Here is a 72,089-nt window from a genome sequence, read left to right as displayed (position 1 = left end):
CCTTTTCCTTCCGGCATGCGTTTTCACTATTTTATTTTATTTTCGGATATTTTCATGGTTTTCTCGATTTTCAACAAGCATGAACAAACTTCATGATTCCAAACAATGGAATTCATAGAATCAACTCATGCAAAATCAATCAGGGCTTTGGTGGGGGCTCGACATCCATGATGTTTTCTTCAATACTTTTTGTTTGATATTGTGCTTTCTCTTTGTGGTATATATGAGATTATTTTGAATCTATTATTTAGCTAACCTTGTTTTCCATAAAGGCGTTTAGCTTGCTACCCAGGTACGTTCTCTCCCTCACTCACTTTCAAAAATTCTATAGAGATGTATGCTATTGAAGATCATATCCATGTTCAATATAATCCTTGGGTGCTTTAATATATAAGCTTCATTGTGCGATTGTCTATGATAAAATACATGTTAGGTGATATATTATCTAAACTAACCATTGATGTTTCATGATAGCGCTTAAGAAGTGGTTCAGGTACGCACCCTAACTCTCCTTTATTGTGGTTTGATCTTGTTTGGCATGTTATTTTTTGTGATCACCTTAGTCGACCTTGGTACCCTTAGTTAATCAATTAATTGCCACATTTCCCTCAACTTAGTCAGTAGAGACCTTCGTAGGGCTTAAAGGGGTGCTACCTCTTAGAGGTATTTTCTTCCCAATAAGTAACCTGATCCCCGGACCTAGACTCAGGTTTCTCAAAGATATGTTTTTTCCAAAACTATGGAGTCATTTTTTAGGGTTTTTCTTTCTTGTTTTATTTTCCCTTTAAAATAAAAATAAAATAGGTGGGGACTCCAACTTTTCTAAAATTAATTTTTCACAAATAAAAAGTGAGTCTCACCGATTGAGTGAGGACGCGCGTGAAAAATGCAAGTCCACAAATTGGCGACTCCGCTGGGGATTTTGAGGATCAAGCTTGAACACTAGTTGAGGAAAATGTGGCGTTTAATTGGTCGATTAGTGGGTACCTCTTTTTTAGGCAAGGTGATTCGATTTGCTTGCTTGTTTGGTTTTCTATCTTAACATGTTTGATTGCCTTGGATGATCACTTGATTGTTTTGCTCACTTTAGCATGATTCACTCTCACATATGTTAGATAGGACTCTGTTTGTTTGATATTTATTTGCTTCGCATGACTGTTTGACATGATCACTTAATTGTTTGCTCACTTTAGCATGATTCACTCTCACATATGCTAGATAGGACTTTGATTGTTTGATATTTATCTGCTTCTCATGACTGCTTGTTGCATGACAACCCTTTCTTTTACATGTTCGTATGATTGCTTGTCTTCGTTCACTATCTCACTTTAGATTTTAGATTTTTTTCGGATGCACCCACATCCCTCATTGTGCACTTTAGATTATCCCTGAGTGTTGAGAGATGAGAGAGCCTTCACCTTTAAGAAACCCCCTGGGAACGCGAGGAAGTGCATGTGTGGAGGTGATGACCACCTTGCATGAAAGCACCCCATCTCCTTCGAGGTCTTGCAGAAGGTTGCGTACCGCCGAATGGTACGATCGCTTTTGCTAGGGATCCTTTAACCCACCCATTTTATCCTATAGAGCCACCTCAACCTTGTAAGTTAACCTAGACCTAATTAAGACTTCATTCCTACACGTGGGTGCATCTGTGGACCTTTAGAGCTGCATTGGTCACAATTGGGATTGGTTATCCCTTCCGTAGTCTCCTTTTGGTGTGATCAGAGATGGGTATCAGATTGAGTATATTTGGGTTTTACTTCTACGCACTTGATTCCTATAGAGTCACATTTGTACCGCACCTTATCCAGTGTTTTCATATTTGTAGGAGGATTTACCTTGACCGATCTGGATTCACCTTTGTGGATTAGAGTTGGAGATAGATTGACAAGAGTATCAGACCAGTCAAATAAGAGATTAGATCAGAGGGATATAGACTCACAGATAGATACCGTTGACCAGTTTGCCGCAGCCATGGCTTCTATCCAGGAGGCTATAGCTAACCTTAGTTAGAGGATAGATGGACAGTAGACCCAGTAGGTCCCAGTCACTTCATTTATCTCCCGCTGGAGGGAGAAGATTTCATAGATTATTGATCATTCTTCAGAGAAGGATCATATTAGCATGATCATGAGGAGCTTGCAGCCTAGATTTGCTAGACACTTGATGGGATTTCCCCATACAGATTTTACATCTTTGGTACAGGCTTTATATGGTATAGAGGAGGGCATTGCTAGAGGATTGTGGCCCGAGTCTTCCCCTACTGATTCTAAGGGGAAGAAACCTTCAGGAGGATATAGATTAGGAGATGTTGGTGTTATCAGTTCAACAGGGATGAGACCTCCTAAACACTATCGAACAATTGGCAGACTTCTGGATTCTACTATCCACCATCACCCCATGTGCAGTATAGGCCGCCTGTTCCCTCCAGACCCATGACTCCTACTTACCTACATCCAGTCTCACAGCTTGTTTTTGCCACACATGTCACAGAGAGACCTTCTGCCCCATACACCCGACCCCAAGCTCCGCAGGCCACCACTTATGTGCAGAGGCCATCACGTCAGTTTGCTCAGTTGGGTATGCCTTTGAGTCGAGCTTTTCAGAAGCTCATGAAGGGTGGATTATTGATTCCATTGGCACCCAAGCCAGTACCTTAGCCAGTACCACCTCGCTTTAGATTAGACCTACACTGTTCTTATCATCAGGGACCAGGACATGACACGGATCTTGCAACGCTTTGAGACGTGCTATTCAGGATTTGATAGACCAGGGTTTGGTTAACTTGGGGCAGCCAAGTGTGACCACTAACCCTCTTCCTGCTCATTCTACACATGCAGTGCCTCCATCTTCAGGAGATATTCATCACATAGACCTTATAGAGGATGACAGTATACATATGTTAAGTTGGGATGATGGATTACCCGAGCCGATTGTTTTGCATGATAGTTATGAGATTGATGGGGTTTCATTGGGTTCTCAGGCCCCTACACCGTTCAGTTTGATCCCAGACGAGGCACCATTCCAGTTGACTCATCCACACCCTTGATTATTGGATGTTAGGATACTTTCGTCCCGTTCAATTTATGGCCAGAGGATGATGATTCAGAGGGGAGAGAGATACAGATTGTGACTCGTAGTGGGAGGATAGCTCAGCCACCACCACCAGTAGTCAGACCATTTGAGGGTGCAGCCTCTCATAAGGAGGTTAGGAGAGAGGATGATGAAGTTTTGAGACAGCTACAGAGCACCCAGGCTCGCATTTCTATTTGGAGTTTATTGGCATCATCCAGTACTCATAGAGATGCTTTGATTCGAGCCTTGAGTTAGATCAGGGTAGATACTACCACCACTCCAGAGAGATTAATTCATATGATGACGGCCGGCAGGGCCACTTGCATCGTGTTTTTAGATGATGACTTGCCACCTGAGGGTCCAGACCACGTACGCCCTTTATATATCACAGTTGGTTGTTCAGGTCGTAGAGTCCCATCTGTCCTACTGGACAATGGCTCAGCCTTGAACGTTTGCCCTTTAGCCACTGCTATAGCCCTTGGTTTTGCACCTTCAGATTTTGGTCCTTCTACTCAAACAGTTATAGCATATGATAGCACTAAAAGGGAGGTTATGGGTACTTTGGTGATTGATTTGCAGATTGGTCCAGCCATATTCTCTACTTTGTTCTAGGTTTTGAGGATTCATGCATCCTTTAACCTGTTACTTGGCTGACCTTGGATACATAGAGTCGGAGCTATCCCTTCTTTCCTTCATCAGAAGGTGAAGTTCATTCATGATGGACAGGTTATCACAGTACAGTCTACCAGAGATATGTTAGCCTCTTCCGAGCCAGTACTTCAGATTAGTCATAGTAATGATGACCTATTTTTGACTGGATTTACTTTTGATGAGATACAGACTCTCGAGATTGAGGATTTTCATAGAGACTTTGTGGCTATGTCATTTGATCCGCACAGTAGCACAGTGGTTCTTGATATGATGAGAGGTATGACTTTTCTACCTGGCATGGGGTTAGGACTACATCAGCAGGGACCCAGTGAGTTTATAGTTGCCATTAACCATGATATGACATTTGGACTTGGGTTCATTCCTACCGAGGTCGATTACCATTACATGGCGCGATTGTGTAAGGAGAGAGTGAGGGCCCGCTTATCCCACACACCATTTGATTATCCTATTCGACCCTATAGGATGAGTTTGGCCGACTACTTTGTTAGAGGATCGGAGATTCGACCTTGTGTAGAGGAGGTTCACAGTGTGGTTCATACAAATCGAAATATTGAGCTTCAGCATCTGTTTCACCAGTTACAGTTGAGTGATGGGGTTCATGGCGCTTCTGTTTCTATGGCTACTCCTACGTCTCCAGATCGAGCTAGCATGTTGTCTTTATGCTTTCCGAAGGAGATCACTGATGATGGAGTGATTGTTGATCCTACTGAGATGATTGATGGCGTTGTGCCTCATGATGAGTACCGAGATGAGATGGACAAGATGACCATGAGCCAGATTACCGGCATTGTTCAACTTCAGCCTGCTTCACCATTTGATATGTTCGGGGTGTCTACCATTGAGGTTCTTGAGGGGACCCAGATTATTCCTTCTCCAGAGCTTCTAGAGGATGATAGTAGTTTGTTTGAGGGCACTGTTAACCCAGTTGAGGAAGCGTCCGACCTTGTGGACCCACCTCTTTCTTTTGATGTTTTATCGGGATTTGTCTCCCGCTCTGACGATGTTTCTGTTGCTTCATTTATGGATTTGAGTATTTTTTAGTATTCGCCTCCCTCTTGTGATAGTACCTCTATATCTGCACCCTACTCACCCACTTTACAGATATTTGATATAGATGATGAAGTTGCATGGCCCGATCCAGATAGGGACTCTTCTGATCATGACTTTGATCCCGTGGATGAGAGAGTTTCACCTGCTACATGGGATGTTGAGACTGTTGATTTTGGCACAGAAGATCAGCTTAGAGAGCTGAAGATTGGTTCACCCCTATCTACAGATGAGAGAGATAGACTTATTCGTTTACTCAGGTCATACTTGGATGTTTTTGCATGGTCTTATGAGGACATGCCTGGTCTTGATCCCTCTATAGTTCAGCACCACTTGCCTATCCTACCACATGCCAGACCAGTTAAGCAGAAATTGAGACGATTACATCCACGTTGGAGTCTGCAGGTGAAAGAGGAGATTCAGAAACAACTCAGTGTTGGATTCATATTAGTAGTTGAGTATCCAGAGTGGTTGGCTAATGTCATCGCAGTACCCAAAAATGATGGCAAAGTTAGAGTTTGTGTGGACTTCAGAGATCTTAATAAAGTCAGCCCTAAAGACGACTTCCCTATCCCACATATTGATTTGTTAGTTGATAGCACTGCAGGCCATTTGATGTTGTCTTTCATGGATGGGTTTTCAGGGTATAATCATATTTTGATGGCTCCAGAAGACATGGAGAAGACAACCTTTATTACTAAGTGGGGTACCTATTGTTATAAGGTTATGCCATTTGGGTTGAAGAACGTAGGAGCCACTTATCAGAGGGCCGCTACTACTTTGTTTCATGACATGATGCATAGGGACGTTGAAGTTTATGTGGATGATATGATTGTGAAATCCCAAGGCAGAGCAGATCACCTAGAGGCTCTAGAGAGATTCTTTGAGAGGATCCGGAAGTTTAGATTGAGGTTGAATCCCAAGAAGTGGACCTTTGGAGTGACTTCTGGGAAGTTATTGGGGCATTTGGTCTGTGAGTGGGGCATAGAGGTCGACCCAGATAAAATCAAAGTCATACTTGACATGCCTGCACCAAAGACTAAGAAAGAGATTAGAGGTTTTCTGGGCAGATTACAGTACATTAGTCGTTTCATAGCTAGATTGACAGACATATGTGAGCCCATCTTTCGTCTTTTAAGGAAGAACCAACCAACAGTTTGGAATGATGATTATCAGCTTGCATTTGAGAAGATCAAGGGGTATTTGCTTTCTCCTCTTGTTTTAGTGCCTCCTACGCCAGGACGTCCACTTCTTCTATATTTGTCAGTTTCAGACATGGCCTTAGGATGTATGTTAGCTCAGATTGATGACTCAGGGAAGGAACGAGCTATCTACTATTTGAGTAAGAGGATATTGGAGTATGAAGTGAAATATGTTATGATTGAGCGCCTATGCTTGACATTAGTTTAGGCTACCAGAAGATTGAGGCATTACATAACAGAGTACTCAGTGCATTTGATATCCCGCCTAGACCCATTGAGATACTTATTTGATAGACCTGCATTGACTGTTAGACTGATGAGATGGCTCGTACTTTTGATAGAGTTTGATATCCAGTATGTTTCTCAGAAGTCTATTAAGGGAAGTATTGTTGCCGATCACCTAGCCTCACTACCGACATCTGAGGATAGACCAGTTGATGATGATTTTCCAAATGAGGAGTTTGTTGCTATGACCAGCTTATCAGGATGGTGCATGTACTTTGATAGTGCAGCCAATCAGTCAGGGTATAGGATAGGTGTTCTGTTGGTATCCCCTTAGGGTGATCATATTCCGAGGTCCGTTCGTTTGGCATTTTCTGATCGACATCCTACCACGAATAACATAGTTGAGTATGAGGCTTGTATCCTTGGTTTAGAGACTGCATTGGAGCTTGACATTAGGCAGATGGAGGTATTTGGTGACTTTAATCTGGTACTTAGACAGATTCAGGGGGATTGGAAGACTAAGGATGTGAAGCTTAAGCCGTATCACGCCTATTTGTAGTTGCTGGTTGTGAGATTTGATGACTTGAGATATGTTCATCTACCTAGAGCATAGAACCGGTTTGCCGATGCCTTAGCTACCTTAGCTTCTTCTGTGGACATTCCGATTGATGTAGTTATACGTCCGTTGCTAATTGAGCTGAGGTCTGTACCCGCCTACTGTTGTTTGATTGGAGAAACAGAGGTCTAGGATGATCTACCTTGGTATCATGATATTTATCAGTTTCTTAGATCTGGCACATACCCTGAGGTAGCCACTGCTAAGGATAAGAGAGCACTGAGGAATTTGGCCACTAGATTTGTGATTTGTGGAGATACCTTATACAGGCGATCAACCGATGGTATGCTTCTATTATGTTTAGATCGAGCCTCTGCAGATCGAGTGATGAGAGAGGTTCATGCAGGAGTTTGTGGTCCGCATATGGGAGGACACATGCTGGCCCATAAGATTATGAGGACGGGTTATTTCTGGTTAACTATGGAGACAGATTGTTGTCAGTTTGTTCAGAAATGCCCAGAGTGTCAGATTCATGGTGATCTCATTCATGCACCGCCATCAGAGTTACACGCTTTGACCTCGTCATGGCCATTTTTAGTATGGGGTATTGATATTATTGGGAAGGTTTCACCAAAATCTTCCAGTGGTCATGAGTTCATCCTAGTTGCCATAGATTATTTCACCAAGTGGGTGGAAGCCGCATCATATGCGAGGTTGACATCTGCTAGGGTTGCCAGTTTCATCAGGTCACACATCATTTGTTGTTATGGGGTTCCCCATGAGTTGATTTCAGATAGAGGGGTGCACTTCCGAGCTGAGGTAGATACTTTGTTGCAGAAGTATGGCATCCGACATCATAGATATTCAGTATATAGGCCACAGACCAACAGGGCAGTAGAGGCTGCGAATAAGAATATTAAGAGGATTTTGAGGAAGATGGTTGAAACTTCTCGAGATTGGTTAGAGAAACTTCCTTTTGCATTGTGGGCATACCGTACCTCTTTTCGCACCTCTACAGGAGTGAGATAGAGATGGGTTCTTTGAGAGTAGCCCTTGAGCAGTAGATTTCTGAGACAGAGTGGGCTCAGGCTCGGTTGGACCAGCTTAACCTTTTAGATGAGAAGAGATTGAGAGCAACTGATTATATTCAGGTCAATCAGAGGAAGATGACTCGTGCCTTCAGGAAACGGGTTAAGCCTAGACCATTACAAAAAGGGGATTTAGTTTTGAGGATTCTCAGAGGTTTGATTGGAGACCCTAGAGGAAAGTTCAGACCTAGTTGGAGTGGGCCTTATGTTATTCGAGAGTTGACTCCAGAAGGGGCTACATGGTTGATTGACTTAAATGGAAACCAATTTTTAGAGCCTACCAATGTGGATCAGCTGAAGAAGTATAATGTTTGAGATTATGGTCGTAGGATGGGTGGCCATCATTTCGGTCAGCCTTACACCTTATCACCTTTATTAATATATTAAACCATTGCTAGCCCATTGATCCTCACGTGGTATGTTATAGCCTTATTTCTTTCTCATAGCCTTGATTACCATTTCTACACCTGGGTTGGGGCCCTTTGATGTATATGCATGCTTTGCTAGGAAAGTTTCATGAGCTTTAGACTTATAGGCCTATCTTCTCATTCTTGTTACCATCCCCTTATCGCCCCGTTTGTTTTATTTTACTATCATCACATTTTCATTGTCTCTCTTGCGTTTATCATTATTTGCTTCATCTTATCTCTTCTATTTCTTGGGTTGATGATTCTTCACACCTTGGTGCAAAAGAGGGCAGTCATATCACTCCATCTATCCCCTCATTTGGCATTGATTTGGAGATTTTAGTTTGAGATATGGGTTGGGGTTCATGTATTCATCAGTGGTCTGAGAGAGTTTGTTCATTCCTTGTATCTTTCCCATTGGAGTTCGATTTATTGATGATCAAAGCATGCACATAAAAAAAAAAAAAAAAAAAATCAATCAAAAAAAAAAAAAGGAGAAAAAACGTAATGACATGTCTGTGTATGGCATCTTGCTCCATTGGGCACTTATATCACCTTTTGAGGTTTATTTACTGGGTATATTTGTCGTTTTGGGTTCTTGTGAGATTTTTATACGAGTTTTCACTCCTTGAGCCACTCTTGTTATGCATTTGGAGTGTTGAAGGTTCATGTGAGAGTTCTATGGTATCCTATGCTTATCGGATCATGGTTGATATGTATTAGGTATGAGAGATGAGTAATCTTTTTACTAGGGTCTCCAGATCATTGTCTAACTCATCATTCCATCATTGGTGATATGATTTTCCTTTATTGTACTAACATGGGTTGATCATCATCTATTCTACTTTCTCATTGCCTTCTTTTGTATCCCATTACCTCTTTCCAGATATTCATTCCGCTTTTTATCCATCCCCTACATATTGATACACGTTTTTTTTTTGTTTTTTTTTTTATTTTTTATTCGATACCTTCTTCACATTATTCACATGTTTCATTGATGGTTTGACCACTCGCCATTGACATTTCCTTTGGTTACCTTTAGGTCCATGGCTCATGAGATTTTTCTATGCATTACATCTGGTACACGAGGGTATGGGTTTGATCTTTGGGAATTTGAGCCTAGTTTTCCTTCACTTCTTTCACCCTTTCACCTTAGCCTACGTTACGTCCCGTGTCTTAAGACCACCCTGAGGCCATGAGATCAGGCGTTATCTTTCACAGTCTTCACTTGGACAGACTTTTGTAGACTGGTTGAAGTATAGTCGTTATCATGTTCTCTTTTATGGAAGATACTTTTGGAAGCTTTTGGTCTCTCCCTTACTTGACATATTGATGTTTGATGGATTTTTGAGTTTGGAGACAGTTCATCGATGATATTGGATTCATCCTTTTTTCGACATCAGATATCCATACTGGGGCACATTCCCCTTTCATTCGGTTCAGACGAGCCCCTAGTAGAGCACTTCTTTTTAGTCTGGGCATTTTCATCAATCAGAGATCCCTAGTGGAGTATGTTGAGGTGATATCAGTTCTAGTAGAGCATTGTTGAGCTCATTGGCAGTTTTCACGACTCTAGGTGATGCGACTCATGGTAGCTTAGCTTTAAAGGCGTATCAACAAAATTTATACCTTAAATACTATTACTAAAGTAGCCAAGCTACTATAGCATAGTGGTTCTAGGATCGTTCACTGGGAAGGGTTTTCGCAAACACAAGTGATATTCAAATTAGGAAAATAGGTGATTTTCTTATGGATGTTAGCTTTAAAAGAAGATGAAAATGTTTTAGAAAGATTTAAACTAATTTAAGCTAACATTAAAGACTAAAATGAAAGGGTTAAAAACAAGTTTCTCAAAGATAGGATAGCTATGCTCTAACTCTTATGCAAATTGGAAATCTCAGGATAGGCTCCTCGCGTTGGGGTTGCAACTATGGTGATGCTTGCTTCCCGAACCGGTATGGATTTAGCAAATCAAGTTTTAATCCTTTAAAATGGCAAAACAGATGGTAGTGGATTTTATCAATGGTTATTCACCTTAGACTTCCTTTGAATGGCTCGTAAGAGATAACTAATGGTCTAAAGCCAAAAGCTTACCAAATATTGGCAACTCAAAGTCATTCCAGGTGATAAACTCACCTTTCAATGGCCATTGAAATTGGTTCTAACGGATTAATGCAAAACTTGGAATTGAAAACCTCACCTTCCAATAGCTCGTAGGAGATAACTAATGGATAGAAATCCAAAAGCTTATCAAGTATTGGCCGTTGGAAGTTGTCCAAAGGAAATAAAAACCAAAATTTACATTAATGAACCATTAATGAAAAATGACTACCTTACCTTCCGGGTGCGAGAAATTTCCATGGGATTGCAACCAAGCCATCACATAACATCCATACTTTGAGAAACTTAAAGGTTTTAGCCAATCATCCTCTGAGGAAAAGCCCTCAGAGGCTGTTTGGCTACTAAGAAAATGAGAAAGAAAAGAGAAAAGAAGAAAAACAGAGCTTTATATTTCTAAGCTAATGTACAGAGGATCGATCACCCCATCCGTCCATATTCCAATCCCATTTTCGTTTGGAGGTGTTGTGCACCTCTATATATAGCAAAATTACAAGATAAAGCCTTATGATGGCTGAATACAAGGTTACAAAAGGAATTTACATGAGAAAATATCAAGCTAAAAATATCTGGGAAGTCGGTGGTGCGTGCGTGGAGAAACAGAGGAGATTTGGCATTTTCGCAATGTGAATTTCTCCTTGCGAAAATTTCGCAATGTTGCGAAATGGCAAATTTCGCATCGTGAGGAAAATCCCTTGCGAAATTTCGCAAGGAGAAATTCACCTTGCGAAATTCCCGCAAGGTTTGATGCAGTTGTCTTCCGAAGGCCATATCTTCCTCATTTTAGCTCCAAATTGTACATGGTTTGAAGCATTGGATTCTTGACTTCCTGAGCTTTGAAATGGTATATAGAATGTAGAAAATTGACTTCGGGAAGTGCCCCAAAAGTGCTAAAGAAGACTGCAGCTATTGTCCTCTGTTTTCTTCACTTTGCTTGTTTTTCCTCTTTGCATTCTCTTTGCTTGTGCTCTGGTTTCCACTTGAAATTCAAGCCTGTAAACTTCCAAAATCCTTGCTTTAAATTTTCCAAGTAGCTCCTCCATCATTTGGCATGCTTGAATTGATTCATAAGCTGATAAAAACATGTAAACTTGCCACAAAATGGTTAAAACCAATTACTAAGGACCTTAATGAATTAATTGGGTTAAATGAATATGATTACTATACAAAGGTGCTTAAAACCATTATAATTAGGTCTACAAAATAGCACTTTTTGGTTGTAATCACACCCCCAACCGACTCATTGCTAGTCCCTTAGCAATGGAGGAGATAAAAACTAAGTAAACTATAATAATATACATAAAAGGGATCATGCAAATCACTCCAAAAAATGATATGAGTGGCATGATGGACATCCATGGATCAATAAAGATGTGAAACTCAACCTATAATAAGAGTTTCAAAGCATTCACTTGATCATAGAGTACAAAGAATGGATATTATGCAAGTTTAAGCATCAAAAGAATTTCCACTCTCAAAAGATCCAAATCAAATTCTTCCACTAAAAGCTAAGTGTTAATGTGATTAGCTTCCGAGTATAGTATGGATAACTATCATCTCCCCCCAACCTAAGTCTTTCTTTAAGCTTAGCAAAATTAACCATCTCTTGATAGGCTAGGAATGCACCTCTTATTCACAATTCTTTTCACTTACTAAACTTAACCAATTCACCCATGTAACAAGCAGAGGATCGGTGACTCCCAACCAATAAAGGCTTAGGGCACCAGGCTTTAAAGGCTTTCGCCACCCCTTCGGACCATGCTCAGGTTTCAAGGCAAGCAAAGAAGTTTATTCTATATATTTTTTTCTTTTTCTTTTTTTTTTTCTTTTTTTCTATTTTTTCAAAGACTCATTGGTCTTTATGAGGTGTCCCAACACTATTAAAGAGAGGTTAAAGGTGTCAAATTATGATTTCTCAAGCTTAAAGGGTGAGATAGTTTCACATCTTATAACCGGAATCTAATGTATGTGTGTGCGAATAGCTTAAGGTGGAAGAGATAAGTTTGCATGCAATGGGAGTTTCAACAATTCATCAACTTTTAGAAGAGCATAATACAAACTCTAAGACTATGTAATCAAGTTGAAACTCGACTTCTCTCATTTAATTTTGAGAGTTAATCCTTAATATCCATGGATTTAAAGCAAAAATTTTAAAAATTTTAAAAAGTAGCTAATTTAACTAAGTATGATAAAAATTTAAACTAATACTTACTTCCTATCTCTCCCCCCAACCGAGATGAACATTGTCCTCAATGTTTGAATCGAAAATAAGGAGGAAGGAAGTGGTACCTCATGTGATGTGGACTTGGGTTGAGAAGGTTGAACCACCTATTTCAAAATTCAAAAATTGAATGAGAGAGGAATTTATACTAAATATTTACAAAAATGATGAGTGGGCCCCACTTTGAGCAGCTGAGGACAAGGCTCAAAGGGTCCATGCCATGATGGTATACTCATATAAGTTGCAATGGCATTTGAATGTAGCTTGCAGGGGTGTTAAAATTGGAGATAAAAAAAACATGAAGAAAAAATTTCGCAAGGTGAAAATTCACCTTGCCAAATTTTCGCACTGGTTACTTCCCTTGCGAAAGTGCAATCCCGAGAGGTTGCATTTTGCATCTTGCCAAAATGTGCATTTCGCAATGTGAAATTCACCTTGCGAAATTTTCGCAATGTGAAATTCACCTTGCGAAAATTTTCAACTCACTTGTTGAGTTGCGAAATGGGTTTTAAGTTGGACTTAGATATATTTCTCCCCTATTTCACCTTTTTCTCCACATTTGTGAGCTTGTGAGCTTTCGTACCTGCATGAACACTTCAAAACTCATTTAAAAACATATTAAAACTAAATTAAAGCTAAGAATTAAACTAAAACATGCATAAATTTAAAAAAAAACATAGAATTTAAGTGAAGCTGATAGCATATACCCCAAAAAGAAGATGAACTATTTAGCTCATCCTCACTCACACACCCACTTCATGCTGAATTCCCCCTGGATCCCAAACAAAATTGGCATCCTTCCCATTTGGTCCAAGGGAATTCGTTTCTCTTCTCTTCCCTGGAGAAGTGGATGCTTTAAAGGGTTCAGGTAACCCTTTGTCATCTTGAACCTTATGATTTTCAATGGAAGGTTGGTCCATAGAGTTGTCATAGCAATCCCCCACCAAAGTGTCGATCATCAACACTTTCCTTGATCTTTTTGCATTGGTTCCTTGAAGGTTATGGTGGGGTTGAGGAGGAAGCTTCCTTTTCCCCCTTGCTATGTCGAGATTGGTGAGCTTCTCAATGGAGTCTTAATTTTTTCTATCCTTAGTGATAGATCATTATAAACCTCCTCCATTCTTACATTTATTGAACTCTCCAAATTATCAATCTTTTCATTAAGATGAGAGTTGATCTTTTGTTGCTCACCTACAAAGTCCTCCATGACTTTGCTTATCTTCAAAATGGCTTGCTCCAATGAAGATGTACTCATTGATGGTTGAGGTTGAGGTTGGGTTGTAAGGTTGGGATGGTTATTCCAACTTGAGGTGTAGGATCTTTGGTAACCGCGCATTTCTCTCATAGTTGGAATGGTAGGGCACTCCCCTACCGTATGCTCATATGAATCATCTCCATTCAAAGCATACTTACTACCCCATTGGCTTTGTTGAACTTGCCTTTTCCCCAATTCAATCCGATCCCTCATGGATAGGTATGCGAATTTGTCATTCAGTTGATGTTGAGGTTGGCTTGTAAGGTTGGGATGGTTTACATACTCAAATGAAGTTGGCATGGCTTGTGGTTGTGCTTCAGTATGCACATTTCTCAATTCAAACTCTTCTATCGTTCTAGCCATAGATGCTAGCTTTGCCTTCATGCTCATGTCTTCATTCAAAGCATTCTTACTACCCCATTGGCTTTGTTGAACCTGCCTTTTCCCTAATTCAATCCGATCCCTCATGGATAAATATGCAACTTTGTCCTTCTCATGATCATAATGAGAGCTTTGATCTTCATGTGGAATTTCCATTTCTAAAAAATGATATTCAACTAAGGCTCTTTCCTTCAACTTGTACCAGGGTTCCTCTTGGTCTCGAATCCAACAAGGAATGCACAAATTGAAATTAAAACAAAAATAAAAGAAAAGAGAATAAAAAATTTAACTAAATAAAAACTAAACTAAAAAAAAAAAATTAGAAGAAAACTCACCAAACTTGTGATGAAGATCACAAGTTACCCTTAATGGTTGCTTCACTGTGCTTGTGGCACCTTCCCCGGCAACGGCGCCATTTGATGCGACTCATGATAGCTTAGCTTTAAAGGCGTATCAACAAAATTTATACCTTAAATACTATTACTAAAGTAGCCAAGCTACTATAGCATAGTGGTTCTAGGATCGTTCACTGGGAAGGGTTTTCGCAAACACAAGTGATATTCAAATTAGGAAAATAGGTGATTTTCTTATGGATGTTAGCTTTAAAAGAAGATGAAAATGTTTTAGAAAGATTTAAACTAATTTAAGCTAACATTAAAGACTAAAATGAAAGGGTGTAAAAACAAGTTTCTCAAAGATAGGATAGCTATGCTCTGACTCTTATGCAAATTGGAAATCTCAGGATAGGCTCCTCGCGTTGGGGTTGCAACTATGGTGATGCTTGCTTCCCGAACCGGTATGGATTTAGCAAATCAAGTTTTAATCCTTTAAAATGGCAAAACAGATGGTAGTGGATTTTATCAATGGTTATTCACCTTAGACTTCCTTTGAATGGCTCGTAAGAGATAACTAATGGTCTAAAGCCAAAAGCTTACCAAATATTGGCAACTCAAAGTCATTCCAGGTGATAAACTCACCTTTCAATGGCCATTGAAATTGGTTCTAACGGATTAATGCAAAACTTGGAATTGAAAACCTCACCTTCCAATAGCTCGTAGGAGATAACTAATGGATAGAAATCCAAAAGCTTATCAAGTATTGGCCGTTGGAAGTTGTCCAAAGGAAATAAAAACCAAAATTTACATTAATGAACCATTAATGAAAAACGACTACCTTACCTTTCGGGTGCGAGAAATTTCCATGGGATTGCATCCAAGCCATCACATAACATCCATACTTTGAGAAACTTAAAGGTTTTAGCCAATCATCCTCTGAGGAAAACCCTCAGAGGCTGTTTGGCTACTAAGAAAATGAGAAAGAAAAGAGAAAAGAAGAAAAACAGAGCTTTATATTTCTAAGCTAATGTACAGAGGATTGATCACCCCATCCGTCCATATTCCAATCCCATTTTCATTTGGAGGTGTTGTGCACCTCTATATATAGCAAAATTACAAGATAAAGCCTTATGATGGCTGAATACAAGGTTACAAAAGGAATTTACATGAGAAAATATCAAGCTAAAAATATCTGGGAAGTCGGTGGTGCGTGCGTGGAGAAACAGAGGAGATTTGGCATTTTCGCAATGTGAATTTCTCCTTGCGAAAATTTCGCAATGTTGCGAAATGGCAAAATTTCGCATCGTGAGGAAAATCCCCTTGCGAAATTTCGCAAGGAGAAATTCACCTTGCGAAATTCCCGCAAGGTTTGATGCAGTTGTCTTCCGAAGGCCATATCTTCCTCATTTCAGCTCCAAATTGTACACGGTTTGAAGCATTGGATTTTTGACTTCCTGAGATTTGAAATGGTATATAGAATGTAGAAAATGACTTGGGAAGTGCCCCAAAAGTGCGAAAGAAGACTGCAGCTATTGTCCTCTGTTTTCTTCACTTTGCTTGTTTTTCCTCTTTGCATTCTCTTTGCTTGTGCTCTGGTTTCCACTTGAAATTCAAGCCTGTAAACTTCCAAAATCCTTGCTTTAACTTGTCCAAGTAGCTCCTCCATCATTTGGCATGCTTGAATTGATTCATAAGCTGATAAAAACATGTAAACTTGCCACAAAATGGTTAAAACCAATTACTAAGGACCTTAATGAATTAATTGGGTTAAATGAATATGATTACTACACAAAGGTGCTTAAAACCATTATAATTAGGTCTACAAAATAGCACTTTTTGGTAGTAATCACTAGGTTCCATCTACGGAGTATTTTTGAGATAGAATAGTGGATCATTTTTTAGTTGGAGGTAGTTTTCAGTACAGTGTATAGATCTTGTACACTAGGGTATATTCCCCTATTTGGAGGTCACCAGATTCCCATCAGATTTAATTAGGGATTCGTCAGAGACGTGCTTCTACTCTCGAGATTATCATATTCCTCATCATTTTGATTATTCATTTGAGATCAGATTTAGAAAGTCTTCCTTAAAGTATCGGCTGATACTTCATTCTGATTTCTTAGTGGATTATTGTTGAGTTGGAGACAGTTGATTGATGATGTTGGATTCATCCTTTTGATTGTGTGTCAGGTATCCACACTGGGGCATATTTCCCCTTTTCTCTGAGGTTTTCTAGTTGTGGTTGGATGATATGACTATTCATATCCATGGTCATAGAGATGTTTGGTTGATTTTGACTGATTCTCTATTGTACATCAGTTATCCATATTGGGGCATATTCCCCTCTCCATGATGAGATTATGTTCGGGCAGCGGTACATAGATGGATGATCATTGTTGGCTGTTTATCTCACGACTTCGGCATCAGATGTCATACTGGGGCATATTCCCCTCTCCTTTGCGAGATTTGTTTAGGCAGTGGTATGAGGATGGATGATTAGTGTTGGTTGTTTACATCATGATTTTGATATCAGATCTTATACTGGGGCATATTTCCCCATTTTCTTTGAGTATCCTTGAGATTGAGACGGTGGCTAGCTTAGTTTTAGATTGAGATTAGTTTGGAGCTTTCAGCGATTGATTATATCATGACCTCCCTACATGGATTTGTCGAGATAGAGATGGATCATATCAGCTTTCACCAGAGGAGCATGGTTTGATCCTTTAGCCAGATGTTCATGGGATAGATTTGTTTTCATCATTGTCACCTTGCAGATTGGATTACCCAGATGAGGAGTATTTTGTGCACTTTGAGATTTACCTTTTGAGATCCGTCGACAAGGCAGCTTTTCAGACACAGAGAGTTCTTTTAGCTTAGACTTTTCAGAGGTTTGTCATGATGTATCAGTTTCTGACCCACTGATTTTAGCGGATGATTGATTTACTGGTTGTTTTAGCAGTATAAGCACCCTGGATACTAGGGCATATTTCCCTTTTTGAGCTCAATAGTCCGACCCTTGTCACTTTGAGCATACGACTTTGAGCCCATTTACTTCCTATCCACTTTCGAGTTGGTCTTCTTTATCTGTTCCTTCTAAGCCCTGAGCCTCATAGCCCTAAGTTATCCATTCCTTTTAGACCCTGAGTCTTATAGCCTTGATTTATCCATTTCTTCTAGGCCTCAAGCCTCATAGCCCTGAGTTATCCATTCCTTCTAGACCCTGAGTCTTCTAGCCCTGAGCTCTCTTTCTTCCCTTAGGTCCTGAGCCTGGTAGCCCTGAGCTATCATTTCCTCTAAACCCAGAGTCTTTCCAGCCCTAAGCTGAGCCTTCATCATTTGGTCACCCATGAGTGGTTTGACCAGGAGTTTGCGTATCGCATTCTTTTTCTAGCCGATCAGTCATGAAGCCCGGAGCTCATAGCCTTGAGCTATTCATTGTAACCCCGAGTTACTCATTGCATCATGACCTAGAGTCATTTATGTCATCCATAGCCCTGAGCTATTCATCGTAACTCTGAGTTGCTTATTGCATCATGACCCAGAGTCATTCATTCCACCCATGGCCTTGAGTTGTTCATCATAACCCTGAGTTACTCATCGCATCATGACCCAGAGTCATTCATAGCATCCCGAGCCTTGAGCTTACGACCCATAGTCATTTGTGTCCTTCACATCCCTGAGACGTTTCATTTTTATCATTCTAGCCACTTGCAAGTGGCCTCGACCCGGCACCATGAGCTGGAAAGCATCCTAATCGGCTATCCATTTAGAACCTTGAGTTCTCGACCCAGAGTCGATTTTCATTTATGACCCAGAGTCATTTCTTTTCCATTTAGAGCCCAAAGCTCATGACCTAGAGTCATTTTTTTTCATTTATGACTAAGAGTCATTCTTTCCATTTAGAGCCCTGAGCTCATGACCCGGAGACATTCACTTCATCTATGACCTAGAGTCATTCTTAGCATTTATAGCCCTGAGCTCATGACCCAGAGTCGTTTATCCTATTTACGACCTAGAGTCGTTTATCCTATTTACGACCCAGAGTTGTTTATCCTATTTCCGACCTAGAGTTATTCACCTCATCCATGACTTTGAATCATCCTTTTCATCTCATTCCATCTTTGTGCTACTCGTCACATACCTTTCTCTCTTTACTACCATTCCCCCACGTAGAGTTGTCCCTTCCTTGTCATTGCAGCCCCATGTTCCGACCTTACTCTCGCCATGTGCTAAGACAAAATCTCTGGTCCTTCTTTAGTTCTTCAGTATAGTTCACTTCGTTCCACTCATTATTTGTATTTTTACTCATATTCCTTATGCTCGTGATCTATACCGAAGATGGGCATATTTGTAGACCCTCAATTTTGTCCTCCTAGCACATGTCCTATTAGATACTTGTTCGATACTTTACAGTAGTTCCTTGGTGGCCCATAGCTACTCACGTTACTCACCTTTTTTTGAGCTACCTCGGAGACTTTGGTTGAGAGATTGCCTAGCCCCTTATTGTGACCCTTGGCAGTTTTGATTTAGGCTTAAAGTTTTTTTTTTTTTTAGGATAGTTCTTAGGCATGTTTAGGTCACTTAGGCAATATCCCAATCACTTTAAGACACCTAGTTCATTAGGCACCCACTTAAGCACACTTGGTCCACTTCGTTCGCCTTAGCGCACTAGGACACACCCTAAGTCACCTTTAGATGTTCCTGCATGGTTTGCACGGTTGCATGACTCGTATTTTTGGTGGTTATATGGCTCGTATGGCTTGCATGTGGTTGATATTTATTTATTTTTTGTTTTAATTATTTTTTATTTTTTAGGTGCGTGATTTAAATTTCTTTTGTTTTTCAATTTCATGATATTTATTGATTTTAATTTAATCTTTATTTTATTTTTACTTTATTTTTCTTTCTATTTTTATCTTTATTTTATTTCTTGCATGAGGAAACGGTTGCCATCTATTTGGAGGAAAGATCACCAAAATTTTAGGAAAAGGAAGAGGTTGCTACCCATAGAAGAATATATGGAAACTTTCATACAAATAGGATTTTTTTTTTTTAGAGAGATGCAATCTCCATGGACGGACAGATACATGGAAAGAAAGGCGAGATTTTATGATTTTCTAATTGGAGGCACGAATAGCAAGGGGATTCAATACTGAGATCTGGCACTAAAAGGAAGGCATGCATTGCATAAAAAGGAAAGAGAAAAAGGGGATTTTCCCCTAGCAGATTTAGGGGGGAGGGGGGTTTGGGAAGGCTGATATATATACGTGAGAGAGGAAGAAAAATTGGGAAGATTCTTTGATTGTCAAGGGCAGAAAAGCGCACGAAGGTGGAAGATGAGCAATTGCAGCCGACTTTGTCCAAGTATCCTTCTGGTTACTCTAAGTGTTCTAACCCATATTTGATTTCTCCATTTTGGTCATTTAGAAATATTCAATGTCTTGTTGTTTGGTGTGGACGGAAAGGACCACAAGTTGTTCTGCTGGGATTGGTCATTTACTACTCCACCTTGTTTCGATTTTGATTATTTTATATGTCATTGATGTCTTTGGAAATATAGAACTCCATGCTTGAATGTTATCACGCTCGGTTTTTCGTTTAAATCCTATTCTGCATAGTTCCCTCCGCTCTTAACCCATGGATTAATACTTGAAGTAGGGTTATTTATGCTTACTGATCAACATCTTCTGCTCTTTCCTTCTCTGAATTACTTCATTTTTTTTTTTCATTTTATTTCTTCTCTATCCCTTTTCCTACATGCTGTCCGAATCTTTATCATTGCATTTAAGGTATTTTGAGGAATGATGGAAGTATTAACAAGAGAGAGAAGTTGGAAAGAAGTGATTGCAGGCAAAGAATTTTGTCTAACCGACGTTCAACCTTCTCCGAATATCTCACATCGGGAATTCTGTCCTGCCAACGTTCCACCTTCTCCAGATGTCTCGCATCTGGAATTCTGTTCGGCCGACGTACAACCTTCTCCGGATATCTCACATCCGGAATTCTGTCCGGCCAACGTTCCACCTTCTCCGGATATCTCACATATGGAATTCTGTCCGGCCAACGTTCCACCTTCTTCGGATACCTCACATCCAGAATTCTGTCCAGCCGACGTTCCACCTTCTTCGGATGTCTCGCATCCGGAATTCTGTCCAACCGACGTCCAACCTTCTCCGGATATCTCACATCCGGAATTCTGTCCGGCCGACGTTCCACCTTCTACGGATATCTCACATCCGGCACTGACGCCGGATGGGAGAGGAGGGCGATTCAACTTCCCCAGTCAGACATGTCCGGATCCTCTGATAGCGCTTACCCGGAGAGCATCTGCAGCAGACAATTCAGATTCCCCGGACAGCTTGGCCGCCTTGCCACTCATCATACTCCTTCTAGTGTTTCTTTTTCTTCTTTTTGTGATCTTAAACGTCTTAAATCTAGATTTCAAAACCATTTTTCGTCAAAATAACTCTAGTTTTCTTTAAGCTTCTTTAGGAGTTTCTAGGCTTAAAATCCAGATTTCAACAAAACTTTTGTTGTCCTTTTCCTTCTGGCATGCGTTTTCACTATTTTATTTGATTTTCGGATATTTTCATGGTTTTCTCGATTTTCAACAAGCATGAACAAACTTCATGATTCCAAACAATGGAATTCATAGAATCAACTCATGCAAAATCAATCAGGGCTTTGGTGGGGGCCCAACATCCATGATGTTTTCTTTAATACTTTTTGTTTGATATTGTGCTTTCTCTTTGTGGTATATATGAGATTATTTTGAATTTATTATTTAGCTAACCTTGTTTTCCATAAAGGCGTTTAGCTTGCTACCCAGGTACGCTCTATCCCTCACTCACTTTCAAAAATTCTATAGAGATGTATGCTATTAAAGATCATATCCATGTTCAATATAATCCTTGGGTGCTTTAATATATAAGCTTCATTGTGCGATTATCTATGATAAAATACATGTTAGGTGATATATTATCTAAACTAACCATTGATGTTTCATGATAGCGCTTAAGAAGTGGTTCAGGTATGCACCCTAACTCTCCTTTATTGTGGTTTGATCTTGTTTGGCATGTTATTTTTTGCGATCACCTTAGTCGACCTTGGTACCCTTAGTTAATCAATTAACTGCCACATTTCCCTCAACTTAGTTAGTAGAGACCTTCGTAGGGCTTAAAGGGGTGCTACCTCTTAGAGGTATCTTCCTAATAAGTAACCTGATCCTCGGACCTAGACTCAGGTTTCTCAAAGACATGCTTTTTCCAAAACTATGGAGTCATTTTTTAGGGTTTTTCTTTCTTGTTTTATTTTCCCTTTAAAATAAAAATAAAATAGGTGGCGACTCCAACTTTTCTAAAATTAATTTTTCACAAATAAAAAGCGAGTCGATCAAGTAGGGACGCACGTGAAAAATGCGGGTCCACAACATGATTAATTCAACTAATTCCAAAATCGAAGGCATGGGAAAGGTGATACTGAAGATGACTTCAGGAAAGGAACTCACTCTTAATGATGTGTTACATGTGCTCGATATTTGTGAAAATTTAGTGTTTGGCTCATTATTGAGTAAGAATGGATTCAAAATGGTTTTTGAATCCAATAAGTTTGTACTCACCAAGAATGGGGTGTATGTGGGTAGAAGGTATGTAGAAAATAAGCTTTTTAAGATGAATGTAATGACTATCCTACAAGATTTCAATAATAATAAAGCTAATTTTTTTTTTCTTATTTGTTTAAGTTTTTTAATTTGTGTTATCACAAATTAGGACATGTTAATTTTAATTCTTTGTGCAGATTAAGAAATTTCAATTTATTACCTAACTTTCACATTAATCCTAATCATAAATGCGAGACATGTGTAGAAGCTGAGCTAAATAAAGCACCCTTTCATTCTATTGAAAAGGAACATGAAGCCTTTAGAATTAATTAATTCACAGTAATATCTGTGATTTAAAGTTTGTGCAAAATAGAGGAGGGAAAAAATATTTCATCACTTTTATTGATGATTGCATAAGAAACAATTATGCATATTTGCCAAGAAGCAAAGATGGGGTTGTGGGAGTGTTTAAACACTTTAAGAATGAGGTTGAAAATCAACTTAGCAAGAAGATAAAGATAACAAGAAGTGAGATGGAGAATATGAAGCATCTTTTCATGAGTTATGTTTAGAATATGGTATTATTCATCAAACCATTGCTCCTTATTCATCTCAATCAAATGGTATTGCTAAACGTGAGAACTAAAGAGTAAAGGAGATGATGATTGATATGTTGATAAGTTTTGGTTTACCCTATAATTTATGGGGAGAAGTAATTCTTTCCACAAACTACATTCTAAAAAAAAAAAAAAAATACCATACAAGAAAAAGATGTAAATCCATATGAATTATGGAAAATATGAAAACCATCCTATAAATATTTGAAAGTGTGGACGTGTTTAGCTAAAGTAGTAGTTCCTAACCCTAAAATGGTTAAGATAGGGCCTAAAATAGTTTCTATTAGTTATGCCAATAATAGTAGTGTATAAGTTCCTTGTATATAAATAAGACATTGCTGATGTTCATGAAAATACAATCATTGAGTCAAGAAATGCCTCTTTTTTTAAGAACACGTTTCCTTGTAAAAGTACACTAGAGAAAAGTTATTAGAAAATAACATATGAGGCTGCCAATAGTAGTCATCAAGATCTTGAAGAGCCAAAATGCTATAAAAAAGGCAAAGTATCTAAATTATTTGGTCTTGATTATCTAACTTATATGTTAGAAAATGAACGTCAGACATTCAAGGAAGTAATGTTTACTCTAGAAGCTTTGTTCTAGAAAGAAACTATAAATGATGAAATTGAATCCATCATGAAAAATCACACATGGGTCTTCCACCAAGTAATAAGCTTTTAGCTTGTAAATGGAATTTTAAAAGGAAATTGAAGGCCAATGGATCAATTGATAAATATAAAGCTAGATTGGTAGGTAAAGGTTTTAAACAAAAAGAAGACCTTGACTTTTTTAATACATATTCACTAGTCACAAGAATAACTTCCATTAGAGTGTTGATTGCAATTGTTGCATTGCATAATCCTAAAATTCATCACATGGATGTTAAGATGACATTTCTAAATGGTGAATTGAAAAAAGAGATCTATATGGAACAACCTAAAGGGTTTATTGCTCTTAGCTAGACAAGAGAGAAAGGTATGCAAGCTTGTTAAATCCTTGTATGGATTAAAGCAAGCACCAAAACAATGGCATGAAAAATTTAATAATATTTTATTGTCAAATGACTTTAAGATTAATCAATGTAATAGATGTGTTTATGCTAAGAGCACACCAATTGGTTATGTAATAGTATGTCTATATGTGGATGATATGCTAATTTTCTGAAGTAATAATGATATCATTAAAGCTACCAAGAAAATGTTAACCAAACATCTTGATATGAAAGATATGGGTATAGAAAACGTCATATTTGGAATTAAAATATCTAAGACATCTAATGGAATAGTTTTACCTAAATCACACTACATTGAGACAAGACTTAGAAAGTTTAATAAATGTGAAGATAGTTTAGTAAAGACTCTAGTAGATGTAAATCTACCCTTAGCTAAAAATATTGGCCAAACCATATCTCAATTAGAGTATTCTCATATAATTGGTAGTTCAATGTGTGTCATGAACTATACAAGACCAAACGTAACATATGTAGTTAACATATTGAGTAGATTTACAAACAATTCAGAAAAAAAATCATTGGAAGGCGATAATTAGGATTCTTAGACACCTAAGATACACTCTAAATTATGGATTGCATTACACAAGATATCCAACTGTACTTGAAGGGTTTAGTGATGCAAACTGGATATTTAATACAAAGGACACAAAATCCACTAATGGATATGAAAAATCAATGTCTAGTAGTGTAACACCCAAAGACAGGTGAATGGGTGTATTTAAAAATTATTAATTAAGGAGTTGAAAATTTTAACCCAAAATTAACTCGTGAGATATCAAGGATAAATAAATATCCAAAATCAAACAAATATGCAGGGGATATAAGAATTTTTACATGGAAAACTCTCACACTAACTGTAGAGCTATAGAGTCTATGACTTCAAATCTAAATCCATTATATGAGATTAAGTCACATATATTTACTTGGCTGTTTACATGGAAAACTCTCACACTAACTATAGAGCTATAGAGTCTATGACTTCAAATCTAAATCCATTATATGAGATTAAGTCACATATATTTACTTAGTTGTTTACATGGAAAACTCTCACACTAACTATAGAGCTATAGAGTCTATGACTTCAAATCTAAATCCATTATATGAGATTAAGTCACATATATTTACTTGGCTGCTTTACCCTAAACACTTACTATCCGAAACCTACAACTTGATCAACGTCTATGACGCAACAATCTCCAATTACTCCAATGAAAAAAAAAAACACTAGGTAAGGTATATTTAAGAAAAAAAAACTAGTGGAATTAGAATCAATTTAGAAATCATATTTTACTAAAAACAATTTAGAAACCTAAGAGTTTTTAAAAAGATTTGGAAAGATTTTAGATTTTAGATTAAAAAATATTTGGAAAAATTTTCTATTTAAATTCTTAATTTTAATCCTTAATTTAAAATCCTTTCCAAATTATTTTTATTATTTGGAAATATTTTTCTTTTTAAATTCCTAACTTAAAATTCTTTCCAAATAATTAAAAAAATATTTCATATTTTAAATTTAAAAGAGTTGGAAAAATTTTCTATTTAGAATTCTTATATTTTAAATCCTTAATTTAAAATTCTTTTCCAAATTATTTTTATTGTTTGGAAAGATTTTTCTTTTTAACTTATCAATTTAATTTTTTTCCAAATAATTAAAACATTTGAACTCAATTCAACCCTACCCTATCAGAAAAACTAACTTGCCTTTACTCAACCCTTTTTAGATTTACATGTGACTTTTCGGCTAAGCAAACAACAACCTTGAATCTTCAATGGACAATAAGTCATTATCTAAAAAGTTTCCTTAACCAGAAAATAATTGGAACAAAATTTCCAACATACAATGTAGACTCATTATCCTAACATGATAATATTCACAATAGTAGGAGGAGTTGTATCATGGAAGTCCTCAAAACAAACATTAATTGTTAGATCCACAATGGAATCTAAATTTATGTCTCTAAATAAAGTAGGAGAAAAAGTAGAATGGATTTGTAATTTTATAGAGGACATGCCATGTTGTCAAAAACCCATGTCTACAATAAGCATACATTATGATAATTAATCAGCTATTAAAAGAGCATAGAATAACATGTATAATGGGAAGTCTCGACATATATGTCGAAGACACAATACTATAAGACAATTACTTTCAAATGGAGTGATTTTCATTGAGTACATCAAATTAAAGGACAATCTTATGAATTTGCTTACTAAAGGTTTGCCAAGAGATCAAGTTAACTACTCATTGAGGGGAATGAGATTAAAGTCTATGACCAAAAAGCCTTCATAATGGTAACCTAACTTAGTTGATTGGAGATCCCAAGATCTAGGTTCAAAAGGATAACTAAGTTATGAATGACTAAAGGAAACACTAAAGAGATAATCTCTCTTACCTATTCCTATGATGAAATAGTGTTTTCTACAATTTAATGAGTCTTATAGCTTGGAAAACAAGTGGGGTATGACTAGATACTCTTAATAGGAATCTACTATGTGAGTGTGAAACGGGGTCATTTCTATGAGAATTTTTAAGGTTGAAATTCTCTATAGCACTCATGAAACCGATATTTGTTTAGGGCTAAAATGAGCACAATCATGACAATTAATGGTGATTCAGAAGGGAATTATGTGGATACTTTTATCTTGATTTACGTCAACAGCTGAATAGTTAAAAGATGGAATCTTTTAACTATCTAATCTACAAGATCCTTAATGAAATGATGACGAATTTCAATGTGATTAGTATAGGAATGAAGAATAGGATTCTTTGAGATATTTATAGTACTAGAGTTGTCACAATGTATATTCATGATTCCTTGCTCAATTCCATAGTCTTTAAGCATTTGCTTCATCCAGAGGAGATACGTACAACAACTCCCAACAACAATATACTTAGCTTTGGCAGTAAATAAGGATATAGAATTTTGTTTCTTACAAAGCCAAGCCATAAGACAATCACCAATAAAAAATAAAAATAAAAAAAAAAACAATCACCAAATGTGGTTTTTCTATCCTCAACATTTTCGACTCAATCAACATCAGAATATCCAACAATCACAAGAAAAGAATCATAGGGATATCATAAACCATAATCAAGAGTCTTATGCATATAACAAATAATTCTTTTAACCAACATTAAGTATGACTCTTTGGGGTTTGCTTGATATCTATAAAGCTTTTGTTCAACATCTTTTCCAGATGCTTCCTTGCTAAGCTTAGTGGTAGAGCTCATAGGTGTCCTAGAGTGTTAAGAGGATTCCAAATAGAATTTATTAACTAATTTCCTTGCATATTTGGATTGAGAGAGAAAGATTCCATCTTTTAATTGTCTAATTTACAATCCTAGGAAGAAGGTCTCTAATTGTTTAATCTATAATAAAAGAGAACTATCTCCCACTAACCTACACAACTAACCCTGTAACTAAAACAAAGGTAAGTACAATCTCATCATGTAAACTTCTTACTTATTGAAAAATTTTTAGAGAACTACAAATAGTGGGCTTGGAATCTATTCACTACATGTGGTGAAATCCACCACTACATATTCAATAATGAGAACATGATGTGTACTTTCTTTTTTCTTTAGGTATACTGGGTATTCCTTTTCTAGTTTCCTAAAAGGTCCTAAAGGAATCTACCCATAAGCTTGCTCTCCTATTTCATTTTCTTGAACTTTCCTTATTTGGTGTTGTTGTTCTTCTTCTTCTTGGTAGAAGAGCCTGAAGAACCCTTAACTCCCATATGAATACCCTTCCAAGCTTTAAGAATTATTTTACCCATCCCAAAGGAATCTAGTAAGATCTCTAATATCACATGAATCTGAGTGTTCATAATAGTCCTAAGGGTTGTCTAGTTGACTTGCCCCTATCACCACATAACCCTTGCAATTTTAAAGATAATGTCATAGACCATGGCAACATGCATGTATTGCTATTGCAACACATTATCCAAAGACTCAAGTATGAGACACTTGGTCTTCTAATATGTCTTATGTCACCTTTGATACGCTTCTTTTTCTTTATGCTAGGTTTGTTCAAAGGAAATAACAATCTTTGCCTAAATTAGCTTCTATGAAATTAATACTATATCCAGATTATTTTTTTAGTCAATAACTAAGTCCAATTTATACATGAGATAAGAGGTGACAGTTTAAAGACATGATATTTGTAACAAATATAATAATTCCAAGCATTAAAAGGGTAAAATGAGCATTCAAGGTAAGTTGGTAATTAATTTAGCAAAAATATAGTGCTCTCAAACTACTTGTCTTTTTGCAAGGTATCTTAGAATCATAAGAATCAAGCCTACTTTAGGCACATCATGATTCTTATTACTAAGGTAGAGACCCTCTCTAATTAATCCTCAGCCTTAAACCTTGAAAGGTTATCCTAAGGTAATGATTAACATACCTTTTAGTTTAGCCATTAACCCATGCAAGTGGGACCACTTCAGGTGATTCTACCATTTCATGTCTAAGTTAAGTGTATAACCAAGATCTTTGACATCAATGTTACCAAGTGAAGAGTTCCATTTTCAAGATTGGCTACTCCCATTGAAAACATAAATAGTCTCGTCCATAAAGGATAGTCCATACCCCTTGATTCTTTGGGTCACCCTATTTTCAGGATGGTAATGCACCTAAAATCAAGATGAGCTTTATCTTGGAGGCTATGGGCTTGCCTATGGTCCTCTCCCACTAAATCTTTTAAATTAATTAAGATCAATTTTTAAACTTTAGCAATTATCTTAATGAATAAATTATCATCTTTAAGAATTTCCAAAAATATTTATTTCCTAATTGGAAACCTAGTGTAATAAGAGAATGAATTCTCCTTCTCTTACACAAATCCAATTAATAAAATAGGAAATATTTTCAAAGAAATTTATTTCCATCAAATTACTGAGCCTTTTAGTAATAATCTTTTAATGATAAATTATCTCTAATGAAAATTTCCAAAAGAAATTCATTTTCCAAATTGGAAACTTTAGTGTAATAAGAAAACTTGCAAAAAATGAAAATTTGAAACTTTGAGAACACCTTATCCCTTTACAAGAATTTTAGTTTTCATATTAAAAATTCCTCATAATTTTTTTTCCTTATTCCTACATCTTTCCAATTTAATAAATATTCTTAGACATGTAATCCAATTTTCATGATAATCAACTCCATCAAATAGTAACAAAAGGATAACCTTAGTAATCTCTTAATGGATTAAATATTATCTATGAAAAACTCCCAAAAATGTTTATTTCCTTAAAAGGAATTAAACAATCTATTTTGGAAAGTATTTTAAAATATTTTACATCTCCACTAAACTACTAAAACTTCCAAAAATATTTTGGCAACCCTTTTTATCATAAATTCTCTATCACGAGATTTCCTAAATCCATTATTTATCTACGAAACTAGGACTCTTGTGTTAAAAGAATTGTTATCTTATTTCTTATCCTTGAACTATCCATATCCAAACTGGGTTGTTTCCTTCTTCTCTCATGGGAGGAGAACCTAGAGGACCACCATAGGTGTAATTCTCCTTCTCTCATGGCTGGAAAGCCTAGAGAACCACCTATCCATAACCAAAAGAAATAGTTCAATAAGGAATAACAATTTATTTGGCAACAACCAATTTAAATAATTAACTTGGAAAATATCCTCTCATGAAAATTTACTAAGAATACCAAAGTAGTTTGTTTTATAAATCTTATTTGGTAACCTTCTTAATTATAAATTATTTATCATGAATTTCCAAAATTAACTTATTCTTTATAATTGGAATCTTGTGTAAAAAGGAAAAATATTATTTTATAAAGATCTAGGAAACTAAAAGCTCTTCTTAAAAAAGAAAAAAAAATTATTCTTAGAGATCTCAAAGAGTTAAGAAGATTTTATAAAAAAAATAAAATCTCTAAGAATTAATTTTTAAAATGAATGAGAGCTCTTAATCATTTTTCAACATATCTTTGACCTAAAATAAAATTTCCTAACCATGCACATCACAATTTAAATAAGTTTTCCAATTTTGAAAAATTCATGAAAATTTATTTCCAATTAAAGATACCAAAATATCTTATTTTAGGCCACATATGAAATTTTTTTAAAAATATATGATAAACATAAGAAAATAAATAAATACATAATTTCCCCATGGCCTTTAGGGATCTTATTGCATATTTAGTAACCCAAAGTTGGATTTCCAATATCCAATGTTACTAAATCGAACTTGCAACAAAAATTAGGGTTAGTAGAATTACAAACACGCTAAAATGCCCCTAAAAGCCTAAAAAAATCCATTAGATCCACGTGGAGCATTGAATGGAGCCCTAGGACACTTAATGTAGCTTATGGCATTGGATGGGTGCTTGAACACTCGCAGTGGGTGCTTGAGCGCTCGTGTAGCTTTGGAAGAACATCAAACAACATCTTCTATTTCAAATAGTCATATCTTCCTTGTTTCAAGTCCAATTTGTGAACTGTTTAAAGCATTGGATTCATGATTTCATAAGCTTCAAAATCATATATGGCTTGCCAAGAAAATCTCATGGGAGATCACCTTGAAATTGAGTCAAGATAAGGCTTAATGTATAAGCACTCTATAAAAAAACACTATTTTTTTCTAATTAGGGAATCTTAACCATAAGTTTGCTATGATGTATTATGTTGGGACATTAAGTCTTGTTTGTTTATTGATAATTTTGTTTCTTTTAATTTATGACCATAGAATTCCTTTTAGGTAATGACTTACTCTCCATTAAAGATTAAAGGTTGTTGTTCGTTCAACCGGGAAGTCATAGGTATATCTAAAAAGGTTTGGTTTGTAGCAAGTTAGGCTCTTATAAGGTCTAAAGAAAATTAGTTTTGTTTTTTGAACTTAAAATTCTTTAAATTATTGTTTCAAAAAATGGTAGGACCGCTTAAGCAGCCTAAAGCACTCAAGGGCTAAAGACTGCTCAAGCACTCTACACTGCTCAAGCATTTGAGGCGGTCAAGTAGTTCTTTAGTTGGCTCGAGAGGTCGTGTTGATTATGTCAAGATTTTTCACATAAATTTGATTTAGAAATATTCCAAAACCAAAACTCTTCGGGTTTTTTGCATATAAATACCTCATTATAACCCCTTAAGGGTAAGATATTAGAGAGATTTCAAAAAAGATCTTATTTTCTTTAGATAGGGTCTCTTTGGAAAGAAAACCTAATGAATAACACTATTCTTGATTTTTCATTCAAGGATTCAATCTTTGAATCTTGGATTGAAGATCTTCATCCTTTCAGTGAAGCTTAAGTGTATTCGCTAAAGCAATTGAAGGTTATTGCGTCCTAGACTTGGATCAAGTTACAGGTATTAGAGAGTAAGTCTTTAGGATAAAATGACCAGGTAAATCTAGGTAACTTGATCTCATAGAGTGGGTTTAGATTAGTGGTCTTAGATGTCATGGTTTTTTAGCTCCATAATTAGTGTGAGGGTTTTCCACATAAAAATCCTTGTGCCTTATTGCTTATATTCTTTATTATTTTGTTGTATTGTTTATCTTTAATTGAATTGATAATCCCTAACTACTTGTAGGGAAAAAGTTGGTAATACATATAAATCTTTATTTAAAATTTTTAAATGCACTCAATCACCCCCTTTTGGGTGTTAATATACTGAACTTTAGGCCATTTTCAATTAGTATCAGAGCGGGATAAAAATCCATTTTTTGTCCTATTGATTAAAAATCAAATTTCTATTGATAATTTTAGTTAAAAATCAATTTTTATTGATTATGTAGGATAAAAATCAAATTTTTATTGATCTTATAAGTCCAGTATGGAATAATAAAAAGTTAGGGCACCTTTAAATAGTCCCCACTAGAAAGCCTAGATGAAGTTTTTTTTCTTAAAATGCAAAGTGAACATGTATGAAATTCAGTGGAATATGGATAAGGAACCCCATTGATTCTTGATGTCCATGGAAAATTAACTAGATAACTAAAACCTAAACAAGATTGGGACAAAACCAATAACTAAGAAAGTGAAGCCAATGCTAAGGCTTTATTTAGTATCTATAATGGAGTTTGTCCAGATGAGTTTCATAGGATAGAAAACTATACTCGTGCTAAGGAAGCATAGGATATTCTTCAAGTTACACATGAAGGTATGTCTATTATTAAAGTCTCTAAATTGAAAATGCTTACTACTAAGTTTAAGAATATTAGGCTGCATGAAAATAAAAACTTCTCTTCCTTTTATTTTGAACTAAGTGATATAGTAAACTCTTCTTTTAACCTTGGAGAACCTATTCCATATTTAAAGGTAGTAAGAAAAATATTGAGATCTCTTCCAAATAGATTTAGTATTGGGAATCATAGATTACCCCATTCCCTATCTTGAATCTCATAAGGTGCATGTAAACTATACTAGGCTTCTCTAAATATATCGCGGTGAAAACATATGGTTATAAAAACCATATTAGGATAAAGATCTAGAGAAAATGTGTTCATATCTTGATTTGGATGTTCCTAAATCAATTCCTTGCAATGAAAAACATGCCTGAAGGCCTCGTGCACGCAAGATCTTCTACCCAATGACTCAAACCATGATCTTGACACTCAAAAGTGTGGGCTTTAGAAAGAAGAAAGTTATGACTCTTTCTCTCTCTCTCTCTAGATATGGAAGACAAGTCTCACCTAAAGGTTATGGAAATCCTAACCCCTAAGGTGTATTTATAGGGTTCCATTTTTAGGCTTAAGTGACTTGAGCCCAATAAGCTTGTGTCACTTAATCTAGCACAAAACGAGTCCTAATTGATTATAATTGTTTTGGAAATTCCTCGTGAGAGAATGAATTTAAAAAAAAAATCTCTAGATCTTTATTCTAATAGGGTTTTCATTGCCATATGTTTCCCTTGTGATAGATTTAGAGAAACCTAGGATAGTTTGCATGCACCCTACGAGATCCAGGGACAAGGAATGAAAATATCTGGATATTCATAGTAGAAACTACCCAGTCACAAGTGAAGCAACTATATTGGAATGCAATTGCATCTAGAAATAATAATAAAATTAATTTTTATTTTCCTAAAACCATTTAAGCTCTATTTAGGTCCTAAAAAGAACAAGAAAAATGCTTAAATTGCTTGAGACCAGACTCTAGTGAGTTTTTTTTAAAAAAAAAACATTTATTTGTCTTTCTCTCTCTCTCCACCTTTCCAAGATTGAAACTTTGATCTACTAACATTCATATTTTAAGAGAAAAATGCAGAAAATATAACAAAAATATTTATATGTATTCACAATTAAAGATGAAGAAAAAGACAAAATCAACAATAAAATCCATAATGGCTACACCAAGAAAAATACTTGGTCAGGTTTTTGTGTGAATATTTTTTTTTTTTTTTTTGTCTACTAATTTTCTTATGAATTTCTTCAAATTCAGAATTTACCTGGTTCCAAGAGCATCATGTTTGGTTTATAATTGAGAAAATAAAGAAAATTAACTTTCATAATATTGGAATATACATTGGCCATTTTCTCTAGTAGATAGGCTACAAAATCAATGTTAACTTCCTTAATCATATAATCAAAACAATAAAAAAAAAATAGAAAGAACTAAAAATCAAACTAAATTGAAACCTCTAAACCAGTACATTCATAGACTAGACAAATGTTTGAACAAAATTACCAAAGATCTAACCAAAGACACAATTACCTTTGACAAAGTCATCGATGAAATATCGTGGATAGTTTGTGTATTGGACAAGGTCAAACTACTTCAGCGGTGAGTTCATCATCATTCCCTCAAAATTCAAAACTTGGTAACACCTAAGCCCAATTCCAATTATGACCACTATAGGCACTATCCTTATATATATATATATATATATATATATATATATATATATATATAGATGGCATTCATTTTTGTTTCATTTTTGAGATAAGATTGCATTTTAAAGCTAAATAGAAAAATAACTTAAAATCGGTGACCTTAAGCAACAACTACATATCTTCTTACCACCAAATTGAAATTGCCTTGTTGTTATATATATGCATAACATTATATATCTATACATATACTAATTAATTTAAATAATAAATAAGTTAATTTTAATTATTGTCTTGTATAGAATAATTAAATATAAGACGAATATAAATTTTTAAATAAAATTTTCAACATTTTAAATAAAAAATACTCTTTCAATATATATCAATTTCTTTATTAAAATTAAAGCAAATTCAATATATGTATTATTATTATTTTTATATCATTTTTAGAGTTTTTCCCAATATTTCTATGAGTTTTTTTTTTTTCAATTTATATATATATATATATATATATATATATATATATATATATATATATATTCAACAAAATAACCTCAAAATGTCTATTATTAATTCTTATATCATTTCTTAGAATTTTTCCCTAAATTTTCACATGTTTAGATCAATTTTCATTCATTGATATTTTTCAATATATCTGTAAAATCAGTTTATCGATATATTCATCAAAATAAATATTTTCATCTTTGTTTTAAATAGAGTAGATTTGCAATAATAATAATAATAATAATAATAATAATAATAATAATAATAATAATTAGACATGAAAGAGATGGTTGCAAAGAATTGGGTTTATATATGGACCTTATTGTTGCGATTTAACCCACCTTTGGCACATTTGGCTTATTTTCACAACCCATGGAGTACCTTCTCCAAAACTATTCTATTGTTGTGGACATTGTAGCACCCTAACTTTAGGTCCATACTTTAGGAAATTTTTTCCACTTGAATTTGGTGCTAGGAACAAGTTTTGCCATGGCTAGCAGAGGCGAACTTCTCATGAACACAACAATACACAACCGTTAATCACATTTTCTGTTGACCCCTACTAAAGTTGTGTGACTATCTCATCATTTTCTCACAATGGTACTTATAAATATGTACATAAGTTGGAAGAACATAGAAAATGTATCAATTACAAAAACAACGAACTATTTAACCAGATCATGAAATTGATTTATTTCTTTTAGAAATAAAAATTAAAATTTTCGTTATATGCAAAATCCACCAATGAGTAGCCCTTATAATTTAAATTGATTTCTCCTCATTCTAACTAAAACAATTTGCAAGTCAAAATTTTGATTTCAATTATTCTAGAGTCATTTCCAAAATCAAATTTCCAATTTCTAAACCTCAACACCCAAAAGGCTCATATTTAAAACAATCCTAGACTATTAACCCAACTATTAAGTAAGTGGACTTATGGGGTTGATCAAGGCTAGAGTTTAACTCTATGTTCTTAAGACAAATTTCACCTCACTCAAGTACTTAAGATATAAGTGATTGTCTCCCGAAATACAATGATCACTTTCTTGTGATAGTAGCACTCTAAATCACAAGAAATAGTGAATTACTTAATGATTTGTACTCTCTTGAATACCAAAAAAAAAGAAAAAAAAAACTTTGCTTTTAAAAAAATGTCATGAGATTGATGTTTTGATTTTTAATTTCATTAATTGATATTTTGATTTTTTTTTTTTATATATGTGTGTGATTTATTCTTATTATTATTATTATTATTATTTTAATCACACATTTTTTATCTTAAATTTTTATTTTTGTGCAAGGCTTTGGTGGCTATGCATTTATGCAGTGCTTTGGTGAGATTAAATCTTTTTAATAAGGAAAGGTGAGGTTGTGGAATTCACACCATTAGAAAGTTCAAATTGGAGTGAGATTCTCTTGAAGATGGGTATCACTTTTTTTTTTTTAGGAAGGAGAAGATTCTTTTGGGGAGTCCATGTCTGCATATCAAGAAAAATAAAAAGGAAGATTATGGCTAGATATTATTTTTTTGGGAAAATATATTCACACATAAGGGAGTATTAAGGAAAAAAGACTCTTTAAGAGTCCACGAGCTGCCACTTGCCATAGAAGGATTAGGAAGATGTCTTTGAAAGTTTAAAAGGGATGAGGATTCTTAAGGAAAGGAGATTACTCACGGTTGAGGGGGAGATTAGGAGACTCATCATGTCATTGGAGAGATGGTAGAGGTTCCAGAAAGCTTTCTCATTATATCCCAAGCAAGCTTAGGTTTTTTGGGCATAACATTCACTATAGGTATCAAAATAAGTTGATTCTTAAAGCTATGAAAATAAAAAAGAGATAGCTACAATCAATCTATGACAACTTCTCTTAAATAAATCATTATTAGGGAGTAAATCTCATGACAATTTTCACGAGAACTTACCATCATACTCTAAGCAAGCTTCGGTATTTTAAAGATAACTTTTACAATAAATATCAGAACGAGGTGATTCTTAAAGCTATGGAAAAGAGAGAGGGATAAAATTCATATAGTGGCAATTGTTCTAGATCAATCATTATGAAGGAGTAAATCTCATAGCAAGGTTGGAGAGAACTTTCCTATCATACACTAAGCAAGCTTTGGTATTTTAAAGATAACTTTTTCTACGGATATTAGAATGAGGTGATTCTTGAATCTGTGGAAAGCTAAGAGAGAGAGAGATACAATTAGTCATTTGAAAACTTCTTCCAAATTAATCGTTATCAAGGATAAAAATAGGTGACAAGATTCGGGTACAAGAATAACCTAATTGGAGGATTCTATTTGTGTGGACATTTTAGAGATTGAGAAGAAAAGAAGATTGAATTTTGATTAGTTTTGATTTTGATTCATATTAGATTGAAAGGATTGCATTTTTTTATTTAGTTTTAATTTTTGATTCATGTTAAATTGAAAAGATTGAATATCTTGTTTAGTTTTAATTTTTGATTCATGTTAGATTGAAAAGATTGAATTTTTTCTTTTTTTTTTTTAGTTTGAACTTTTTATTCATTTTAGACTGAAAAGATTGAATTTTTGTTTAGTTTTAATTTCAATTCATGTTAGATTGAAAAGGTTTGAATTTGGTATAGTTTTAATTTTGATTCATATAGATTGAGAAAGTTTGATTTATTTTTATTTTTTTATTTTGTTTAGTTTTAATTTTGATTCATATTAGATTGGAAAAGTTGAGAAATTTCTATTTAGTATAGATTTGACCCTTGCTATTAGATTGAAAGTTGGGTATTTTATATATATATATTAAATTGGATTCTTGATGGTAGATTGATGTTAGATTGATATTAATTTTTTTTAGGTTAGTTCAATTCTTGAATTTAATTTGAAAGATAGAGTTTTTAGATATTTTTTTCATTTTTTCTTTTCTGGATAAAAGATTGAAAGTTAAAATTTCTTATGTTAGTTCTTGATTGTTATTATCAATTTATGTGTTTGATTGATCTTTGATGATAAGTCTTGATCGATTTCATTTTAGTTTATTTGATCTAAAAATCATTAATTCGTTACTTTGGTGATCATTTGCTTATTTTGATTTTTCTAAGGCCTTTGGGAAATAATGAAGATAACCTCTACTCTCCCCAGTAATAATTTAGTTTATTATATTTTATGGTTTCGTTTTCTTTTGGTTTGCTCATGTGACATCCTTGTGTTTTCTTATTTGCAAATTCTAAATTTTCTTCTTTTTTAAAAAGAAAACTTTTTTCTCAAAAAATCCTTATTAAAATTCATTTAAAAAATTCACTCGAGCCCTTAAGATAAAAGAAAAATATTATTTTTTTAAAAATATGCAACTAGATTTAATTTAGTTTGCATTCTCTTCTTTATTTTCAAAAATTCTGGTTTTGAGTAGAACATGAATTCAAACTCGTGGTCCCAAATAAATGGGCTAATTCTTAGCCTTGATGAGTTATATCAAGACTCATGCAAGATCAGGAATCCATAGGGTAGATTTGTTACATCAAATGGGGATTTGGTGAAACCCCTACAAGAAAATCATTTTTCAAAAACCTTATATTGTTAGCGTATTCAATTTACTGCATCTTTGAAAAGAAAATTTGATTTGACTTGCTTATAATTTTTCTAAAATTTTTCCAATGGTTCCATGGTATTTTAGACTTCTTCAACTTGAATTTAGGTCTTTGTTTGAGTTTAAACCACTTTGAAAATGGAATATATGAATGAGTCTTTTAGGTGATTTTGTTTTCACACAATTCTGAATACCCATAATGTTTTTGTAAAAAATAAATTATTAGATGATTGTGTAAATTTGTTATGATATTTTTACTAAATTCTTGATTTCCTAAAATTGAATTTTGACATATGAAATATTGACATATATTCTTCCTAGAATGAGATATGATTTCTTGAAGTCATACTTATTTGTATAATTTAAAAATTGTTTTGCATGTCTTCTATTTTTCTTCTTAGTTTTTATGTAAATTAAACACCTTGATTTATTTGTGTGATTTTTTGTATGATTTTAGCAAACCTCCAGTTATTTAAAAAAAAATTGGTTAATGTATGTCATTGCTTTCTTATTAATTCTGAACCTTCTATAGCTTTTGTAATTCTAGAATTAATTTAAACCTTGAATGATTGTTTGGCCTTGTAGATGATATATTAGACATGTAGGAGATATTCTTTGGAATTTATTTCAATTTAATTCACATTCTAGATTTTTTTTTTTAGGATTTGTTTTGTGAAGGCTCCTATTCTTACTACATGTTGATGATCTTGTACTGTACTTGAGACATTATTTATTATAAAACTATTTGGCATATCTTGACTTGGTTTTGGCTTGTATTCTATAATATAAACATAATTTTGATGTTGTATGATTTTTTCCATGATGAAATAATATTTCTAGATATTTATTTGGGATTTTTCTTATGAATGTTGTTGTTTTGCCCTTTTGTTTTAGTCTTTAATTTTGGTATCTTTAACATTTTTTTGTACATAGTTTAACTTTAACAATGATTTTATATGCATGTCCTATGAGATAGATGATATTTCTTTGGATTCTTAACATTTCATATAAGTTATATATATATCATATAATATTTTGAGTTTTTGATCATGTGATTCTTTTACTAATTATTATTATCTATAAGTTAACCCTCTTTAACCTTATGAAAGCATCTTGTAAGTAGTTTATGCTATCTAGGTACATTATTCACTTCTTATTTCATAATTCTATGAATATGTATTTGTTGTGTGTGAACATCTTTATATTTGATATTGTTTTGACTACTTTGATTGTTGCTTGATCCCTAGCTTGAATAAGAAGAAATGAATGTCGCATGTTATATTGTTAAGCTAACCTTTGATGTTTTCATGAAAGCGCTTTGGGACGCAACTCAAGTACGCTCATATTTTTTTCCCATATGTTTGATTTCTTTGGTATGACTATTTTAGTCTGAATAGCATGTTGTTTGGTTTTAGATATAATTATATTTTCTATCTAGTGGTATCCATGATTTACTGCTTAATTGTCATGCTTATCTTAACCTAGTTAGTAGAGACCTGTTTTAAGGACTTAGAGGGGTGTTACGGCTTATTATCGTACCTTCTTGATAAGTAACTTAATCCCTGGACCTAGACTCTGGTTTTTTCGAAGACATGTTTTTCCTAAAAGTTCAAGGAGCCATTTTTTTCTTGGGGTTTTAGTTTCTTATTTTTATTTTCCATTTAAAAAAATAAATAAGGGGTGACTCCTATTTTATAAAATACAATTTTCACCTAAAAATGTGAGTCTCGCCATTGAGTTCGGACACACGTGAAAAATATGGGTTCATAAATTGGCAACTCCATTAGGGATTTAAAGGGTCAAACTTGAACACTAGTTAAGGGAAATTTGACGTTTGATTGGTCAATCAGTGGATATACACTCTTATAAGTAATGTGATTTGGTTATATTACATGATTGATTGAGATACCTTGGAATGTTGTTTATATTGATTATGTATATCTTGCTTATTTTGTGCTTTGATTATTACTTATCTTGTATTGTCTAGCATGATTGCTTGTTTATATATACCTTGTTTCATCATTATCTTTGCTTAACTAGGGTGTGACTTGAAAAATTCCTTTGATTTGCATGATTGTTTGTAGCATGACTTCCCTTCTCCTTCTTGATGCATGATTTCTTGTCTTTGTTTCCTTTTTATTTTAGTTGATAGGTTTGTTAGATGCACCCACATCTTTCATTGTGCACTTTAGATTACCCCTAAGTGTTGAGAGATATGAGAGTCTTCACCTCTAAGAAATTAAAGTGAGGTAGTGCATGTGTAGAGGTGATGATCACCTTGCATGGAAGCATCTCATTTCTTTAGAAGTGTGTAGGAGGTTGTATACCGCCAAAGTGTATGATCACTTATGCTAGGGATCCCTTTAACCCACCATTTTATTTTATAAAGCCATCTTGACCTTATAGTTTAATCCTATGCCTAATTAGGATTTCATTCAGAGTTGCCTTGGTCACAATAGCTCCACTTATTCTCTCTTTATGGTCTCATTTGGTGTGTTCAGAGGATAATATGCGTTTGAATGTCATTTGGGTCACCTTTTAGCATTATGCATGATTAGTTGGTTTTTATTTCTCTTTGAATTTCCTTCTTGTCGTATATTATCCCCTCCATCCACACCTTATGGGAAATTTATTCATTTCAGTATGGATTCAACTTCTTAGATTAAAGTTGTGTCAAGAGTAGTCAAATGTGGACCCTTAGCATTATAGTTGATCAATTTACAACTGCTATGGCTTCTATTTAGGAAACATTAGTAGGTTTAAGCCAGAAGGTCAATGGTCAGCAAGGTAGACAGAATCCAATTTAGGATGAGATGTTGTATGATTCATTGCCACCCACCCCTACCATCCAACCAGTCAATGATATTGTTGAAGGTGACATCATACATATGATGAGATTAGAGGATATTTAGTCAAAGTTTGTTATATTGGATGGGAGATCTTGTGGAGGTTATTAGTACTCTTTCTAAGGTAGCGAATTTGATAGGCAAGGTTATTCTTCATGATGAGCCTGAGATGGGTGTATTGGATGACAATTAGAGAGTCAACACAAATTAGCCAAAGATAGTCCACTTCTTGATATATTTAGAGTCTTTGTCATTGAGAGTTCAAAGACGATTTAGCTTGTTTATGCCAAGATATCCCACTTGTGTTGATGATATGTTTGAGGGTGTTGTTGACCTAATTATGGTCACAAAGATTCATATATATTCCAAGAGATCCTAAAGACATACTTGGAGTACACCACTTGTCATTAGAGAGTTGACCCCAATGGGGATAACATGATTGACGTTTTTATATGGAAATCAGTTCCCAAACCCAACTAATGTAGATTAGTTGAAGGGGTATTATGTTTGAGACCGCGGTCGTAGGATGGGTGGCCATCATTTTGGTCAGCTTCATACCTTATCACCTCTATTGATATACAGACCATTGCTAGCCCATTGAGCCTCACTTGGTACATTATAGTCTTTTCTTTCCTATAGCCTTGCTTACCTTTTCTACATTGGAATTTGGGTCCTTTGATGTACATGCATGCTTTTCTAGGAGAATCTCATGAGCTTGGGATTTATAGGCTTATCTTCCTCACCCTTGTTATCATTTTCTTATCGTAAGGTTTCATTATATTTCATTGTTACTCACTTTTTCATTTCATTCCTTACTTTTAATGTTGGTTGCTTCATTTCACCTTTCCCCTCACTTGGATTGATGATTCCTCACATTTTGGTGCATAAAGGGTAGTCATATTACCCATTCACTCCATCATTTGGCATTGATTTGGAGATTTTAGTTTGGAAGGTAATCTCATGGGTGAGGTTCATGTGTTCATCAACAATTGGGAAGAGTTTGCCCATTCCTTGCATTTACTTAGTGGAGTTGGACTTATTGATGATTAGAGTATGCACATATTTTTTTTTTATAAAAAAGTAATGATAATTGAAAAAAATGAAAAAAAAAAAAAAAAAACAAGAAAGAAAAAAAGAAAGGAAAGAAATAAAAGGAAACAAGGAAATAAAAAGAGCAATTATATGTTTGTATATAGTATCCTACTTTATTAGGCACTTATATCATCTTTTGAGAGTTATTTGTTGGGTTTATCTATCATTGGGGTTCAAATAAGATTTTCATGAGAACATTTCACTCCTTAAATCACTTTTGTTATGTATTTGGAGTGTTGAGAGTTCATGTGAGAGTTTTATGAGATCTTTCACTTTTTGGATCATGGCTAATATGTATTATGGGAAGGAAATATGAGTAACCTTTTACTAGAGTCTCCATATCATTGTCTTGTCCACCATTCCATAAATTGATATAAATTGATCATCATTAATTCTACCTTTTCTCTACTTTTCTATTTTTTCTCATCACTTTTTCCCACATATTGGTTCCACGTTTTATTTTTTTCCTACATTGATACCCATTTCAGATTTGATACCTTCTTCACATCTTTCCCCTGCTTTCTTCATAACTTGACCATTTGATCATTTCTCTCTTTTCACCATCAACATTTTCATTTTTTACCTTTAAGTTCATGGCTCATGAGATTTTTCCATGCATTAAGTCTTATACATGATGGTATGGGTTTGATCATCGGGTATTTGAACCTAGTTTCCTTTCATTTCTTTCACACTATCACCCTGACCTACATTTCATCCTATGTCTTAAGTCCACCCTAAGGTGATGAGGTTAGATGTTATCTTTAACAACCTCTACTTGGGCAGGTGTTTGGGATTTGGTTGATATATAGATGTCATCTTATTTCCTCTTTTGGGAGATGTTTCTTTGATGCTTGGAAGTGATTAAGTGATGGATGTAAGTGATTGTTTGATTTTATAAAGGACATTTGAGGTTGTTTGACTTCCTATTCTATTATGCATCAAGTGTCCTACTAGGGCATATCCTTTTTTCATTGAGATTGCCAGTTTGTCATTAGTTAGCATGGTTAGCTTGGTTTATGATGATAGACAATAATGGATGTTGACTTGATAGTTTGATTTTGTTATGATTCCTTAGTAGAGTTCACCTCAAGCCATTGAGTCACACTCACATATTCTGATATCATCACTATTCTCGATGGAGTTATCATGGTGACACATGCCTCCATCCATACTCTTAATGGAGTAGTTAGCATGATTTTTTTCGATCCTCAATGCACAAGTGCCTTTTGAGCTGTTGATTGTCTTATTGGGCATAAAGATGATGAGTTAGTGTGATTTAGATATCCATGTGATTATGCATTAATTGCCATGCTGGGGCATATTCCCTTATTTATGGTTGAGATAGGTCCCTAGTGGAGCACTTTCTTCGAGCTTGAGTATTTTCTCAAATCAAAGATTCACAGTGGAATATGTTGAGATAGCATTAATTCTAACATAACATTTTTTTAGATTAAGACGGTTTTTCATCATTAGGATTCCCTAGTGAAGTATCTTTGAGAAAGATTAGATTGGTTATTCTCTGTCATGATCCTTAGAGGAGTATTCTTTGAGATATAAATACAATTTTCAATAGATCATCTTGAAATAATGGGAGTTCCGTAATAGAGTACTTTTGAGATGGATCATTTATCCTTTAGTCCAGTGGGTGTTATTGAGATAGAGACAGTTCTTAGTGGAACATTGTTGGGTTTATTGACAGTTTTTATCATCCTGGTTCCTCTTATGGAGTACTTCTGAGATAGATTGATTTGTTATTGTTGAGTTGGAGACAATTCTTAGTATTATGTGTAGATCCTCTATATTAGGGCATTTCCCATACTTTAAGTTTATCAGATTTGCATCATACTTGGTTGGGGCTTCATTAGAGAAGTGCTTCTACTCTTGAGATCATCAAATCCCTTGTCATATTTGTCATTCGTTTTAGACTTGATTTGAATTATTTTCCTTGACACATTTGGTAGATGCTTCATTTTGATTTCTGAGTGATTGTTGTTGAGTTGGAGACAATTCTTAGTACAGTGTGTAGATCCTCTACACTAGGCCATATTTTTCCTCCTTGAATTTATCATATTCACATTAGATTTAGTTAGAGCTTCTTTCCTCTTGTCAGTAGACTTTTTTTTTAGTAGTATACCGATATTTCATCTAAGTGTTTAGTTTGATGTCATCTTTATTTAAAGCATTTCATTAATGTCCTATTTTTCTCAGTTAGAATCCTATATACCATGTTGTCAATTGCAATTCGAGTATTAGATAGAGTTTTGATACATCTCACATTTTCTATGACAAAGTTTAGGATGATAGTGATTTTTAAGTATGAGAGACATATTTTGGATTCACTATCAAGACACTTTTGAGGCATGTAGAGTTTGACCTTGTTGATGGTTAATCATATCCAATATTGGGTCATACCTCCTTAATGATTTACCTTGGTGGATGATTTGTTGACTTTAGTTGTCTTTCTTAGTGAATTACCATTCAAAGGATTTGATTAATCATCTTTGCACATTGGGGCATTCCTCCTTCATCGAGTTTATCAAATCTTGAGTCAACTTCATGGCTACTCGATTCTTTTGTTGATCCTTATGACTTATCATCTTGGTCACACCCTTTTGTCAAGTTTGCATGCATCATTATCTTACTTTTCCATTGGCTTAGAGCCACTTCCTCAAATTAGGCGTTCAGAACCACTTTTTAAGTTAGACATTCAAAGCCACTTCATCAATTTAGGCATTCAAATCCACTTTCTCAATTGGGTGTTTAGAGCCACTTTATCAACTTAGGCATTCAGAGCCACTTAATCAGCTTAGCCATTCAACGTCACTTTCTTAGTTAGGTGTTCAAAGTCATTTTATTAGTTAGGCATCTTAGTTAGGCATTTAGAGCCACTTCCTCAACTAAGGCGTTCAAAGCCACTTTCTCAATTAAGACGTTCAAATCCACTTCGTTAGCTTAGGCATTTAAAGTCACTTTCTCAGTTGAGCATTCAAATTCATTTTCTCAGTTAGGCATTTAGATCCATTTTTCCAACTTAGGCATTCAGAGTCCTTTTCTCAATTAGGTGTTTAGTGCCACTTCCTCGGCTTAGGCATTTAAAGCCATTCTTCTTCAGTTTAGGTATACAAAGCCACTTTCTTAGTTAGGCGTTCAGAGCCACTTTCTCAATTAGGCATTTAGAGCCACTTCATCAGCTTAGGCATTTAGAGCCACTTTCTTAGCTAGGCATTCAAAGCCACTTTCTTAGTTAGGCATTTAAAGCCATTTCCTCATTTTATGTGTTTAGATCCATTTTTTTAGTTTAGACATTCAAAGCCACTTTCCCAGTTAGGCGTTCAAAGCTACTTCCTCAGATTAGGCGTTCAAAGCCACTTTTCTCAGTTAGATGTTTAGAGTCATTTCCTCATATTATGCATTTAGAGCCAATTCTTAGTTAAGCATTCCTCGGGTTAGGTGTTTAGAGCCACTTTCTCAATTAGGAATCTAGAGCCATAGTTTTAGTGTTCAAAGCCACTTTCAGTTTAAGCATTCAAAGCCACTTTCATAGTTTAGTCATTCAAAGCCATTCTCTTAACTTAGGCATTCAAAGTCACTTTCTCTGTTTAGGCATTCAAAGCCATCTTTTCTTGTTAAGCGTTCAAAGCCATTCTTTTTCCTATTCTTGGCATTCAAAGTAATAGTTTCCTAGTGTTTAGAGATGATAGTTTCCACTCTTTATTTGCATCATTTCATTGTATTTTTCATGTCTATCAGCCCAACCTCTTATTTAGGGTATTTATTCCATTGTGTTTAGTCTATCTTAGGGCTTACCCTCTTAGTTAGGGTATTTCTTCCCTTGTGTTTCTTCCCTTGTGTTTGGTCTATCATGTACGAGGATAAATTTCTAGTCATTTCTTAGTTCTTTGGTATAGTTCACTTTGTACCACTCATTACTCATGTTTCCACTCGTATTCCTTACACTCTTGATCTATACCGAAGAATGGCATATTACAGACCTTTCATTTTGTCCTCTTAGTATTGTAGTTATCCCTTGGTGGCCCATTAACACTCATATAGTTTACTCTTTCTAAGCCACCTTTTAAGACCCTTTGTTGAGGGGTTTCTCTAAAACCTCACTTTGACTTTGATAGCCTCAAGTTAGATCTAGGGCTTTTATTTTTTCTTTCTAGGATAACTCATTTAGGCACACTTTTAGGACATTTAGACATACCCTAAGTCACTTGGATATTTCCTAGCATAGTTTTGCTTAGATACTATTGTAGGCTTAGTTCACTTAGGTGTTTTCTTAAGTTTGATTGCTTAATTTTGAGATTAGGTAAGTATTTGAATTATTTTTTATTCTTTATTTCATGAGCTGAATTTTGATTTTTTTGTTGTGTGAGTTTAACATTTTGATTATTATTTTTATTATTATTGCATTAGTTTAGTATTTTGATTTTTGATTACATGTGTTTGACATTTTTGTTTTTAAACAAATTGCATGAGATTAATGTTTTCATTTTTAATTGATTTTGATTTTTTATATATATATGCATGTGATTTATTATTATTATTATTATTATTATTATTATTTTAATTGCATGATTTTTTATTTAAAATTTTTATTTTTGTGTGAGGCTTTGGTGGCTATGCATATATGCAATGCTTTGGCGAGATTAATTTTTTTTTAATAAGGGAATGTGAGGTTGTGACATTCACACCATTAGAAAGTTTGGATTGGAATAGGACGCTCTTAAAGACGACTACCACTTTTTTAAGAAAGGAGAATATTCTCTTGGGGAGTCCATGATTGCATATCAAGAAAAAAAGGGAAGATCATGGCTGGATATTATTTTTTTAGAAAGGATATTCATGCGTGAGGGAGTTTTAAGGAAATAGAAAATAAAAACCTCTCTTTAAGAGTCCACAAGATGCCACTTACCATAAGAGGATTAGGAATACATCTTTGAAAGTTTAATAGGGGCAAGGATTCTTAAGGAAAAGGGATTACTCACAGTTGAGAGGGAAATTAGGAAACTCTCCACCCATCGCATTGTGGTTCAGGTAAGTTAAAAAGTTTGTCTAGTTTTATTTTTTATTCATAGTTTGAAAAGATTCAATTTTGATTCATATATGATTGAAATGATTGAATTTTTTGTTTAGTTTTAATTTTTTTTATTCATGTTAGACTGAAAAGATTGAATTTTTGTTTAGTTTAAATTTCAATTCATGTTAGATTGAAAAGGTTTGAATTTGGTTTAGTTTTAATTTTGATTCATATAGATTGAGAAAGTTTAATTTGTGTTTGTTTAGTTTTAATTTTGATTCATATTAAATTGAGAAAGTTTGAATTTTGTTTAATTTTAATTTGATCTATTATATTAGATTGAAAAAGTTGAAATTTTTGTTTAGTTTAGATTTGACCCTTGTTATTAGATTGAACGTTAGGTTTTTTTTATGTTAAATTTGATTCTTGAATCTAGATTGATGTTAGATTGATATTAGATTTTTTTAGGTTAGTTCAATTCTTGAATTTAATTTGAAAGATGGAGTTTTTGGATACTTGTTTTCATATATATATATATATATGGATAAAAGATTGAAAGTTAAAATTTCTTATGTTAGTTCATTATTGTTACTCTCAATTTATGTGTTTGATTGGTGTTTGATAAGTCTTGATTGATTTCATGTTAGCTTATTTGATCTAAAAATTGTTAATCTGTCACTTTGGTGATCCTTTCTTATTTTGATTTTTTTAAGGCCTTAGGAAAATAATGAATATTGGTTTTTACTCTCACCAGTAATAGTTTGGTTGGTTGTCCAATTTTTATTTTTTTTTTACTATGATTTTGTTTTCTTTTAGCTTACTCATTTGTGATCCTTATGTCTTATTATTTGCAAATTCTAAATTTTCTTCTCTTTTAAAAAGAAAACCTTTTCTCAAAAAAATCCTTATTAAAAAATTCACTAGAGCCCTTAAAGATCAATAACTTTTTCTTAAAAAAAAAAAAATATGCAACTAGATTTAATCCATTCACATTCTTTTCTTTGTTTTCAAAAATTCTGGTTTTCAGCAGAACATGAATTCAAGTTCATGGTCCTAAATAAATGAGCTAATTCTTAGCCTTGATGAGTTATATCAAGACTCATGCAAGGTTGCGAATCCATAAATTAGATTTGTGTACATCAAACGGAGATTTGGTGAAACCCCTACATGAAAATCATTTTTTAAAAACCTTTTATCGTTAGCTTATTCAATTTACTATATCTTTGAAAAGAAGATTCGATTTGACTTACTTGTAATTTTTTTAAATAAAAAAAATCAGTGGTTCCATGGTATTTTAGACTTTTAAAACTTGAATTTAGGACTTTCTTTGAGTTAAAAAGCACTTTTGACATGGAAGATATGAATGAGTCTATTGGGTGGTTATGTTTTCCAAATTTGGACACCCAAAATATGTTTGTGAAAAATAAATTATTAGATGACTCTGTAAATTGTTGTGATATTTTTCCTAAATTCTTGATTTCCTAAAAAAGAATTTTGATATATGAAATATTGAAATATATTTTTCCTAGTATGAGATATGATTTTGTGAAATCATACCTATTGTGTTGGACTAATTTTGGACGTATTAGATGTTTATATAATTTAAAAATTGTCTTGCATGTCTTATATATTTTTTTCTTGTTTTCATGAAAACTAGACACCTTGATTGATTTGTGTGATTTTTTGTATTATTTTAGGAGACCTCTGGTTATTTTAAATAAAAAATGTTTAATGCATGCCAGTGTTTTCTATAATTTTTGTAATTATGGAATTAATTTAAGCCTTGAATGATTGTTTGGCCATGTGGATGATAGACTAGACATGTAGGAAACGTTCCTTGGAATTTTTTACAATTTAATTCACACTCTAAATATTTTTTAAGAATTTGCTTTGCAAAGGCTCCTATTCTCACTACATGCTGATGATCTTGTACTGTACTTGACATGTTATTTATTCTAAAACTATTTGGCATATCTTGACTTAGTTTTGGCTTGTATTCTATAATGTAAATATCATGATGATGTTGTATGATTTTTTCCATGATGAAATAATATTTCTAGATATTTATTTAGGATTTTTCTTATGAATGTTGTTGTTTGACCCCTTTGTTGTATGTTTTGTTTTAGTCTTTAATTTTGGTATCTTTAACATTTTCATACATAGTTTAACTTTAACAATGATTTTATATGCATGTCCTTTGAGATAGATGATATTTCTTTGATTCTTGACATTTCATATAAGTTATATATATATATATCATATAATATTTTGAGTTTTTAATCATGTGATTCTTCTACTAATTATTATTATCTATAAATTAACCCTCTTTAACCTTATGAAAGCATCTTATAAGTAATTTATTCTATCTAGGTACATTTTTCACTTCTTATCTCTTAATTCTATGAATATGCATTTTTTTTATGTGTGAATGTCTTTATATTTGATATTGTTTTGATTGTTTTAATTGTTGCTTGATCTCTTGAATAAGAGGAAATGCATGTTGCATGTTATATTGTTAAACTAACCTTTGATGCTTTCATGAAAGCGCTTTGGGATGTATCTTACGTACACTCTTATCATTTTCCTACATGTGTTTGATTTCTTTGGTATGATTATTTTGGTGTGAATAGCATGTTCTTTGTTTTTAGATATAATTACATTTACCATCTTGTTGTATCCATGATATGCTAATTAATTATCATGCTTACTTCAACCTAGTTAGTAGATACATGTTTTAGGGACTTAGAGGGGTGCTATGACTTATTACCGTACATGCTCGATAATTAAGTAACTTGATCCCCGGACCTAAACTTGCACTACAAGGAAAATGTCAAAAGATGACGCTTTTTAAGTGTCAAGATAGATATAAGATGACGCTTTTTAAAAGCGTCATATATTAGACTGTCATCTTTTTAAATCGCATACGTTGACACTTTTTAGAAGCGTCATCTTCTTTGCACGTCAACCATGACACTCATAGTAAGTGTCATTATTTGAAACATTGACGCTTTATAAGTGTCATCATATGTTAATAATTTCATTCATGTCAATATTGACACTCAATGAAGCGTCATTGTATAGGTAGAAGCAACATTGACACTCAATATAAGTGTCATCTTATAACTTTTTATTTGTAAGAGCAACGTTGACACTTTATAAAGTGTCATTGTATAAGTAGAAGCAACATTGACACTCAATATAAGTGTCATCTTGTAGCTTTTTATTTGTAGGAGCAACATTGACACTCATAATAAGTGTCATCGTATAGCATTTTATACCTTGACACTAAAAAAAAATGTCATGTTTTTTTAACATCAACCTTAACGTTTTTGAGAAGTGTCATCTTCTGTTTATTCAAGTAAAGCATGACGCTTTAAAAAAGCGTCATCTTATCTCATATAAAATTTTAATAGCCCAGAAATTAAAATGTCCTAATTATGCCCTGTTTTATAATTTTCTATCAACAATTAAATTAATAATGAAAACTTAATTTAAGAATCTCCATTGACAAAAAGTATCAAATATGGTCTTCCTTTTTCACTATTACAATTTATCCATAAACATCATACATAATCAACAACTAAAACCAACAATTTTACAACTTCTTCTTCAACTTTGAATTGTTCATAACCTTCACTACATCTAGTTTTACATCATTTTTCTTCCAAGTGCAAAAGGATGGTTGTAACTCACTTTCTAGATGCTCAATCTGCAAAATAATTGAGGGTTACATATTTATTAGTATTAACAAATAGTTAAGAAACAACTTTGTAAATGAAATGTGTATATGCCAATTTTTAAATTTCCAAAATATCTTTCTTCCATTGCAATAAATTTCAAAATATCAAACGAACTCAACAAACTCCAATAATTTTATTAAACCAAATTTCTAAATATTTTAGAACTCTTATTCTATTTTTAAAAAAAAACAGAAAAAAAAAAAGTTTTTATCTCATTGACTATTTTGGTATGATTTTTATCTTATTTATGAAACTTCAACCATTAACATCTTCTCATTCTTCTTATAGGTTGTACAAGACATTAGATGTTTTGCATGAGAAGGAACTAAGGAATGAAAAAAAAAACAAAAAAAAAACTAGAAGTTCGAAAAATTATAAAATTGTAAATTAACATATTTATGTAAAATTATAAAATTGTGTTAAAATATCTATGTTCTTCTTATTGTATTAGTATATTTAATAATATGAGGATATCTATTATCTAAATATGGAACTTGCATGAAATGATCTCTAAACATGGAATTGATTCATAAAACTTACAATAACCACAACATGTTACCTCAAAATTCTTTTGATGATATATTTTGAATTGTTTGTGGGTGTCCTTCATCAAGAGCGGTAGTGACGTTGCTAATAGAATGAACTATGCCTTTTTGTACAACCTGAAGAATATATAATAAACAATTTAACAACCAATTAGTAAGAGGTGTTATTTCCTTCTTTCATAGGCTTATTTGTAAGAAGTCTTAAACTAACTTCCTATTTTTTATATAAAAGAAAATGGAAGTACAAGATATTATAGACTTTAAGCCCATTAGTATAGTAGGAGACCTTTATAAATTTAGATTAAAGAAGTTTATAACGCTAGTAATCTTAAAGACCAAAAATGCTTTTGTAGAGAATAGACAAATTCCTAATTCATGCACATGTAATGAAACTAAAGGCTCTACGAAAATGAGCTTGGACATGCAAGAATTTTTGTAGCTATGCTATTATAGGATTTCTCCAAATCTAACTGATAATAATTTGTAAAGGAAATATACAAAAGTTGTTACACCTACCATGTCTACTTGGCTTCACCTTTCAATATGCCAACTATACATCAATCATAATAGAGCAACCCCCAAAATGATCCATATTGAAAACACTGCCAACTAGGAGTACAAAGATATACATTAACAAATTATCATTGTGAATAAATCCATTATAAAATTAACATTAACAAAATATTGACTACATCTTTAAAAGAATATGAAGTTGTATTAGACTATAAGTTATAAGAGGTACCTTCAAACATGAGTAATGATTAACTGAGTCACTAACATAACCCAATCTGATCGAACTTCATTAATTTCCATTTCATTATATGATTTCTTCCCGCAAAACTAAATTGGAGTGACATATACAATTCACTAAGTTCAATTGACCAAAAAAAAAATGCTATAGTAAAATGACCACCATATGAATTGAATTGAGTGCAAACCTTTTATGTTAGTTGGTTTGGATTAGCAATGATTTCCTTCATATATCTCATCACATAATACCCACATTCCACACTACCTGGTTGTCTTGGGCACTATGGGAAAAGTATCAACAATTGCAATAAACACTAGAATGATGTTCTTACTTCTTTAGCATCTTATTGATGATCATATTAATAACCATCCATTTTCTAATTTTGTCATAAATTAAGTGGTGAAGCAATATATTTTAATCTAAACAAATAAGTACTTACAACCACTTTCACCCAAGTTGGCTCCCTCTTTGATGTTTTCTGTTTTTCCGGTGGGTTGATTCTCATTGCCCTACAAAAAGAATTAAAAAGATGTTATTTAGACACTATCAATTGTATTAAAATAGGAGAAAATATATACTTACATGTTAACTATGTCCTTAAGATCATCACATGGTTGACAGGCCATTGGATCAAGGTAATATGCAATCATTTTCTTCATCTCCAATGCCACTAACACCCAATGGAAACTAAAGAAAAGAAATGAAAATTGTAATATAGCATCCACAAATTCAAACATCACAAACTAACTTACAAACACCATATTGATATTTAGGATAAAAGGTTACTCTGGGTTGTATGGAATAAGCATATATTCAGCATGATTTGTATTCTTTAGTCGATCTGCAATAACCCTTGACCTGTTTTCCTTGCTTCCCTCTCCCATTCCAGCTTTTGAGACCAATGCTGGATTGACAAAAACATATCGTTCGGCCTGCTTTGCATCAATCAACTTTCTATGCAAATGCCTGATTATAACCCACATGACAAGTTATCAACAATCATTATAGGTCATTAGAAAATAACCTTCTATCTCATAATCTTGTGAAAAGTCATTCAAAAATTATAAAATCCCCTACCAGATGTAGTATAAAATACAATTGGATGACACTTCTTTTAATGATATTATCATTTCCATATCTTCTTTCATCATGAAGGTCTTGCAACTCTCACCAAAAACATCATATGGGAAGTTTATAGGGTGTGCTCTTGATGTACTCAGCATAAGGCCAACCAATGTCTCAAAATTTTTCATATCTTGTGGTTTTTCACCCTTGGATTTGACTTCAACTTCATTTACTTTTTGTTTCTTTGCTTTCTTAGATGCCTGTACAATTAAGAACCATGGTACAAATCAAATTAACTAGTTTATATATATATATATATATATATATATATAAGTCACTATAAAGTTTGGTAATTAAATTTACTTACTAAGATGGGAGTACGGATGATGACCAAATCAGTTGGCCACAAAACTTGGTAACCAATTACAGCCCCAACAGTAGTAGTTTGTCCAGGAATAGGAATGGGAAGGGTTGCACTTGAATTATAAGGAGCATCAACAACTACTAAATAGTTGGGACCACATTCAAGTATAATTGTTCCACCTGCCACTATATTTTCCTTGGTGCCTATGGCCAGCTCACATTTTCTAACCTACAAAACTCAATTCACAATAATCACTTCAATATTAGTGGGTTTATACAAAACTAACATAAATGCATTATCATCATCAATCACCTTATAGCTCCTATTACAATGATAAATGCAATTTCATTTACATTCAATTGCAACAAACTTGCATGATAACATTTCAGTCCATTGCACATAACTCAACCCATAATTTAGACATATCCTATTATATGTTGCCACGTCAAAGAAGACCATATATGTTGCCACCAACATTTGAAGTCAATTCAAATAACAAAATTAAATTAAATTATTTCTCGTATTAGAGGAAACTTTGTCATCAAATTAGCTTAACTGAATAAATACCTTCTTCTGTGGTTCTATTGCTTCTGGTGGGGTCACATCTTCAACTTTACGGATTGGCTTATCCACTGCTTCTGGTAGGAGAAGTTGTTTTTGCTTCATGTTTGAACTGCTAACATCAGATTAGGGAGTAACAGCTCCTACTTGAGACTGTTTTGCTAGCACTTCTGCTTGAAATATTCTTTGTTCTTATTTAGATGTTGCTATAAAATCCCTGACAGCATGATTTGCAACACTATTGAAATATTGGCGAGGTGTGTAGTGCTTCCCTTTGGCCCTAACTCGACCACTATACTCAGGAGTACCCAATGCTTCCACAAGTATATCATTACTTCCACTAACACTTCTACCATTCTCTTGAGACTCTTTCAATAGCTTGTCCTTAAAAAATATTAATTATAAAGTTAAATTGCAAATTTGTTATTGTAAATAACTTATTATAAATATATGTAATTAAAATTGAAAAATATTCACTTACTATTTTCTCAATTACTGGTATGGCCACTTCATCAAAGGTGTCGTCCTTTTTTTCCCTTGCTTTCTTCCATAATATGCTTCGATCAATAGTTTCAGTTGATCCACTTGCAACCATCTTTCAAAATAGGACAATGTATAATATAATTATCATATAACCCTATTATGTATTATGCATAAAATAAATAAAAAGCAATTAATAGGCTTACACTTACCATCTCTTCCTCAAGACCGGCATATCCTTTCCTACTTAGATGGTGATTATAAATGTTTCTCTTTCTTCTTTCTTTTTGAATTTCTCGATATTCCTATAAATTAAAATTTTATAATTAATGAATGTGAATAAGAGGTATGTAAAGAGTCTTAATTATACCTTAAAGTTGTCAGACAATCTATCTTTGACAAATATTGTCCAATCTTCATCCTCAATAAAAGTATATTGAATTGGTGGTCTTTTGAGGAGCTCCGGTTGGTCTTCGAAAGGAAGAATGTACTTCACTGTTAGCAAGTTCTTAAAGGACCGAAAGCATTTTCCCATTGTTAACATACAATTCCTCTTGCTTTTATGATTTAATGAAAAAGCAGTCTGCACATTAATACCAAACTTTAGTAATTTCAAGAAGTTAAGAATGATAGACATTTTGCATCAAAGTGATTTAAATAAAAAATGGTTACCTAAATGTTGTCCCATAACTTATCCTTCAACTGTTTAGGTACAACATGCCAAGTTTTATATCTTATTGGCACCATAGTGCGTGCTAACACGCCTAAGTAGCTTGTTAGATGAACTGTTGATTCTCCTATGAAAACGCCATCAAGATTGTACTTAACCGGCAACTTAACCCCTTTGCTTCTGTTTTTTATAATCATATGCTTCCGTGTCATCCCTCTGTACTTCCTTTTTATGAGTTTTTCTCATTCCTTTGTCTCCATTCTTGTAACAAAAAAAATAAATAATGATAAAGATTAGTTAAAATTATATTGCATATAACCTAGTCAAAGAATAATTGTAAAACATAACTTTTCAAAGAAACAAATCCATAATCATTGCACAATGAAATGTAATAGATCATGAATTCAATAGATCTTTTTAGAATTGTTCATCATATAACAAGGATAACACTTCATTTAAACTTTTTTTTGTCCCGCTTTGTTTAACATTTCATTTATTTTAAGCAACCCAAGGGCCTTTGTATAAGAAAGCTAAATTTGCAGTAGGAATTTCCTATAAGAATCAACATGGAAGGAGCACGTGGTTTCAACAAGTTCATCAAGTCCATAAGAACTTATGAAAGCTTTTGGACTATCAGTTTGTGTTACATTAAGTTTGGAAAACACAACATGCATATTGATAATAAAAAATTTCATAATTTTTTTACTCACAAACATAACTAATTTAGTATCTTCCATGCACAATTTAGGGAAAAGGTTTTAGTAAATATGTTATTGGGAGATGTTAAAGAATGGTCAATATTTTGTGCAAAAAAATAAAGAAAGGATAAAAATTACCTGTTTTGTGGCTGTTGCAACCCATTCCATGGCCTTTATTCATACATTAGCATTAAAATACAGCTACATAGAGGATTTGTTCTCAATCCAAATCCCCTCACAATCGCCTCGCATACATGTTGCATCTGAGTCATCCATTACATCAAACGCTTCAATTTGTGGCAATGCCCCTATAAAGGGATGGTGTTCAATCGAATTGTCAACAAAGTCTTCACCTCCTTCCATATCCAAGAAATCTTTTTGAGGAGTTGACAAAACAACCGATCATCTTGGATCAAGTTGGTCTTGCACATAAAATACTTGCTTAGCTTGGGATGCCAAAATGAAAGGATCTGATTTATGAGCAATTTTGCTAAAGTCAACTAATGTAAAGCCAAGATCATCAACTTTTATGCCATTTTTATTATCAACCCAATCACACTTGAAAACCGGTATCCTAAACATGGTATAATCAAGGTCCCAGATCTCGGTAATAATGCCATAGAAACAAAGCTCACCAAACACTGGATTTTGATCCTTTGCACTTGCGATTTGCATTGTTGAAGCTACAATACTAACTCCACTATTTTGGGTAGCTCGTAAGTCATCTCGTTCCTTGGTATGGTATCGACACCCATTAATGACATATCCATGATATTTAGAGACATAATGGCTAGGACCATGAGCTATCCACTTAAGGGTTTCAGATATAGGTTCATTATTACCAATTGCAGCTTCAATCTGTAATATAAATAATAGTTATTATGCATGTTAAACATTAGTAAAAAGAATACTTCACATTTTAACACCATTCCAATACCTTTTTTCTCAACCAATAAGTAAAAGTCCGCAGGTGTTCATCCGAGCCACTTTTGTCTTTTTTATTGACGAGGATTTTTCAATTTCAACCATTCCATGTGCTCTCTATGTAATTATTTATAAGAAATTCAAAGTTAATGTCTTAAAGTTATTTTAAGTATCAAACACAAATATTAAGTGTTAGTGGTTCTTACTCAATATAAGGTTGAACAATAGTTGTATTCTCTAAAACATAATGATGTGCATGTAACCACAAATTGGAATCAATTGTCACAACTTGACCTCCAGGTATTGGTGCCCCAACTTTTTGGTCAATGTTTGCACTAATAGGAATCCCAATCGCATCTACATTTGATAAATACTCTGTACAAAATTCAATAGCTTCCTCTGCAATATAGCATTCAGCGATACAACCTTCGGGCCGATTACGGTTTCGTACATACCCTTTCAAAACTTTCATGAATCTTTCAAATGGGTACATCCACCTTAGGTAAACTGGTCCACAAAGTCTCACCTCCCTTACAAGATGTACAGTAAAATGAAGCATGATATCAAAGAAGGAAGGTGGAAAGTACTTCTCAAGCAAGCATAATGTCACCACCAAATCATTTTGTAACTTATCCAGTGCAGACACATCAACCACTTTGCTACACAAAGCATTGAAAAAAAAGCTTAATCTACAAATAGCATGCTTTACATGCTTTGGCAAAAGGGATCGTAATGACATTGGCAATAACTGTTGCATTAATGTATGATAGTCATGCGATTTAAGACCATAAAGCTTCAAGTCTTCCATTGACACAAGGTTTCTCATGTTAGAGCAATAACCTTCAGGAACCTTTAATTGTGATAAAGTTTGGCAAAAAACCTTTTTCTCCACTTTAGATAACATATAACATGCAGGTAGGAGATAAGTTCGATTTGATTCAAACCTTGGCCCCAATTCACACCTTAAGCCCATCTCTAGCAGGTCTAGGCGAGAATTAAGTCCATCTTTCGTCTTACCTGGAATGTTGAGTAAGGTACCAATGATGCTTTCACAAACATTCTTCTCTATGTGCATTACATCCAAGCTATGACGAACATGTAGGTATTTCCAATACTCAAGATCAAAGAATATGGACTTCTTTTTCCAACAATTTGTAGTATTGACATTCAACTTGCCTCGGGAGTTTTTATTTTTTCCCCATGAATTAGAAATGACATCAATTTTCCTTAGGATTTCCTCTCCACTCAATGGTTGCGGAGGTGAGCTAAACTCTTGTTTACCATTAAATGCCTTCTTTGTTTCCTAAAAGGATGGTTGCAAGGAAGAAATCTTCTTGACCTGTATATGAGTTCTTTTTCCCATGCTTCAATCTGTGAGAGTATGTATCTTCCCCACATATGGGACATGCAAAATATCCTTTAACTACACAACCAGATAAGTTTCCATATGCAGGAAAATCATTGATTGTCCATAGTAGAACAACTCTTAATGTAAAGACTCTTGCTGATGCACATCATAACATTCAACCCCTACATCCCACAACATTTTTAAGTCATCCAATAATGGTGCTAAATAAACATCAATGTCATTTCCAGGTTGTCGTGGACCTGATATTAATAAAGATAGCATCATAAACTTCCTTTTCATGCACAACCAAGGAGGAAGGTTGTAAATGACCATTATAATAGGCCAACAACTATGTCTACTGCTCATTGAACTATGAGGATTTATACCATCTGCTGAAATGCAAGTCTAAGGTTTCTAGGTTTGAAGCAAAATCAGGCCATCTGTGATCAACTAGCTTCCATGATGGGGAGTCAGATGGATGATGCATTTTACCATCAAATTCTCTTTCTTGAGCATGCCATATGAGGTCTTTTGCAATTTTTGGGGACTGAAACAATCTTCTAAATCTTGGAATAGGAGGAAAATACCACATTACTTTTGCAGGGACTCCCTTCCTCTTTTTAGTACCTGTTCCATCTAACTTCCACCTTGAAGTTCCACAAGTAGGACAAGAAGTTGCATCCTTCAACTCATTTCTATACAATATGCAATCATTGGGACATGCATGTATTTTCTCATATTCCATTCCCAATGTATTCAATGTTTTTTTTGCTTCATACATAGACAGAGGCAACTCATTGTTTAAAGGCAACATATCTCCAAGAATACTTAAAAGCTCTGAAAAGCTTTTATCAGACCATCCATGTCGTGCTTTCAGGTTGTATAATTTGACCAATGCAGATAACTTTGTAAAGTTTCTACAACCAGGATATAAAGGTTTTTGAGCATCTTCAAGTAATGTTTCAAACAATTTTGGGTCATTCTTACGATCATCATATGCAACTTGAACCATTTCTATTGTACTATCCACATCGTTAAATTCAACTGTATGATGTCATTCTGCCCTACTAGTTGGTGGTCCACTTGGAGCAGCGTCTCCATGCCAATACCATGTATGGTAACTCTGATCAATTCCATAGAAGAATAAATGTTCTCTAATTTTTTGAGGAGTGTGGAATATCATATTACCACACTGAAGGCATGGACATTTAATGGAGTTTTTATATGTGGAATATTGTAATGCAAATGCGATAAAGCTTTCTACCCCATTTGCATAATCCTTTGATCTCCTATCCTTTGACATCCAAGAACAATCCATTTGATGCACAAGAGATAAACACAACTCCTAGATACCACCAACAACTAAAGTTATTAATAAAATCCTATTAATAGGCTTAAAATATATAATCTACCAAATTAAAATTTCCCATATTGTCACAAAACTTAGACCAATCCAAAATACGACAATGTGCAAGTCCTCTAACAATAAGCAATATGACAAGAAACATAATTAGTATATTAGGTTATTCAATATTAGCATAAAAAATGGATCTTAGTTCATTCATGATGTTTGCTTTATTCATGAATAGGAATGAAAAGCAAGATCTAACTTTTAGTCTTCTCTTATATTATTGAATACACCAAGTTTGAAATTTTAAAAACACATAACCACATGAGACAATGATACCATGAACTAAAACAATTAACGAATGGAACTAAGATTCGAATGAATAGAAGCAAGTGATTTATACATGATTTAGGCATTCTAACATCTCCAACATCCTTAATTTGGTGGTGGTTCCTATCCCATATAGGAATACATAATCCCTATGTGTCAATTGCCAATATACTTAAATTCATTTTAAAGAAATTTCGGCAGCAGTTCCCTATAGTTCTCCAAGTACACAAAATGGATAAGGCACAATATGTGACCTTGTCCAAATATGCACCCAGAGAACAAGAAGAAAGACTACCAAATTTTCTAAAAATTGAATTAAGAACAAGCAATTAACTTCATAGATATCATGTTTTCCTATACTGTCCAACTGGACAATTCAAACATCATTTGCAGAGAAAAGATCTTTATCACATGGAAGACAAATTTAGTAGTTGTCAACTTGAAACTGGCTTAAATATACCCACATTTCACATTTTGACAACTTATTGTCTTAGTATGTAATAAGAGAAACTTCTGTCTCACAATGATACTTGAATGGGAATTCTAAGGTTTCATGCATGCATAGTTGATTAAAACTAAAACATAAATACTTATTAAAATATTACATCTAGTTATGTATTATAAATTATTCATATCAATTGCAATGGTGAAATAGGAAAATATTGTTTGTAAGCATCACATTGTAGGCCTAAGTTCACAAACTTGGCTAAATCCATTAAAGACCCACTACATAAAGTTCATGTTAAAATTGGTTCATCTCCAACCCCCAAAATGATTTATCAAAGTTACTCATTTTTTAGAGTCTTGATTAATTAGATAATCAATATAGATACATATAATTTGTATTAATATAATATCATGATATTTTTTTCATTTTGTTTTTAGGCTTAGACTTGGGTAGATTTCCCAAGTAAGGCTAAAGTAGAGCTAAGCCGCACCTTGACATGTGTTCTACTTATGTTGGGGGTGACCATTCTAGTTTGTGGTCATAAGTGGGGTGTCAAATCTCAATTAGTTTATTGAATAGATGAACCAAACATGATGTTATTATTAATTAGATAACATGTTGTGTAACCCATTTAAAAATGAAGTTGAATATCATCTTTTGTAACATAAGCAATGAAGCCTATGTCAAATTGTGAAGCTTAAATTAGTAGTAAATGTTGCACTTCGCTTGGGATGTCGGGGGTCGAGCTGCCCGCAAATGGAACAACACCAGAACCATTTCCAAATCTTCTAGAGAACATAAGAACTAGAGAACAAAAACAGAGGAGAGACACAACTGAGCCTAAAAACAGAGGTATAGTATCTTTTTATCGGAGATGCAAACCAAGAAAATAACTGATAATAAACAAAAACCACAACAGATTTGCAAGCATTCACACTCAAATCCCAGAAATCAATAGTGAAGAATGTGAATCCATGGGAAAACGAGAACATATGGGCTCGTACCCGACAACTATCTCTTCTAGGTTTTTTCTTCTCCCTTCTTTTCTTTCCTCTGTTCCTCTGGTTCTTCGACCTTTCCTCCTTGCTTACCTCTTCAACCGAAGGCACCTGCCTTTGCTGCCTCTTGCCTCTCCCAACCTACGAATCTAAAAAAACCCTAGCTTTCTCTCATATCTCCATTCATTTCCTTTCTCTCAATCCAGCACCCAAATAGTCAATCGGTGGAACATCCATGAATGCTATCTTCTTGATTTGGAGTAAGAACTTCATTTTCTCAATCAAAATTGGTTGGAGCTTGCTGGTTCAGTTAGAGACATATTTGGTAATGAAACTTGAGTGTGGGCATCGGGTATGGAAAAGGGTTTATTACATTTATCACTTTTTTTTAATTGAAAAATGTGAGTAATTATAAAATGAACAGAAAATGACGCTTTTAAAAGCGCCAAGGTTGAGGTTCTCCTACAATGGCACTTAAAAAAGCGTCATTATTTGAAATGCATTGTACAATGACGCTTTTAAAAGTGCCAAGGTTGAGGTTCTCCTACAATGGCACTTAAAAAAGCGTCATTATTTGAAATTCATTGTACAATGACACTTAAAAAAGCGCCATTATTTAAAAAAGTCATTATTTCTCCCATTAAAGCGCCAAGATAATGCAAGCGTCATTAATACCCATTTTTGAGAATAAATAATGGCACTTTATATAAGTGTCAAGAAAAAAAAACGTCATAAATTACATTTTTTGTAGTAGTGTTGGGTTTTTTTTCAAAGACGTGCTTTCCCCAAAAGTTCTAAGGAGTTTTTTTTTTCTTAAGGTTTTAGTTTCTCATTTTTATTTTCCCTTTAAAAAAAATAAGTGACAACTCCAATTTTATAAAATATAGTTTTTCACCTAAAAAGGCAAGTCTCACCATCGAGTGGGGATGCACATGGAAAACGCAAGTACACACTAGCTAACTCAAAATTAAAATGAATGGAAAACTATAGAATATAGTCTAATTAAGGCACTTAATATATATTGTAACACCCAAGGGTCAAGTTGGCCCAAAAATATAATTTTTGGCCCATTGGCTTAAGTTTTAGGCCCCATAGGTTTAAAGTCATATGGGCTTAAATTTTGGATTGTAAGAGAATAAAAATATTAATATTAGTATTAATAATATAAAAACCTTAAAACACATTCTGAGTACACTTTTAGACACTATTAAGATCAAAAGTCAAAGATAAGTTGGGATTTCAGATCTAAGGTGAAGAGGAGGATTTATTTATTATTTTTTTTGTTATTTTTGTTTAACAAATAATTGGAAAAAGAAATAATTAATAGAAAAGCATGCTATTAAATAAATCACTGTTTAGACGAATATAGAATTTATAAATCTTTAACATAGAGAGTTTTTTACTAAAGATTTGAGAAGAAGAAATTAACCCAAAAATGGAAGTTTGAATTTTGTGAAAATATCTCATGGATCCATACATTTTATTTTTAGTGAGTATATATACATATATATATATATATATATATAAAGTCTTATTGGTAAGATCAAATCTCACACCCATTATGTTCTATTTTCGTGGGTAAATTTATAAGGCATTGCAAGTAGATACTAAGATAAAATGTTATGCATTTTGATTTTTTGTTGTTGTGGGTGAATCCATAGGACACTACATATGGCGAATATAGGAATTCACATGTGGATATTTTAATATTATTGTGGAAAACTTTGAGAATAGAAGAATGTGGTTGTGAAATTTTTGTGTTTTTAGTATTAAAAAAATAATAAGATGTTGTTTGTGACTAATATATATATATATATTTTAGTCCTATAGGTTCAAAAGTGTTTTCAGTGTGATTTTGAGGTATAGAATAATTAATGATAATAAAAATTTAAATAAATGATTTAGATGGCTGGATACCATAAAATATTAGGCTAAAATTCCTTAGAAATGAAATTTGAGTAATTATTTAAGAAAAACAAGTTAAATCAACCTAAGTAATGGATTAATTTACCTAATTTTGGTATAGGGTTAATTGATAATAAATATATATTTAGAGTAATATTTATAATTAAGACTTTAATTTAAAGGATTCTTTTAAATGTGATTCATAAGAACTTTCCGCAACTGTGTTCCTTTAAGTTTATCTAATTCAAGGAAGGGGATTTTGTAAAAGCATGTTATTTTTTATATAAATAATCAAGTATATTTTTGTGAATTCTAAAAAATGTTTAGATAAGTTCGAAACTCTAAAATCAAGAATTATTTTGATTTGACTATATTTTTACTTTACATGTGCATTCTAGTTATTTGACCCTATTTAATAATGGAAATGACGTTGACCTTTATTATCTTTGGTGGGGGGTAATGATGATCTAAAATCCCAGTCATTATGGCAGTTATTGATCTATGGTATACCATTAGATTGGTTCTGGTTCCACTCACCAATCTATAAGTCCCACTATGATGTGCACCTCTATAAGTCGTATTATGATGTGTACTTCTCTTAACAATTAGAATTTTGTTATGACTATACGCATGTTTATCAAGAAATTTGATTTAATTCTTTTTTAAAAATAGCACATCTAATAGAAGTTTGTTTTGTACAGATTGTACTCATATTATAAGAATTCCTTACTTCATTTTTTGAAAAAATAAAAAATAAATGTACTTAATATCTACTCCTTATAGGCTTTGAGCTCACTTCTTTTATTAAATGTTTTCAGGTAACTTGATTTTGGGAAGAAGTGACATAGGTAGGAAGGGCTCGAGAAGATATTTTATTTGTTTAGATATTTCCATACCATTAGTTAAGTAGCCATTTAACATAGTGGTCCATTATATTTTTTGTAAACCTCACGTCTCAGGTTCAACTCCCTACCATTGAAGCTTTATTTATTGTTTCCAAAACCTATCCCATATCGTAAACCTACAAACATTTATGTAGTATTTATACCTGCACACGGAGAAAGCAAGCGGACCTGGAAGGAAGGGACGTAGCATTTCATTGGACGGTTCAACTCACATACGTGGATGACAATATTTGGAGCTTGATCAAAAGAAATTTGATTTACTGCTTCAATTGATTGAACCAAAATGAGGGAGGACTATTTTTAAGAGTAACAGAAACCATTTGTATTTTCCTTAAAGTGAAACTAAATCATTTATCATCCTTAAAAGCATGTTTGATGACAATTTTGAATAGATGTTTTAAGGTGAAAATTGACAGCAAAGAATTCGAGCTTTCATTGGACGGACTGGAAGAACTTGGCACTCCTTTGGCTGATCAATTTACCACTCCTATTTGAGATGGAATTCCTTATGGAGTCACAAACTAAAATCAAAAGTAGAAAATCGGAAGGTGTGTGCCTGATCAATTGTAAACTGCCTCTTTTGGATTAAACTCTTGAACAAGAAAGTAACCGTAAAATTAGCTTCGAATCTACTAACTGGGGTATTAATTAATTGTGTTTTTGAATCCGACCCTATCTTTTTCTTCTTTTTTTTTCCCCTTTAAATCTCTGCCAAACTTTAAAATAATGCAAAAACCAGTGATTCCACCGGATCAGACTCATGGCATGGGCATATAGATTTGCCGCCCTCCTTCTTGGGTGGTTCCTTTTAATCACACCCACCATTGGGGAACATGAATAAGCATCCACAAGAATTAAAAAATTGCTTGCACATGAGTGTAATGAATGCTTTTTTAATCAAATCTCCAAAAGTTTACGACTTCATCAACCAAAATAAAGTGAAGGGACCCCATAATCACTTTTGAAAGATAAGCAACCATGTAAAAGGTGTTCAACTAATTTCCATAGCACTATTTAATAGAAAAAGCTGAAGCTAATCGTGATTATTAATTAAACAATTTCTGAATCAAGAAATGTTTTATTCTAATTATGAAACAAAGCTTAACTACAATGATACATGTCTATTATCAATGTCGACCCCACAAGTGCATGCTTGGCTATAATATGATCTCACAGTTCACGCATCTATACATCTCCCTCTCTCCATCTGTCTAGTGTTTAGGGTTGTTAAGGTGCATGGTGGTCCTGCTGGGAAGCTCTCACAAGTAATTTTTCATTTGATAATCTTGAAGTTCTTCATGCTTAGCTTAAATTTCTGGTTTGAATTTAAAGATGCTAAAGGAAGGGGCCTCCTAATTCTCTCTATGATTTTATCCTATAACCATGCATGCTTCTATAGTGGTTAGCATGTGTTCTCTCTCATTGAATCTTGGGGGCTCCCTCCAATCAAAATCTGTTTATCTATAACACTTTTGACATCTAGAGGGTCCTCTTGTTTCTAACTCCAAGTGTATAATATATAAATATCCAAAGGTGGTACTGATTACCCTTTCCAACTGTAGCATCTCATCTTTTTCTGATTTCTTTTTTAAGGGACTCCTGGGTCTTGATGAGAGGACAAAGAGAAGCTGTACTCACTAGTCACTTCCCTTTATGGCTTCATTTCTACACATGTATGATCACTTCATTGAAGATGATCCCTTCGGTGGCACGATGGTAATGATGTAGGGACGATGTTTTGTTCCTCTCCTCCTGTCCTAATCGATCAGATTATCCCAACTCCTCATATACTAACCACTCTCTAGAGGGATATGGACCGTATATATATATATATATATATATTGAGAGCCCACTTTGAAGGATAGGATGATGATTTAAGGGCACCTGTATGTTGAGGGTTATTTATATCTGAAACTGAGAGCCCTTTTTTCATCCTGTTAAGCTCAAGTCTCAATTAATTTTTAGCTTTCAAATTGCATGGATCCGGATTTCAAGCCAACAATCTCTGAAGCGCATCCAGAGACCATGGATTTTCTATCACGTGCTTGGTGCAACTTTGCAGTTCAAGCTATCCAACCAGAGCTACAAGACCAATCAGTGGTTATCCTGGATAATCCAATTAAGAAATTTGGAAATGATACCAAAGCTCCTTTCCCTGTGAGTTGAATTACTGTAGATCTTGATAGATATTTTATGTATTTTATTTTATGAACTGAAATTAAATTTATGAAATTGCAGAAGATGGACAACAGTGTTAAGATGGATGATGCAGGTATCAAGTCTCCACCCCCATGGAAAACCAATGACGTGAAGGTAATATGACTGCCTACTAACAATCACATATTCAAATTAAGACACCCAAAATTCATAATAAATTTACCTTCTTTTTTTTTTTGGTCCTTTTTTTTTCCTTCAGTCGTGGATATGGATGCAGCAGGCAATGCATCCAGAATTGAACTACAACAGCTATTTCCGAAAGAAATGGGTACATAATTTTCCATTGGAGTCCTTATGTTTTTTCTTTGGTACATAATTTTATACTTCCAGATGTATGGTTCATTTGGTCATACTTTGCCCAGATATATTATAAAACTTTTTCATGCAGATTTCATGGAAAATAATGCCACTTGGGAGCAATATTTCAATCAAAAAATGGTTCAAAGACATAAAGCTAAAGAGAAAAGAAGAGGACAGGCTGCAAAGAGCTGAAGTATACGCAGCAATATCAGTGGCGGGCGTTGCAGCAGCACTAGCAGCCATTGCAGCAGAAAACCCGAAACAAGATCATTCCAACGCCACCAAGGAATCTGCAGTGGCATCTGCAGCTGCTTTGGTGGCAGCCCAGTGTGCACAAGTGGCGGAAGCCATGGGAGCGAAGCGGGAGCAGCTCAGCACTGTGATGTGTTCAGCCATGAGTGGCACAAGTGCAAGTGACATCTTAACACTCACAGCTGCTGCTGCAACATGTAATCAACCTTTCCTCTCACTTCCCATACCGTAAAGTATTAGATAATTAAACTTGCGGAATGATCCTGTTAACCCCGATTCAGAGTGAAGATTTAACGCCGTGGGATTAAACCTGACTCTAGAAGATAAACCCAAAGGGTACATGGACCATGGACCAAAAGCTATTCGTATTGGTCCATGATCCATTGCCACAGAAAATGAAAGCTATCAACATGTTGCAATTTTCCTTTCCCGTTTTAAGCTTAATTAATATATGTTTTGCTTGAATTTTTGTTGTTGTAGCATTGAAAGGAGCAGCAACCCTTAAAGGAAGAGCAGGGTACAAGAACAGATTGAATGGAAGCGCACCAGTGTTGCCTATAGAGGAAAGCAACGAATTGGACTCTGATTTGGAAAAGCATAGATCGATGCTTGCTAAGGGCGCTCAACTCACATTCCATACATCAGACGGTACATTAATTTTACATGGATCATCTCAAAGTAGGCAGAGCTAAACGACGAGGGTTTTAAAAATTAATTTGATTTATTGAAAATAATATTTGGGATTGACTTTCAAGCATATAAGGGTTATAATTTAAAGAATATGAAACCACTAGAAATAACATCAAATTTTAGATGGATTATTTAGTTCTATTAACAATGGATTGATTTTCAACTTAGAAAATAAAAGCCAAACAATTCACATCAGCACTAAGCGAGGATAATCTTACTGACTTCTAAGAAAATTTTTGTTTTAGAAGTGTCTCTCACCCACTTGGGACAACATGATTAAGCCCTCAAGACTCTTGTGATCACAAGTTCATCTTTTGAGTGTCTTTTTTCTTTTTGTTACTAATTCTGTTTTGTTTATTGAGCAGGGAGGTGCTTGCTGAGGTCAGTGTCCATCATCCTAAACAGCCAAGCCAAGGTCTAATCTTTTCCTTTTGCCTTTTTCTTTTATCTTTCGGTTAAAATATTCTTAAAAATTCGTATATCATTGCAGGTTATTCTCAAGATAAGGAAGCTGAATCTGATGAATACTTTTTCAAGAAAGAAGGAAAGTGAGTCTTTTATTTCTCTTTTATTCCCCATCTCTCATTAAAACCAATTCTACTCCTTCAATTGTGTGGGCCAGTAACTTCACATAATGTGAATTAGTGATGAAGGAAACTTCACTGTACTAATCAATCTTGATTTGGTTTTAGGTATTATACAGGACCTACATGCGGAGCTTTATGATGACTCTGAAGCTGATGAAAGGAATACATGTTATCTAATCGTGTTAACGACAAACCGTGGGACAATTAAGCTAGACATGGGGGACGATTATCATCTTTACAAGATATGGGCTACGACAGTTAATCATATGTTGACCCTCTCTACTTCTTTCACAAGATATGAACTTCAATTTTATAAATCCTAAACCAAAGGTTAATCTTCATTCACCATGTGTTGCCGTCATCTTAATTTTCTATATTTGTACTTTAATTGTGTAACTATATGCTTAATTATATTCACTCACTCTCATTCAACATATGAATCATTTGATGGTAGAGGTTTGTACCTTATATTGTATTGTTATTATATGGAAACAAGAACTTCATATGAGATATGCTAATCAAATTTCATTTTGCAAGAAAAACTTGAAACGAGGTAAATTCCACAAGAAATAGAGAATGGATTAATAAAAGAATTGAGATTTGATGAGACTAGGGAATCTAAAGAATTAATTAGAATAAAAAGGGTATACAGAAGCCAGACTTGGGCCACATGCCCAAAAGCAAAGAGATAACAGGCCACTCACCGAATCCTAAGTTTGAAGCCCAATTGCATTAACTGATGGATCATAGAAAAAACAGATCACTAAAATGATTGAACATGGAACTAAAATGTGACCGAAAATGCAAAATGAAAATTAAATTAATCTCAAAGGGCTGATGGAGGACAAGAATTTAAAGCTGTCCAAGGACAAAAAATAAACCAATAGACAAGCAAGTAATAGCGATGGAGTATTTTGAGGGAGAAAGAAGAAACGTAAGATGGGAAGGAAAGAAAATTATAGTCATACACAAAGTGGGGGCACAGTTTTTATAGCAGACTTCATATCAGCAGTAGATAGCTGAAAATTATCAAACAATTTTTCTCAAATGAATCCAACACCTCCTCCCCCCCCAAAAAAAAAAAAAAAAAAAAAAAAAAAAACCCAGTTTCCAGGTGAATTTATTCAGTTCAGTCCCTATAACAAACAAAATTTTAATGGGAAGTCGGGAAGTCATCCACATGAACTACTTTTCTCTCTTTGAATCATTCTTTTGTTTTTCCCGGAAAATATTTTTAGTATGTTTTATGTTGACATGCTCCAAAAAAAAAATTGTAAACATTAAACAAAGGGGGAAACTACACTTACATCAGACTATTAGTAATTTGCAGGAGATACATCACAACTGGAAGCAACTATGAATTACAATGCGAATCACAGGATGCTTCTTTTCCCTACAAAATAAAAGAGACAACATCAAGAAAATGCTCATTTGCCTGGCATTACAAGAGGTCAAAGTAGATGTTTGAAGTGGTTAAGGGGTTAATGAGGAGTTTTGATCAAACCCCATGGAGTTTTGAGAGTGTCTTGAGGATATCTACTTGCATTTCGAGCTCAATATCAACCTCCTCACATCCAGGAATGATCTTGCGTAGCTTATCAATCCTTCTTTGTTTTGAAGATCTAATGAGTTTCTGCTTCTTTTTTACTGTTGAATGAATCATCTTCCCACGCGCTCTCCATATTCATGAAAAGGGAATATTAGGTATCAAGAGAAACTTGAGGACATTGGTTTCATTCTGGTCCGGGGATTATATAGACGAGTTTCTGTCACTTGGGACAAGGTCAGGAATTCACATGCTCAAGGGAGAAGTGGATCACTGGTTGGCATGGTCCTTTCCCTTGTCAGTTTGTGATAGTTACAGTTCACTCATGGGTTTAGAATAAACTTCTATTTTTCTACTAAACTAAGGAATAAAACCAACATCGACAGAGAGAATAAGAATTATGGGCACAATTTTTTTCATGGAAAATCTAGAAAATAGCCAATACAGCAAACCTGAAAACAATTGGACTGTTTAGTCATCCTCATTAAACAGTGAAGGAAATTTTGTTCCAATGTATCTTCTGAATGATAAACAGAAAGAATTCCAACAAAAAAGAACTAGGAAAACACTTCTTCTACCAACTTGTACGGAAAGCTCACATACTAGTGTAACAAAAAGCTTTTGAGATTAATTGATGATGGTCAAGAGAAAAACACTAATAACTATGGAAGAAAATATCACGATATGTCGGCGATATATCGTGTTCATGGAGAAATATCGATTCGGCGAAATTTCGAAAGAAATCCCCAAAAATCAACGATGCGATATGACGTTTTCCCGATATATCATATGATCAACACGGGTCCCGAAATCCCCAAAAATGGGCGATGCGATATGGCGTTTTCTCGATATATCATATGGTCAGGTCAAATGCGCTATAGTGCCTCAAAAAATGCCCTTTTGCTATTGAGGAGATTTGAATCCCAAACCAAAAGGTTTGAGGTTCAACTCACTTACCATTAGGTCAAGCCAACCCCTTAGTAAATATTATTCACTAAACATACATATATTTAAAGTCATTATATAAAAAAATATTACAAGAATATTTTAAAGAACAAATTAATTATAATTATTTTATAATTAAATGCAAAAATTTCTTTAATTGATTACCAAAAATATAAAAATTATCATAATAATTTTTTTCATAGTGTTTTTAATATCATTAATAATTAATTAAATATTAAAAAAGTGTACATATATCATAATTTATTTTATATTATTTAATACAATTGAATTAAATGGATTATAATTTTAGTATTAATACATATTTTAAAATTAGACATATTATAATCAAATATCATAATATTTGATGTAATTTAATAATAAATGTACACTTATAAAATTTATATTTTTATCGATGCATACGATATTATTATCAAATATGATAAATCATATTATATATATATAAAATTATTTAATAAAACAACTTCAAAATATCATTATACTTCTAATTACATTTTTATGAAGTTTTTCTTATATTTTATAAATTTTGATCAATTTTAGGTTTATCGATATTTTTTTCCAAAATATCCGTTGATATATCTCCGATATATCTGTGATTACCAATATTTTCATCATTGCTTATAACAATTGAAAAATGATACCTGCAAATGTAATTTTTACGAAGTCACCGTCTTCCCTTTTCTTTATTTCTCTTTCTGCTTCAAGTCTTTTGAGGCATTTTTTTTGGAGGCCACCTTTGTTCCTTTTAATTGCGTGGTTAATTTATTACACATCGAAATGTAGCCATAGCTGATCCTTAGACATCTCTTAATTGGCCCTAGAGCAAGAACATGTTTAGCGTTGAAATCTGCATAGTAATGGCTAGAAATGTTTGATTTCCAGGAATAAAATAGAAGAAATTAGGCACTAAGGCTGTGAGGAACCTAGGGTGAAAAATATTTTTGAAGCATCAATGTGAATGCAGCCGGACAAGACTGCCTAGTGTTTGGTTGGTTGGTGGGCTTAATTCTTGTCTCCTTCCTCCTGTTTCTTGTTCTCTGCCATGTTCCATTCCTTTTTCTTGAAAGAAGACTGGGTTGCCCTCACTTTCTAATATAACACCAACCAACCGACCAACCTAGCTTCGTTCTTTAGCAAGTTGCCCCATCTATTCCCCATACTATTCACTTTCAAGGAGGCTGCATCTTGACACTTTGGGTCTCTTTCTTCCATAGGGAGCACAGAGAAGTTATGAGGAGAAAAAAGGTAGACAAAATCCCATGTCAATTGGATTAGTTCCGATGTCATTTAACAAGTACAGAATGCAACAAGCACTCAACCCATCACAACTTAATCTCAATCAACCGCTTAAAGTCAACTATATAAATTATTTTGCCACTCTGCTCCATCTAAAAAGTCCTATCCTCCTTTCAATCCTCAACAATTATTTCTTTTCTCATAACCTTTTAATTAAAAAAAGCTACAATATGTACCCAATGCATATCCTTATCAATGCTAACTTTGCTGTACTTCCTTGCATGCATTTGTACAAATTAACTTTTATAGTCCTTTTCCCCTGTTTCAAAATTGGCCACGCTAAAAATCTAGTCAATCCAAGCTGAGTTTCAAGAGATTATTTTGTAGAATCTCTTTTGTTGTTTTAAATATTTATTTGCTTTAGGAGACTAGATTTGAGAAACACTATCCTACACTTAAAGTACGATTAATAGTGATTTTAGGAAGTGTTTTTAACGCTTCTAATATTTAAAAGATAAAAATTTGTAAGTGTTTGAAAGATTAGAAACATTTTTTAAAATCATTACCAAACACAC

General features: G+C 33.9%; 2 protein-coding genes and 2 long non-coding RNA genes across 4 annotated transcripts; 1 reads left to right on the top strand and 3 right to left on the bottom strand.

The window, feature by feature from the left end:
• Nucleotides 1-50,147: 50,147 nt before the first annotated feature.
• LOC117925757 lies at nt 50,148-51,000 on the bottom strand. Its single transcript, XR_004653028.1, has 2 exons — nt 50,943-51,000; nt 50,148-50,352 (listed from the first exon to the last, which is right to left on the bottom strand). It is a non-coding gene; the product is annotated as an uncharacterized LOC117925757 (long non-coding RNA).
• Nucleotides 51,001-51,869: 869 nt separating this feature from the next.
• LOC117924734 lies at nt 51,870-52,902 on the bottom strand. The gene is made up of 5 exons (XM_034843453.1): nt 52,757-52,902; nt 52,538-52,645; nt 52,262-52,366; nt 52,119-52,188; nt 51,870-51,959 (listed from the first exon to the last, which is right to left on the bottom strand). Exons 1-5 carry the CDS (start codon nt 52,900-52,902, stop codon nt 51,870-51,872), a joined length of 519 nt encoding a protein of 172 aa, XP_034699344.1.
• A 381-nt stretch (nt 52,903-53,283) lies between these two features.
• On the bottom strand, nt 53,284-53,791 carry LOC117925597. The gene is made up of 2 exons (XR_004652992.1): nt 53,676-53,791; nt 53,284-53,336 (listed from the first exon to the last, which is right to left on the bottom strand). It is a non-coding gene; the product is annotated as an uncharacterized LOC117925597 (long non-coding RNA).
• An 11,761-nt stretch (nt 53,792-65,552) lies between these two features.
• LOC117925512 (VAN3-binding protein) lies at nt 65,553-68,110 on the top strand. The gene is made up of 8 exons (XM_034844533.1): nt 65,553-65,880; nt 65,962-66,036; nt 66,140-66,208; nt 66,329-66,689; nt 66,973-67,140; nt 67,548-67,597; nt 67,673-67,730; nt 67,875-68,110. Exons 1-8 carry the CDS (start codon nt 65,701-65,703, stop codon nt 68,090-68,092), a joined length of 1,179 nt encoding a protein of 392 aa, XP_034700424.1. The 5' UTR covers nt 65,553-65,700; the 3' UTR covers nt 68,093-68,110.
• Nucleotides 68,111-72,089: the final 3,979 nt, after the last annotated feature.

This window comes from Vitis riparia, chromosome 11, assembly GCF_004353265.1.
Source record: "Vitis riparia cultivar Riparia Gloire de Montpellier isolate 1030 chromosome 11, EGFV_Vit.rip_1.0, whole genome shotgun sequence".
NCBI lineage: Eukaryota > Viridiplantae > Streptophyta > Magnoliopsida > Vitales > Vitaceae > Vitis > Vitis riparia.
The sequence above is the reverse complement of the archived record's forward strand: the minus strand, read 5'-3'. Positions and strand labels throughout refer to the sequence as shown.

Bases quoted from the DNA above. Each gene is read 5' to 3' on its own strand.
- LOC117925512 (XM_034844533.1), top strand. From the start codon at position 65,701: ATGGATCCGGATTTCAAGCCAACAATCTCTGAAGCGCATCCAGAGACC. The intron at 67,141-67,547 runs GTACATTAATTT...TTTATTGAGCAG, and splicing joins CACATTCCATACATCAGACG to GGAGGTGCTTGCTGAGGTCA. The intron at 67,731-67,874 runs GTGAGTCTTTTA...ATTTGGTTTTAG, and splicing joins TTTTTCAAGAAAGAAGGAAA to GTATTATACAGGACCTACAT.
- LOC117924734 (XM_034843453.1), bottom strand. From the start codon at position 52,902: ATGCTGAGTACATCAAGAGCACACCCTATAAACTTCCCATATGATGTT. The intron at 52,646-52,756 runs GTAGGGGATTTT...GGTTATAATCAG, and splicing joins TGTATTTTATACTACATCTG to GCATTTGCATAGAAAGTTGA. The intron at 51,960-52,118 runs GTAAGTACTTAT...CTTTTCCCATAG, and splicing joins CAACTTGGGTGAAAGTGGTT to TGCCCAAGACAACCAGGTAG.